Below are 72,089 nucleotides of genomic sequence, written 5' to 3'. Positions count from 1 at the left end.
GTAAGGAGGAAATGGGTATTCATGTGACTAGTAAATGAGTGGTGTGTTACCCAGTGTATGAAATGGAGAGGAGTTGCCCTTTCAACACAGTCTCTTCAAAGGGTTGCAGAGCTTTGAGACTTTTGGGGAATATAGGGAAAGTCTGAATTTTGCTGCCTCCCAACTGTGGGACTGACATTGCTATGGAAAGGGAGTAGCTCTATAGGACGAGAGAGGGGACAGAGAAGGAGACACAGCTCTGCAGGGCTGAACGTTTCTGCTCCCAACACCTGTGGAGTGGTAAAGGCATACATAGTCTTTTCAGGATGGCAGCAGCAGCAATGTAAAGTCTAGGTCATTAGTTTTGTCATAGACTAGAAAAGCAGAAGTGCATTTGCTATTCCTTCTGGTCTGGTTAGTCTGCCAGTATCTCTATTTAGTTGTAAAACAAGAAAAGGCTCCTGAAAATGTGTGAATTATCAGCTGTTAACTTTTCTCCCCAGCATATTAAAGGATCAGATAAACACAGGGGCTGATTATGGGAGGACAGCTGGCTTGCCTGTGATCGCCTCATACACACACTTGATGGGAAGCCTGGGCCACCTTGGAGAACAAAAGCAGAGTGCCCACCCAAGCCTGCTTACCTCCTCCCAGGCAGGAACAGGGCCAGGCTGTGCTTCAGTACTCAGGCAGCCTAAGAACAATTCGTGGAGTTGGGAGTGTGAGCTTTGGCCACACTTGAAGGGCGTCCTGAAGTGGGGCCCTCCTACAGCTGGGAGTGCTCCAGGCAGTGGAGTCCTGGACTTGAAGGAGCCTGTATTGACAGCACAGTGCATTGGAACATGACCTGAGAACCAAAATCAACTGAAAAAGAGAGGGTAGAAATGTGACCTTCCAAAAACAGTTTGTGGGAACTAACTTTATCTCCAATAAGCTGCCTACCCAAATCCTTACTCAGAATCAGTTTTGTTTGTCAGGACAGATTTCCATTTGCCCTTATCCTTCAATGAACCACCATCTTCTCTTACAAAAAACAACTCTGTCCTCAGAATGAATAAGCACAAAGAACAGAAAGTTGTAAGGCTATATAGATTTCCTTTGGGTTTCCTAAGTATTGAATATTAAAGGAACTAGGAAAAAACAGTTTGTATTGTGTTGGGGCCTGTTACAATACCCTAATGACCTATGTCTTGTGGATTTTACAGAGTGTACAAGGAGCTTTAAAGCTGCTACTACAGATATAGTGTAAGGTAACAGAGGCTGGGAGTAAGACCAGTGAGAGACAGGACAGATCTAGCTAGCCCACTGTGCTAAATACTTTGTGCCTATTAGGGCGTTAATGCTGCTTCAGCAGTCTTTTACCCTGCCCAGAGGCATCCTTGGGTATATGAAAGGGCCTCCCTCTCCCCCTGGACAAAGAGGTGAAACTTGAGTGGCATTGGCTGATGAGATAGCCCACAGCAAGACATAGCACCTGGGCACATATTAGGGTACTAATGAGGCAACTCTAATTAATGTTGTGGACCAGGATTTCAGAAAGACATGAAAATGCATCAGGAAGGATGGAGACTACTACTTGTGCTAAGTGAGGCTAGTGTGCATCCAGCACAGCCCAGCTAACAGCAAATCCCCACTGTGCAAAATCCCTGCACAAGTTTAGTCTTCCCTCAAGGATGTACTGTTTAATGAGACAAGAATAAAAATGTGAATGGGAGGATGTATTTGTGTTCTTACTTAGTGATGGGTATTTCAGGCAAAGTGCAAATCAGAGCTTCAGTTCCTACAGGCTGGTTTGAATGTATAGAGTCCTGAATACCCATGCTTTTGGCTTCACATGGGTTTTCACTAGGGTTGGGAGTTTGCTTCTTCAGGTTAGTTTGCAGAACTGAAAGATGGAATAAAAAAGCAGTAGTTCTTCATCTAAACATAGGTACAAAATAACATTAAATCAGAAGGACACATTTATCTTTAATGAATGTACTAGGTTATACAGACAGGGATAGCTAGAGTGCAAGTAACAGTCAATAACAAAAGTTCTGTTGTATGTGTGTATGCATGTGTGTGTTGTTTTGTTTTCTTTTTCTTTTTGCCAGGTATTAAAGCATTTGAGAACCAAAAAAAAACCATCAGTGGGCTATCATGTTCACCCTTCACCAAGACAAGAGACGATTTTTATTTGAAAGTCAATCAAAATTTTCTGCGTTTGATTGGCCTTTCTACCAGCAACAAAATGCAGTGCAGCAACCCAAAGCCAATACAGATGTACAGCTAAAGCAGACTGCTGATTTTAGCTACAGGCTCTATAGATCATCCAACCCTTCTCAGAAGTCATGAGGGAAGGGAAAAGGGGAACTGAAGCCAAAAATGACCTCTGAGTCCATGGTCATGCAACAGCTTTCCACGCCCAGGTCCAGGCTGTTCTCTCTCAGAAAAAAGGGACTTGCCTCCTTTTGTCACTCGCTCTCCATGGATCAGCTCTTATGAGGCCAAGATACTGTTTGTGAAGAATGGCAAGTATAAGATTAGTATGTATGAAGACCCCAAACTGCATGATTATAGGCAGGTAAAGTATCTGGATCCCATACTTATAAAGAAAACATGCAGAAAGGGAGAGGATGCCTCGGGATCAGTAAATGAAGCCACTAGATGTCAGTCTCACTCGCCAGAAATAAAGAAAACCCAGCAGTTTCTACCGCAGTTGGGATGTAACTTTGGTCGTGAACTGTCGTAGTCACCAATTATTTGCAAAAAAGATGTCTACAGGGAACGCTGATGAGTACAGGTTTGGAGCTCTATGTTATGATGTGCTTTGTACCAGACAAGGTGGTTTTCATTTGGCAGAGCAAGCAAAAATAGGGACATCAGGGCTAATCAGTTCATCTTTAGCTTGCTTTCTGTGACATGGCTGCCTGTAATATGCTTTCCCCATATTAATAGCTAGCAGTTGAGTAGCTTGACATGCTGGTGGAGTATTTTATGGTAATTTTTCAGCAGCCCTAACTGACACCAGCATCTCATTGTGCTTGCTGTTGCTCATAATGTATGGCAAGAAAATTGCAAGCCAAATTTAAAAATCCAAGATACGACTTGAATCAGTGCATTCCCCCTAGACCAGTGCATTTAACATTAAAAATGCTGAGGAAGAGAAATCTTAAATCTAAAGGGGTTTGTTCAGATTTTACTTTTTTTTTTTTTTTCAAGGACTCATTTTTTAAAGTTTGTGTAAATATATATTTTAAAATCAGATGCCATAAAAACAGAGAGAAGAATAATCTTTTGTTAAGATTCATTGTTATCCATATTCAAATAACTTTTAATTACAGATGTTCCTATCTCCTCTCCTCTGAGCCCTTCAAAGAATCTCACCCAAAGAGCTTACCATTTCTAAGATAAGAAACAAAATTGAGATAGTAAACAAAACCCCTTCTGTTCGCCAAAGCAAACATTTAGACTTGGACATGTAGTTTATCGAAGAATCTCATAAGTGGCATAGAGCCAATGTTACATTTTAATGGAAAACAATACTTTTTTCCTCCTTCCTTCTTCATGACAGTATAAATCATGTCTTCATTTATCTGCCAAGCTGCTATAGCAGGAATTTAGCTTCCCTAGTTTTGAGTTTACCTACAGCAATTAAAAGCAAACTTCTAGTTAGCTATTACAGCCAAAAGAAATTTGTCCAATAATATTGTCTCAAAGAAAATTTGCTTTATTTCAAGATGATCAAGTTTCCATAATAGTAATTAAATGCTAATTTCTCTTACAACCTGAACAAAACCTTTCTTTTTAAGTAAATGTGTCCTTAGTTTTCCCTCAAGTCATGACCAGTAATGGAAATTTGCAAAACTCTAATGTTGTACTTTCTAAAGTCACCACTACAAAGGGCCTGACTATAGCAAGATAATATTGATTCGGAGAAAACTCCAGGAACAAACTTGCCAACAGAGTTTCAAGTTGACAAGCAGGTATTCTTTATTGCGGCGCCGGGAGACACGGGGGATAGCTCCTCCTAACGTGTGTCCCCGAATTGCTATACAGGTCATCCTTACATGGTCACTGAGCATATTACATCATTTTCCAAAAGGTTTCTGGCATGCATACAAAAATGTGGTGGTCTTTAAGGGTCGTTTACTTTTCCCAACAAGCTCAACTAACATTACAGACATAGCAATCATCCTGGCCTTCTACTTACCGGTTAGTTTAACTGCTCTCATCCTGGACATCTGCTAGTCCGGAATACTCCCCATCCCCAGGTCCTGTCCTTCTATTCTGCTTTTCTCACACCTTTTGTATTGAGGCCCTGAGGGCCTGAAACTATGTCAACTACCTTCAAGCACCGCAGTTATTTTCCATTACAAAGCCATGAAACTTAACATTACTTAGAACTGATTACATTTTGTACTTTTGTGCCTCCTTGTCTCAATATATAGCATCTGTATCTTAGGAAATGTTCTCAGGGTTTCAGAACCTTCCCCATTCTATATCAGGAGAAAACTAATGCTTTAATAATTTGACTGGCTCCAAAATCTAATTCCAGAAAGTACAATAAGTACATGACCAAGGTAGTTAGCTGTGAGCATGACCTCAAATTTCAGGTCCTTGTTGAGAATCAGGTACTTTCTTTGGGGATTTCAATGTCACCGGTCAGGTGTAATGGTTTCCTTTGGTGAAATTCCACCTGAATGAAACAAATAACTCTAAGTTAGCAAGTCTGAACAAAAATAAAGAAAAAGCTAAAAAAAAAAGTTGCAACGAAATATTCCAAATTAAGGTCCTGGCAACAACACATTATCAGACTCTTTTTAGGACTTGATCCACAGGTAGAGGGCATCTCCACACTGAGATCTGGAAAAAAACACTGCATATTGACTCTTTGCTTTGACATACCATTACCTTCTTGCCCAACTGACACTTCAGGCTATTTAGTTCTACCAGTCTGTAAACTGTAGGTGGTGGAAATTCAGTAGAACTAAGGACTTGCCTCTACAGGGAATTTTACTTTTCTTCACTAAAATAAATGTCCCCTGGAGACAACCCTTAATGGTACAGTGTCCGGAGTTTAAAAGGTAGTGAGCAATCTCAGTGTAAGATCTCTAAATAAGAAATGTACCCAAAGACTAGCTGCACTGGTCCAAAATTCCTTAATATTACACACACAAAAAGAGGCAATTTCTGTGTTCACTTAGATGAGGAGTCTCTTTTTCAGCATTCAGGCCAATGGGAAATGCTACATTATATGGAAATCAGAACTCAGACAGGAAAATACTAGGAAAAAAGGGTGTATCAAAAGAAAGGCAGCGAGTAAGATATGTAAATCAATGTTGTGGCTTAGACCTAGCTAGTGACTCAGAACCATGCAGCCGTTTGCTCCCTCCCCTCCTTCCCTGCACTCCGGGTGGGATGGGGAAGAGAATCAAAAGAATGTAAACCTATGGGTTGAGATAAGAACAGTTTAATAAATAAAGTAAAATAGAATGGTAACAGAAAGAATACCAATAATAACAATAAGAAGAAACAACAAGAGGAGAAATGAAAGCTCAGAAAACACAAGTGATGCACAATACAATTGCTCACTACCAGCTGACTGCTACCTAGCCCAACCTCAGCAGCGATCTAGGCCTTCCAGGTAATTCCCCCCAGTTTATATACTGGGCATGATGTGCTGTGGTGTGGAATACCCCTCTGGCTAGTTTGGGTCAGGTGTCCTGTCTCTGCTTCCTCCAGGCTTCCTGTGCCCCTCCCCACTGGCAGAACATGAGAGACTGAAAAGTCCTTGCTCAGAGTAAGAGCTATGGAGCAACAACTAAAACACTGGTGTGTTGTCAGGATTGTTCGTAGACTGAAGCCAAAACACAGCCCTGTACCAGCTACTAGAAAGAAAATTAACTGTTACAGCTGAAACCAGGACAATTAATAGTGTACAGTGTTTCTTTCTCCTTGCAGCATTCTCCCCTGTATACTTCTGATATGTATCACGCCCATCAATCCAAAGTTAAACATTCACTACCGCCAAGTTTTCAACACGTAATGTTGCACACCATTTATGTTCCCTCCCTGACTTCACATATCCATCCTGCTGCCTAACCCCACTGTTTTATCTGTTCACTTAATCAAAGAAACATATCTTCCTATTCATGCAGATGATACTGATACTTCCTAAATATCATGGTTGTCGATTTTCTATGTTGCAACTCACAAAAAATAACATTATCCATTCCCACCTTTGAAGATCAGGGAAAACTATCAGTCAAAACCGTGTGCCTAGCAATGTAGTCTACTATAAGTGATCTGCACGAGGCAACAAATGGCTTTGCATGAATGGGCTGATGGAGCAAACTCACCCTTTTAAGATACTTTTTCTTGGAAATACTTTAAGACCAGTGTGCCGGTAGCATATCTTCTCCTGCACTTACATGACTCTGCGAAATGTGCTTTGGTGAAAAGCAGCACTACCAGCAGCCAAACTCACAATTTCCTTTTGCAAATGGCAGGAAGCATTACCAGTTATTTTAAAATCCTATCCACTTTGAATGCAAAATCACATTTGCTTCCAAGCAATGAGTACACATACCTAAGTAATGATGTGCCATTGATGTTCAATGACCCCCACCTTGTTTCAGCATTCCTTTTAGCCCTCTCATGAGTTCTCCCAGCAACAGAAAGCTCATAAGCTCATTGTAATACATATGACTGGAGGGTTTGCTAATGATTAATAAAATTCACTGTTAAGGTTTGAAAAATAATGCAAATAACTCTAAAGCATGCAACACATTTATTTCAAGAAATTGCGTCCCCTGTGATTTTAGTGTCACAGCTCCTTTCTCTAGAAGGGTGTTCTGTTTCTATTGCTATTCCTCATCTGTATAGTCATAGGAGGACACTGGACTCTTTTGAGATCAGGACTATAGGAGTTGTGTAAGTGAAGAATTTTAGTGTAATGAAAAACCATAACTTATTCACAAGTTAATTAACAGTTAATTGAATTTCTTAAGCCTTGAATTTTTTGAACAGAAATGTTATGGGTATATTTTTTACCTTAGCTAAGTTCAACACATAAAGTTTACTCCACCGTTGACTTTAATGTTGTGGTTGTAGGCATGACAATTTATCTGGTGTTATAATGTATGTTTCTTTTCAAGTGCAGTATGAAGCTAATTTACCAAATTTTGTGACAAGTTACTCCAGAGATCCTTTAAATCTGAAGTTAAAATCACAGAATTTAAACATAGGTGAGTCCTTGACATTCACTGTGTTAAAGAAATTAGGGATCAGTATGTGAACAGTAGGGAGCAGGAGTAAAGGGTGTAGAACCCCTCTAACTCACAGTGACCTCAAATGAAGCTTGAAGACCAAAGAGCAATATTTTTCCTAAGTGTCAACATCAGAGACAATCTGCTTTCTAAATCTAAATAACAGGCTTGGATTACAGAAAATACACTAGTTCACTCATGCAGAGACACTAAGTTTTAATGATACCTGATACAAGCAGGATAATTAGCTCAAAAACTCTGCTTCCCAATGTAGACTTGCTGATAAGACTGCAATTTCAACCTTATAATGGTGGTTTACTCCCAGGCAACTGAATCAAGTCCAATGTCTGTTATCCTCATTGTAGATACAATAGTTCATATCTGCATTCCTACTGTGGTGGATAGTCCATAATGGGATGTCTGCCCTTTAGTGTAGATTTTATAGCTTCACCTCTTCGAAGGATAACTTATTTGAAAATAATTAACTACACATTAGTCAAAGCACACACACACATACATATCATGTCGTATAAGCCATTTCTTTCTTTGTGCATTCACAGCAAGGCCATGGACAGAGTATTTTTTTTGCTTATAATCTTTACTGTGTATATCTGGGTTCTCTTTTTGTGCAATCCTACCTGGTAGACAATAAACATTGTTTTTCAAATCCCAGATAGTTTGTCATATAGCTTATAAATACTGTTTACTTATTATTTTCAGATCCTGGACTTGAACCACTGAAAGGAAAGCAAAAGAACTCTGGTTGGAGATTTCCTATATACAAGCCTTGTGAAAACAAATGGGATAGATGGCTGATGCTGCCAAAGAATCCCGGGCCACCTAAATCTGCTTTATTTACAGTTAGTTGATTAAAAGACAACTTCCTGTTTTTCTCTGCATCAAAAGCTTTTGAGAATTATTATTCTAATTTTTTTATTACTAGTAGTAGTACTACTTTTGAATTACATTGATTTCAGAGTGTTTTGGATCATCAATGAGAAGATCATCATTTCCACGCATGAGAAGTTTGTTCTAGACAAGATGGAAAAAAAAGATGTATTCTATGGGAAGCTTCCCGCCCAGGACTCTGGCAGCCAGGCAGGGGTACTGTGTTGGAGGGCACTGTAAAGTGTTAACCCAGTAACGTTGAAGGACAGGTATACTGGCAGCTAAAAATGTGTCTCCTAACGCATTAAAAAGCTGTCCGACTTTCTACCTGCCTTAGAAAACTGCTCACCAAGATCTTGCTTTGGGTGAGGGTTCCTCCTCAAAAGTAATCTCTTTCAAGAGATATGACAAGCAGAAATACAGATTCTGACCGTGCTCAAACAGGTGCAGTTTGCCAAGATGCACAGGCTATTCCACAAAGATCAGTGTTGCAAACAACACATTTTCATTGCTTCATCTCATTTTTACAGTTTGCTGTAAACCTGCATTTTCTCCCATCATGTTTGGCATTAGCTTGATATGACCTTGCAGGGTGATGGCTGTATTTAAATGTCAATGTCTTTCCTTTCACAGGAACTTCAGCCTATACAGAATGGTGCTCAGAAGAAAGCAATGTGATACACCATTATCCACATTAATGTAGCAACCTTCTGGTCCAAGAACTATGTTCATCTCACATGCTATGGAAGACGCTAGTGGTCCTGAGTTGTGTCTTTTGTATATCCTGTGAGGTCAGGTATGAGGTGTCTGAGAGCCCTGGCCCACTGTAACAAAGCAGTCTTAGATCAAAGAGTACAAAACCTGGCACAGAGAGCCCCCTTTATCAATGATGTTCAAATATTTTAACAAAATATCTGGGGTTTACTGTAAACACCAGCATGGAACAGAAACACACTAAATGCACTTTGTCTGGGTTATTAGTGAGTATTTTACCTCTTTCCCTTATCAGGTTCTGATTTCTGATGTAACATGAAAGGCAGTATTACCATCTCTTCCTGCTTAACAAATTTCTCTCTATATATATATTTCTCTGCTTTGCTAAAAATTACTTACTAACTCCTTAATTCATCGATTCTTTTCTCTAACTAGTCCCTCAAGCATCTGGAGGTAAAATAAATGGCACAGTCCATCACAATCCTGAGAACTAGAGAGGCTGAGTGCCATCATGAGCTTACTTTGAAAACTCCCTGTCCTTTCCACCCAAGTGTTGGTGATCAGCAGATAGTGCCAAAATGAACCTCCTACACTTCTTCTTTTCATAGGAACAGCAGCTTTGCTCTTGACTGTAATTACTAAGGATTGACAGCTGAAATGTCAACATGGTCAGATAGTTTCAATTCCTATCATAATCAGTGTAGGGGGGTGTTGAGTGTAACAGGGAGAAGCACTTTTTAGTCATAGTCTGTATTGCTGAGGGCTTTAGAGGCATATCCAGAGCTAGACTTGGTCTCAAATCTCTAGATTTAAACAGTAAATAAGCTACGCAAAAAGTGCACTTCAGATAGTGATTTAGCATGAGAAAATGGCATGTTGGATTATTTTGCCCTTTCCAAAAGACAATGAGCTACACATCACTGTGGAAAGCCTGGGATGCTAGGAAGAATCCCTTAAGCAATGATCTCATAGCTCTGTGTGCACTGTTGTAGAATTTGGTGTTTCTCCAGGATTTCCCAGATGCAACACTCAGTGAAAAAGACAAAAAGTGTAAGATGCTCATACTAGAAAAGAGCATATTTTTTGTTAAAGAGAGCTTCCTAGAGGGCAGGGAGCAAATGCATTACATCTCCAGACACTTGGTTGAAATTTGGGGTTCCCCAGATATGGGTTTGGAAAGAATAAAGTCTCTGGTCTGCCTGGAAATTCCCTATTTTCTGAACATGAGGCAAACCCAGTCCAACAAATGGTGCTTTCTCTGTGCATGGCAAATGAAAGATTAAGGACAAATTCTATTTCAGAGGTTATTAGGATCTGGACCTCTTGTTGGTAGACATGATCATAATATAATAGCATTGTTTTTATGCTATCATGGATAATGATAAAAATTTAGCTAGGCCTACGCATAGCAATAGGGGTGACAGTATAATAATATGACACTCACAGCAGTCCTTCAAAGGAATGCCACTGACTTTGTCTTTTTGCGGACGGGAAAAAGGAGGCCCAGAGCACGTAAATGAATTGCCCCAAAAGCATGAGGGAAGAGTCCATTACAGCCAACTCTTACAGGTAACCTTGATCTTTTATCACACGTGGAGGTATTTCCAGTGTTCCTGAGGAAAAAAAAAGAATAAACTTGTCTTTAACCTCTGTGCATGACACCTCATCTTTAAAAACGTAGATGACAGAGGTGTATCTTCATTCTGATCCTTTTTGACCCTTGTGTTTGCTTGCAGTGGGAAGTGAGACAGATGGGCACGTTACAGACACTCGTTTCCTGGCTTAGGCAACTTCACTCTTTCATTAGAGGAGCCGGGAAAAAAGCCACAAAGCTGCTCTGCAGTGAGGAGAATGCAAGTTGCTAGAGCCTCTGGGATACATAAGGCTATTAAGGAAACTAAGGTACCTGCAATAAATCTATTTATGCATGGATAATGCTCTTTACTCCTAAAATTCCAATAAGAGATGTCCTAAGAATCTAAACTAAAACTTGTAAAAATAAGGGTGCCTTGAAAATGCTGGCTTTTTGTTCAACTGTTTTGATGTAATTATACTATATACCTTTATCATATGCAATATATACAACTAAGCAAAAACCTGTTCCTGTTAAGAGCCCTATAAAGAAGTATGAAGTTTTCTTCTCTAACAGCACACCTTTGGTAGGAAGTGGCTTAAAGACCATTGCTGCTAGTGACAGGACAGATGCCTTGCTTCCAAATTTCCACGGGGGTGTGACATCCATCTGAAGCTTTTGTGAAGGGCAGATGTAATGCTGCCATCCAGCTGTGCAGCTAGAAACCCCCATTACCTTGCCAGGCTTACCAGTACAATGCAGTGGCTTGGTCTGAAGGAATTGGTGGTGGTGCCGCCATTCAACATGGAGATTTAAGTGCTCTCCAGAGAGCAGTTCTGCATCTGCTGCCCTGTTGGCTTGGTGCACTCCAGCACCCAGCAGAGCCCAGCCTTTTGTTGTGTCTCTGTGTACTACTGCCCATTGCAAAGGTTTACAGCTGCACCTGGATGAAACACAGAACCTGAGCAGAACACTGTGCTAACTCTTCGTGCTGGCCCCACCTTAGAACTGAAGTTCTGTCAGAGCCTAAAGGGGGCTGAGGCTCCCCCCTCAGAGATGTTTGCCGTTCAGGTCCATCTCCATCTCCTCTCACAAGCTTTGCAAAGCTCTTAAAATGGGGGGGTTTGTATCAAGGACTGGTTGAAGTGGTGTTCTCATGCCTCAGCAGCTGGAGATACGTGCAAAATCTCTTCATCCTTGTTAGTTTCGCATTCTCATTGTGGGGGTGCAAATGCACTGTAAATCTTGCTGACAGCTACATCAGCCATTTGGCACACAGTCAGCTGTGGCGTGGTCACCTCATGGCCCAGTGTATGAGAAATGACCAGTATCCATCGCCAACAATGCCAACTGATCTAAAATCTGTTTTAGTCAGTCAGTATTTTTCCATTGGTGGACTTCGGTGTACTTTGGAACAGGCTTACCGAGGTGAATACTTTTGTTTGAGGCAGCACTATTGGATTGTTCCTTTAGAAATGCTTTATGAAAACCTCTACAGCTTATATAAATGCAGAGAGTGAATATCAATACTTTCTAAAATACTAAATGGATGAGGCAGGGTTACAGGTTTACTGTAAATACTGTGATCTCAAAAATGACCACAAGAAGCAAGCATTCCACAAAAGTATCTTCAGATCTGCCACCCATGCATACTGACTCTATAAAGACAAATCAGTAGATTCTGTAGGTTATTAATAAAAACATTCCGCATATGTATAAAACTTACCCTTTACTATAAAGCAGACAGAAAGCTTTCGAGGCCTCTGTTCAGGATGTCCTCCACCCTCTCACTCCACATATACTTCAAATTCAATGTTACCCCTAAAGTATTTTGGGCTAGATTTAACCATGTGAATGATTTACCTACTCATGTGACTGATTACCATGCAGATTAAAATCAGTGTTTGAATTATACACAGGACTCCTAATTCTAATCTAAGTTATGTCGACATTTCTGTAAGATTTTTATATTTTATTTGCAGTGAATTTATGCCCAAGTTCAACTAAAAGACAATTTCCTCTATCCTTCCTCCATCACAAACACATACATTCTTTCCTGTTAGGGTGGTGAGGCACTGGAATAGGTTGCCCAGGGAGGTTGTGAATGCTCCATCCCTGGCAGTGTTCAAGAACAGGTTGGACGAGGACCTGGGTGATATGATTTAGCTTAAGGTGTCCCTGCCCATGGCAGGGGGATTGGAACTGGATGATCTTAAGGTCCTTTCCAACCCTAACTATTCTATGATTCTACATTTGAAAAATTAAGCATATACACATGGATTATTCAGCTGGTCAGCAGAAAGTACTGTCAGTACTGGAAGTATTAATATGCTTGTCACACTAAGCCTTTAAAATACCAAATCTCATGCCTTTCCTGTGGAACAAATTCATAAATAGACATGAAACAGTCAACCTAACAGCTGACTAACAATCTAAATTTAAGGAACTGTGTGGCTGCCCCATCCCTGGCAGTGTTCAAGGCCAGGTTGGACAGGGCTACTGGAAGGTGTCCCTGCCTGTGGCAGTGGAGTAGGAACTAGATGAGTTTTAAGGTCCCTTTCAACCCAAAACTTTCTATGATTCTATGAAGATCTTTTTGAGACCTGATTTACAAAAGCTGATTGCAGATAGCAGATTTGTTTGAAATAATAAAAATAAGTATCTTGTATTGACCAAATTAAAATTAGCATACTGGAAAAAATGTAAAGAATCATTTTCTGCCAGATACTTCTCTGCTCCATTAATCATTGCTTTGAGCATTGCATTATACCTTATCATGTTACTGTGATAACAGAGTAATTTTATTACCTTTGTAACACAGCTGCAGCTAGCTAACACTTTTCTGGTTAGTTCATATCAAGAAGAAAAATACTAATTTGTTTTTATTTAAAAGGGACTGTTTTCAAAAAGGCACTAACTGCATCCAAAGTGACACATAGGAGAGCTTGCAATGCTAAATAAATGAGTGAAGCTGAAATGAAAAGTGTTCTGGGATGCCTCTCTTCATTTAGATAAGTCTAATACTCTTACTTCACCACCAACTGCTGCAACAGCTCAGGAAGTGTCGGAAGCTCTCTGGCTGAATTTTGCACAGACCATGGCGAAGGACAACAAGCAGAGAGGAGACTGAGAGAAGGGGAGTAGGGAGCTATGGGGAGAGGGCTTTGGAGGGGGCAGCGGGATGCCCACAGGCCAGCAGGAAAGGCTGTTGTTGCTGCAGGATGCCTGTACGTGGTTCTTTTAATAAAAAGCCAGTTCAGTTTTAATACCAGGGGATTTCCTCAAGTTACAAACCAACAGTCAGAGCATGAAACACACAAGGTCTGTTTTGTAACTGTTTAAAACATGAAGCTTTATAAACACTGAAGTGCTACTTTTCCTCCACAGAGGCCTTTACTTACTTGGAAAAATAAAACAAGGAAGTGTCTGTCATGTAGGTTGTACTAAAATTATACTTAGTACAATAAACATATCTGTAATAGCATGTTCCTCAGCTGACTCTGTACCTCTCATATTTTACTTTGTAAAGAGAAACAGCTATTTCCTTTTTCTTCCTATATAGTTGAAGAAGATAGTAGCCAAGTAGTGATGATATTCCTTGAATGTTCATCTCAAGATATGCATAGGAAAACAGCAATCACCTGGCACCAGTGGAAAGTCAAAACATGGAGCCATACACAGATGTGTTCCTGTACGTGTTTCCCTGACAGGGTAGTCATTCTTGTTCATGGTTCTGTACCTTTGAAAGTAAATAACAAACAGTGTTATTAGTGAAAATAACTAGAAACAGAGAAAGGCAAAGGATACCAAAGGGATTTTTCTTTTCCAAAACAAAGGAAATTTTCTGGCCTTGTGGAAAAAGCAAGGAAGGAAAGGGAATATAATGGCCTTAAAATAGTGTATCAATATGCACTCTTCACTCTGATCATGTCTCTAAAAACTGGTTGGCATGCCCTGTGTGAAACATGAGCCCAAGCACGCAGAGGCTGTGGAATCACATAATGTTGGCTACCTTGCACTGAGCAAGGAACATGTTTCTCTTGACTCTAGGAAGAGTTGAGCAAAACCTTAAGTGACTTCCAGATCTGGAACTTCAAGCACACAGTCCAATGTGCATAGTGCTGTGTTGCTGTGTCATTGAGGAAATAAGAACATGAAATTTATTAATTTTTTTATTGACTTCATTGCTCTGAGGTCTTTTGTTTATTTGGTTTGTTTTTTTCCTATCACCACACAGTTTATCACAGTTTCCCACCATTGTAGGTCCCATAAGGGTGGGCATCCCCTAGTCTTTTATTCTGTTCAGGATTTTATTTTTAAAAGTAGTATTTTGAGAAATGTGCTCCAAGAAGCCATATAGGAAGGAGGAATGGTTTGGATAGAGACAATATTTATGTCTGGCTTCTAGCCAGATCTAGTTGAGAAAGCTGCAGAGCAGAGCTTGGAAACACAGAACAGGAGAGTGCCAGAGACCTCAGAACATTGCACCAGGATGGTGGGATGGGATTGTGTTAGCAGGATAAACTTGAGACCCAGGGAAAAGAGGTACCTAAACTAATGATCTGGGGGAGAAGCTAAAGAACTAAAGGTGCTTTATAGCTGTTCAGTTGTTTTATTCTGTAAGAAGTGAACGCTGTAGTTCTCTTTGAGAGCACAAATATATACAGTATCATTGACACAAAGGAAATGGGGGGAATAAATATTGGAGCTCTTATTGGATTCATCTATTCTGGGAACTATGACTAATGCTAGCTAGGATTGAGGGTGCGTAAATAATCTGAACACTTCACTGTCTCACATCAGTTAAGCATTTTACCTTCCATTTTATTTTATTGGGTATCCACACATTTATAGTGGACAATCAAATTGGAAGAGTCAGAAGAGGGTCTGTTGTGTCCCTGAGGACATGCCTTCTCTAGAATAATAGGCTCCATGGCTTTCTACGCATAGTGCTATTAGGAAAACAGGGAGGTTGGGTCCTTTTTCAGTAAACATGTCTCAGACTTTTGAAACAGAAATCAGTCCCAAGCTTTGATTTAAAATAGATCTTTCTTAGGCCTCATGGGCAGCAACAAGACCCCATCTTGAACATGCATTACCAAAAGATAATTATTTTAGAAGCTGCCTCCTGCAGGTTTGCATATCTCAGCAGGTTTTTAGCAAATTTGTATTGCAATATTTCAGAGAAAAAGAAGTTGATTTTATAAATCCAGTGACCCTGATATAGAAACAAATTTATGGATGCCTTTGTTCTCCTGCAGACAGCTTTGCTTTTAGAACTACTAAACTCAGTGGGCAGATCCCCAATAAATGTCAGTGATCTTAGAAACGACTCACTTAATTTGGGAAGGCCAATAAAGGAAGCTTTCCTGCCCTCTTCAACCCAAGCAATGCTGAGGGTGTTTATTTTAAAATGCTGCGACAGGACTCTTGTTAGTGATCTTAGTGTTTTGTGCTGGTATAATTACAACACTTCAGGCACTCCTTCCACAAATTTAAGGATATCTTGTTGTAGAGTTGATCTATGAGCTTAATGGATGTTGCATATTGAATTAATGGATCCAGATGATGACTGTGCTTTCTTCAAATTGTTGCTTATTTCTTGTGTTTGGGTAAACCTCTTTTCCTTTGTTTTACTTAGATGCTTTTAACTTCAATTACTGTGCTGATGGTAAATGCAAGTGGGTCAGTTTCCCATTTTTTCCAAGTATTCAAAAATCACTTAAACCATCATCAAAACCAGTATCTGCAACATACAAATAAGAAACTTCAATTATCACTTCTTGGCACTCAAAAGATCATTCTGAAATTATAGTCAGACCAGAAGTACAGTATTCTCAAATTCAAAATGAATAAATACCACTATTTGGCACTTGCAGAATGTCAGTCTATGCAGACAAATTCTGTAACTACCTCATACTTAGCCCTTTTAGGCCATGTATTTGAATTTTATGTGAGAAAGCAAGCAAGAAATCAAGGCTGCATTCCCTACTGCCTTCCATCCTCTGTGATGTAAAGTGATGTTGCTTCATCTTTTGTAACGGAAAAAAAAGTCACCAATCTATCTTACACATTGCCACTTACACTTCTAAAACAAATAGAGGATCTGGAGCAATCAGCTGATACTGAGTTCTGTGTTATGACAGGGTGTAACCTTTAGTGCACCATGTGAATGACATGAATGAAACCAACCATTTTTCATGGGGCATCTTGTTTCACAGAGCAGTGTGCACACTGAATCCCAGCAACACTGTGGGAATTGATAAAAGAAAGACATTTTGTAGCAATAATTGAAGTTATCAACAGATATAAAGGGTTTCAGTTAAACTTTCTGATGAACAATTTCTGGCCAATACTTCTGAATCTTCCTAAATAAAGAGTGGCCTTTCCATTTTTCACTGATTCATCAAAAAATTGAACTCTGCAAAGAGATGGAGATTTTCCCCATCAGACTTGAGATGACTGTATCTAAACATAAGGAAGAAAACCTAAGGATCAGTGGGATTATTTTGGTGAAACTTGCTGAGCTGTGTATCCATAGAGAACAGCATGATTTGTTCCTATGGCAGACCAAATGAGCAGGAAACATGGGCAGGCTGATAAATCATTGATGTGAATGACAGTATTTCTCTGTATAGATAGCCAAGGTGGGTAAAATTGTGAGTCTGAAAATGTTTTTCTGAATCTTGTCTATTCCCATGACATGTAATGAAATGTCATATAAACATAAAGGAGACCTTCTGTCTCTTGGAAAACAGAGGATTGCTGAAGGAGTGCTTCAATTCCCCCTTTCTGACTCCTTGAGATACATTATACTGTGGCTTGGGATGAACATATAATCAGAATTTCTTGATTAAACTTTAATGCTACTCATTGAATATTTCAGGGGAAGAAGGTACAAAAAGTGCAGGGAGATGTAATATACTAAATAATTAACACCTCACTTCTCACTAGCCCAGTGTCAAAAATGTTTTCCCAGATGCTTTGACAGAAGCCAATATTGAGAATGTTTCCAGCACCACTGCTGAAGAATGAATTTGGAGAGTCACAGCTTCTAAGCTGCTGGGCATGCAGTGTCCTTACCTGCACTGCTGAAAGTGGTGAGTGCCACTGAAGAATCCCTCACTGCCTGTACAGGGGCACAGACACTGCCATAGTGAGTGAGAGCGTACTCACACAAGCTGAGCAGGACGTAGGAAGGAGCCAGCCACTTGCCAAGTGGATCACATAGCATAGCTGTGATCCTACCCTCTCTACGCCTTAGATACATGCTGTGCACTAAAGCTCTTTATTTGCTCTGGACTTGGAGGATTAAACCCAGACTCTTCTCTTGACGGTAAAGGAGGACTGACTGCTTATGTCAGGGGATGGGTTGAAGCTCTGCATACCTCTCATCTAGTTAGTAGCCTCATCACTCAAACTTTGCCAGTGAGGAGGAAAGCTGCGTTTCAGTCTTTCTTCAGCATGCTTTAGATTTGCTAAAGCTGGGCTATTGAACAGGATGGTTTGAGTGGTGATGAGAGAATGGAAAGAATTATCAAGTGTAACATCATTCTAAAGCCTGGTTTTGATAACTGCTTTTTAAAATGTATGGTCTAATTCTCCTTCTGCTCATACAGTATCAGTGATTTTTGGTTGTTTTTTTTTTTAGGAGTATATTGGAAATAGGAATTTAGCTTAGATCTGTGAACTGGCTTACTGATGTGGGATAAATCTGAAATAACACTTGATTCAGCAACAGAACAGGTGAGGACAGGGGCTGACTTCTGCAACTGGGCAGGAGTGTGGTTTTGACGCACATACTCTGTGTACAGCAAACTTTGTAACATGAAACTGGAGTTAAACATCTGTAGTCCCATTGTTGAGGTAGGGTCACAGAGTTCAAGAGGGCATTTGGCATACATGGTGAAGAAGAAATAAGCTTTGTAGAAGGAACCACTTGGGACATTTGAAAATATTCTCTCCTCACATTCCCTTCTCATTCCTTCCATTGTTAGTTCCTGGAATTTTAATTCAATGCTGGGCACCAGCCTTGTAGAAGGACTATAAACTTTGACTTCAGCAGTCCATACTGAAAGTTATTCCTACTTGGAAAGATGCTGGGGCTTAGTTTCTGGAAGCACCTGCAAGCACCACTTTGTTTTGTTGCAATCCCTACCCCAGACTGGGACAAAAATTAGAACTCAGCACGTTGCATTCTGTTTTTTCAGATGTGTATACACACCCACATGTAAGCAGTATATTGCAACAATACTGTAAGGGAAGAAGATCCCTTAATGCAACAAAAGACTTTGGAAGTAAATGAGCAAAATCAAATGGTAATTTTTTTCACAAGTCCTCAATTCTCTGAGTCATATCAAACCTTTGAACTCACTGTGTTTGTATCTATCTCAGCTGTTTTAAGGACTAAATGAGGAGCAGGAACACCTTCTGACACTCCTGTGTGACCTTTCAGTTCCTGGGAAAAAAGCAGGCATTTAAAGATGGCCACACCTCAAACAGTGCCATCAAGCAGGTAGAAATCTACAGTTTTGTGTTCCTGGTCCAACAGCAGCTGATTGCTGTGTCTGACCTCCCCCTGAGAAAAGGGTGTGCGGCAAATTTATTTCCCTTTGTTACTCCAAAGCTGAAACAGCACTAGGCCTTTGCCACCCTTCTAGAAAGGCACAGCTGATCAGCAAAACATAACGGTTAGGAACTAAGAACAGAAATCTTTTGACAAGTTAAGGTGGTCTGAAAGTCCATTACAGTGCGCAGTAATTACAATTTGACCCAGGACTTCTGAGTCACAAAACCAATAATGTTTTGTAGTCTTCTCCACTTCAAATACTACGTCAAAAAACACACAGCGGCACATAAAAAGTAATTTTAAATATTCTTTCTGAATGTACAAGTCCGAGGTTATTTCTCATTTTTCTCTGAAATTTTGCTTTTGAATAACTGCATGTTGGAAAGCTTTTGATATTTAAAATGTTATGAAAATCTGTAATGTTAGCACTTCCAGTGCTTATTTTTGCTACGAAAAAATAGATGGAAATGGGCCAAGACAAAAGAGTACTACTTTCTTAAGGAGGAAGATTGCAAAAGCAAGATTTGCAAACAGACAAAAATTAATATTGAAGAGTGCAAACAAATATCTTGTCACTTACTTCAACTGAAGGTTTTCTTTGAGAAGCCAGTAACTGATTACACAGTTCATAATCCCAGTAAACCAAATTTTGGCATGAGAAAACTCTGGTGTCAGTGTTAACATCCTTTGTGTCCAAGTAATGCCACAGACTTTGAGACAAAACAAACTATTCTTGTGTCTTTAACCTTTGGCCATTGGTGTGTGATACTGGGCACAGTCAATGCTGAACAAACAGCATCAGTGTGCATCTCTTGACAGCAAGGGGGATTACAGCTGAGAGCAGCATTTGGTCTGTGATCTGAAAATGTAATGCTAGAATAAGGAGATGTAAATTTGACCAACTGGCCTGTGCAATCTGTGCACAAACAACCTCAGCTTGGCAAGACAGGCAGAACAGGTAGGAGACATGAGGCTGCATAACACCGGACTGCTTTGAGCTCATGTATGGGCAAAACTCAGCACAGTTTCAAAGCAAGTGCAACTGGCCAACTTCAGAAGAACTAGTAAAGCCCTACGATTACAGAGTTTGTGGTAAGTCCTACCTGCACTGACCAAAGCAAACTAATGCACAAGAATGCAAAAAGGCATGATATGAAAAAAATCTGCTTCATGTAACTATGTGACTAAAAGTGAAAGGAACAACTGACATAGATGGAAGGGTAAACTTGAGAAATCATTTATGAGCATTTCAAAACATCTGATACCGTATTGAAACTGGAACTGCTGGAATTTTTTGGCTGCTCTTCCTGGAGTTTTTCTTCTTCATATGGTGAACAGTCTGCAGAAAGGCATTTCGTTTGGGAGGCATAGTGCTTTATCAAGCAGGGTCCCTGCAGCCCCGGCAGAATGAGGGATAAAATGCTTAGCCATGAACTGCTGAAGGTGAGCCGTGACATGTTCAGCTGGAGCTTGGACAAAGCACAGCGCCTTCAGGTTCTTTTTAAACAGTGGGGATAGAGGTTAGGGTGCCTGTACACCTCTGTTTGGCAAGCTGCTGAGAGGATGCTCACCAAAATGGAACATGGTAGTACGTACGCATTGTGTAACAGCATCTTTTCCCTCATAGCTAAACTGTGCACCAGACAGTATAGAAAGAAGGCAGGGAAGATAATTAGATTTCTTAGATGTGGTGCTTTTTTTTTAACTTTTTGCCAGAGAAGATGCCTCCAGTTGCTCTGTTGCTTGTAGCACTGCCTCTAGTACCTGCTATTGAGGTAGCCCTGAACTGCCCACAGGTGGATACCTGCACTCTTCTTGTGTTAACTTGATAAAACAACATAGTGGGGAAATATGAGCTTCAAAACTTATCCAGGTGAATAAAATGATGATCCTAAGCAAAACCCTCTCTGAAACCTGTATTTCAATATACTGACAGCTTCAGCTGTTTCTACCTGTAACCTTCCTAGATTAATCTACCTCTTATCAACATCAGATGAAAACAGTGATTTGCTGTGATTTTCATGTTGTGATAGCCTGCCAGGATGATGTACCAACCATTTATAGACAAGGCGGGTTCAAACCTTCTGGGTTGTTGTTGTGTGGTGTCAAGAAAACAGCAGCACAGTGCTTTTTCCATTTTCTGAGAAAGGATTTATATACATTCTGGGCTTCATCTGGCATCTTTCAAAAGAGACAAGATTTTTCCCCTTACAAAAAGATTCCTTATAACATTGGGCAAACAAAATGAAACTGCCGGATGGAGAAAGAGAGCTGTGCTCTGCCATTCCAATCTGGGGTAAAACCAGAGCCCGACAGCAAGCACAAGCTATAGAAACTGTTTGCATTCTGATACTAGCAGTTTACAAAACCAAGCCAGGTGTGATCATTATACAAGCAAACTGCACAGCACTGGAGCACTCGTCAGTACTGGGTCAGGCTGGTTGTGCTTTGCTTTTGTGACTTTTTGGGTTTTTTTTTCCTTCTCATTTTAGAACAGAGGAAAACGACGCATCAGCACCAAGGGAGGCGGATGTTTCACCCCACCTCTGCCGCAGCTACGGGTGAGTTTAGCAGGCGTGTTGAAAAGTAACAAAACGCTGCACCGGGCAGCAGCGGGGCCGGGCGGGGACGTGCCTCTTCCACCTCGGAGGCTGCCGGGCGGGGCCGGGCCGGGCCGGGCCCTATAAAGGGCGTTATAAAGGGCGGGTCGCCCGTGGTGCTTCTCTACTCCCCGCTCTTTGCTATGGCCTCCGAGCGGCCCCCGTCGGTGTTCGCTGGGGCCGGGCAGCAGAGCGGGCTGCAGGTGTGGAGGGTGGAGCGGCTGGAGCTGGTGCCGGTGCCCCCCAGCCGCCACGGCGACTTCTTCGTGGGGGACGCGTACCTGGTGCTGCACACCGTCCGCCGGGCCGCCGCCGCCGCCTACCGCCTCCACTACTGGCTCGGTAGGCAGCGGGACGGTGCGGGGGTCCGGGATGGGGAGCAGCGCGAGCATGTCCTCGATGCTGCTGGTGAGGTTTCTGACAGCTTGGCTGGGCTGCGGCGGATGGGGAGCTGAATTTTCCCCCTCCCTTTTCGCAAGGGCTGCGTGCATGACGCTTCCAAGTTGAGGCGCTCAGTAACAGCGCTACAGCCAAGGATCGGGGCGATGCCGAGCCTCGCTGCGAAGAGTGTAGCAGTGCGAGCGGGCTCTCTGGGTGAGAAAATGGGGTGAGACAGAAAGGTGAACGTTTGCGTGCTTTGTGGTGTTAGCTTGGAAAAGCTCTGAAGATTTGCACTCGAGTCTTTGCTGCATCCAACCAGTGAAATTCTGATGGAGACTTTTCTTGCCTTTGTTTCTACTAGAGCTAAAATTCCATCTCAGCCATCTCCCTGTGGCATTGTTGTCCAGATGTTGCCTTTTCAGACGTTTCCTGATTATACAGAGATTGGAGGCAAAGTCACCAGTTTTTCTGTGAAACCTTCTCAATATCAGTCTGACAGCCTTGTAAAGCAGTCAAAAGTAATAGGGAACCCTGCAATTGGGCTGTCTTTTGCCTTTAGCCTTGCCTAGCACAGTGTTTAGGGTAAAATAGAAGTCTGACATAAGGATGCATTTTAGGTGACTTTCTCATCTTCTGGAGGTTTTATGAGACTTCCTTGTCTGGTCACTAAGACATCCAGCCACAGTGGTTGCTCTGTAGCTGCCTGTTTCTTCTTTCACCATCGGGTTTGTGTTTGTAGGCAATCATCTCAGTGAAAGCACATAAAGACAGGTCAATGTGCATTAATGTTAATGCGATTGAGTTGCTGTGGTTCTTGTTGTACTTTTGGGTGCATTGAAAAAGAATAGCAGATAAAGCTGGGATTGCTTCTGCATAAATATTTCAAGCTTGTTTAGTTTTGCATGTGTTACGAGTTATCCAGCTGGCATGCGGGTTAGTGTCTGTCTTTGACAAGAGTATAATCGTGATGGCAGTGTAAATGAATTTCTGGCCGATGTTCTTATGCCAGCAGCACAGCTAGTTAGTAGCAGGGTTCAGCTGTTTAGACCTTTGTTAATGGAGGTAGAACTACTTACATAGGAGTTAAGGTGTGGTAGGCATCTCCCAGGGAAAGATGCAAGGGTTCTTTGCAACTGGAAATGATGTCAAATCAGTGACATTTGCACTGATTAAAACATCTTTGCTGTTGCCTAAGGAGCTTTAGTGGTAAATCCTGCACCTCTTGTGTTTATGGGGTGATACCCCAGTTGACTGTAGGGTGGCTAACTGCTGGGAAATCCCTTCCTGCTTGCACCAGTAGTGGGACAGAGATGCTCAAAGACTTCTGCAAGCTTAATAGCAACAGGAGACCAGAACTTCATCCATACAAGGTGTACGGGGAAGGGTAGTCACACCGAGGGCAAGAGTTTGTATCATTTTGGTATTTTTGCTGACCAGTTCTCATTGCTGTTATGCACACCAGGCTTTTCCTCATTGGCGAAGGCTGTATAACCTGTGGGCCAGTAAGACCTCAGTAGGGTCTTTCTGAAGACTTCCCATAAGCTGTCTCGGAACACCTGCAGTCATCAGCCAGATTTCAGGATGAAATACTTAGGAAATTGGATTGGTGGAAGCCCTACAGGCTTTGAGCTTAGATACTTAATGGGCCTTGCTATTTGGTAATATGGTCCTGTTCCTGCATGCCGTCTGTGGCATTTGTTACTGCGTGGGCCTCATATGGTGGCTTTGAGTCTGAATGGATTCTGACTTTACCAAATATGTCTCAAATTTAGAAGACCATTGAATTTTCATAACATGTTAGTCACAAACTTCCTCTTAATGTCTTTCTTGGGTGTACCCAGAAGGAAGTCTAGATCATGGGAGGATGGTCTGTGACCTTGATAGGCTGACAGTTTTGTGCTGTGATTGGCATCCTAGGATTAAAGTGACCAAACAGTTCAATCATCCTGAAGCTTCCTATTCAAAAGCCACTGTTTTACCAAGTATCAGTGAAGTGCTGCCCAGATTGCGTAATTTTGAACAACCTAACTCATGTGCTGCAATGATGTTGGCATGGATTAAGCAGTCCGTGTGAATCTGTGTTGTGGCAGCTGTGTTCATTTTTAACTTTGCTCAGAGACCCTGGCTGGGTTGTCTGCACTAGCACTTGAGGGATGTTTTAGTAACTAAATTACTAATCCTAAGGGAGCTGTCTCAAAACTATCACTAGTGGAAACAGCCAGTATAAGACTACTTGTGGGAGTAAAACTAGCTATACTCCATATCTTAAATAAAATCATGCATGGTATTCTTATCTCTTCTTTTAACCCTTGTTCTCAGATTAAGTGATAAGACCTGTTCATGTGAACCAGGATCTAGTCTGGCAAAAATCTTGATCTTTCTCCTATACATATATCTTTTCTTCCTCATTTATACCTGCTTGTGCCTCAAATTCAATGTAAATGTGTTTTTCATACAAGCTTGAATAACCTCTGCGTAGACTGATGCTCATTTGTGGTTTTTAAACAGGATTTCACAGAGTATTGTGTTGCATAGCAGCTGTCAGACCAAGCCTGGTAGTGGCTCTTACCTCTAACAGTGTTCTGAATGCCTGTGTAAATGCAAGCAATAAATCTGAAGGATCCAATTCCAATGAACATAAATAACTCTAAAAACAAACAAATGAACACCCTTCCCCGCTAGCTTTACCACCAATGTTAAGGTGGTACCCAAGTCTCAGAAAGCATGTTGCCGTATATTGAGTTCTTCATTCTTCTGTCACTGAGTGATGGGAACATTCTCCCCCCCCCCCCAGGATTCTGGTGTTAAGTCCTGCTTTTAGTATTTGTTTTATCTTTTTTGGGTGGACCTCATACTTTGTTCTTCCCTATGCTGCTTTTATTTGGATCTTTTCCCTAGTTCATCCTTGCTGCTTTCTGGAGGTTCCCATTGCACCTATGTTACCACAAAAGCTGTGATGGTGGTACTGCTCCTGGGACACAGGGGCACAGTTGGTCGTGGGCAGTGGGGAGTCATCCTATGGTATTTGCACTGCTGGGCCATGAACAGGGCACTCTCTCCCTAAGAGAGGAGCTAGGTCAGTGGTACCCTTAGGCATCCCTGTTCCCCCTCTCCCAGGCTTTATTCTTTCCTAATACCTTACTGACAGGCTTCCTGTGATACCAGTGACTCACAGTGGTGTGAGGTGGCACCAATACCAGACTACACACTTCCCCTTCTCCCACAGTCTGAGAGTTGTCTCTGTTCAGACTGCCTGGGACTCTATGCTTTTTTTCCACTTGGTCACATAAGAAGCAAGGAAATGGTTAATGTAAGTGAGAAGCTGCTCTTGAGAATTGTTGTGCTTATCTCAAAGCAATCAGAACTGCTGAAAATGTTAATCAGAAAATGTATAAGCCTGTATTAGAAGTTTTGTTTTAATACATATCCTGTTCTGCAATGTGATTAGGCCATCAACAGACTAGGTAAGGAGGGCATTTTGCCACAGTCCTGTTAAGAGTCTAATCCCTGAAAGGTACAAAACAAAGTGTGACATCATGAAGCAAATATCTGAACCCCAAAGCTGCTTTTTTTCTCCAAGCTGTTCCAGGCAATCTAATAAAAGGTATCTAAGCAGAATGCCTTGCTTGCATTGTAACATCAAGAGGACTGCTTTTGAACTATTTTGACTTTATAGCTTGGTGAGTTATTAGCATAAATACATGGTTTACCATGTAATCAGACCTATGATGTGAACTTCCTTTGTTGCAATTCAATTTGGAGTCCAAAAATCATACTGCAGACACTTGCTAAACCAAATTAATTAAAATGTTCTCTTGCTCAAAGAGGATGAGAGAAGAAAAACTTCACTATTTTTCACTGTTTTCCTTATGAATGTAGTTTTACAAGTAGTTAAGTGATTTTCTGGATGGTCATGCATTTAGTGGTGAGCAAGGTTATGACATAGTGCTTTGTTGCAACATATACATGGGCTGTACAGCCTGCTGAAGGCAGTGCCTGATTGTCACACAATTTCTCCAACGGGATTCAAAGTTATATTAGTGCTTTATAATATTTCATCTTATTTCAGGGAAAGAATGTACCCAGGATGAAAGCACAGCTGCAGCTATCTTTGCTGTTCAAATGGATGACTATTTAGGAGGCAAGCCTGTGCAGAGTAGAGAAATTCAAGGATATGAGTCTACTGAGTTTGTGGGCTACTTCAAAGGAGGAATTAAATACAAGGTAAAGATCCATCTGTCAAAATGTATTCTAAAAAATATATGTAACATTATGCCCTAAATAAAATATTTTGCTTTGTAAATGGAAAGTTTAAAAAGTAATTTCTTAATGCTTAGTGGTTTTAGATCTGAACCGCCTATTTTAAACTGTAGGAGACCCAGTAATTGTACAGAAAGCAACAGATTGTTTACCAGTGGCTCTTCTGATATGTGAAAACCTTCCCTTCTCTTTCCCCCCAAAATCTAGCTATCCTGAGATTTCATACCTGTGTCTAAGGGAGCTCACAGTAGGGACTCTGGGAGATGGTAAATATCACAAAATTCTTTGTTATAGACTGAATCATTTTGTGCAAATGCAGAACTCGATGTGCTTAAGTGGTTGAGAACATGATCAGAATGGAAAAGACCATAATCTCACTTTAGTCTAAAAAAATATGCTTTTGCAGGCCTACTGCAGGTTTTTGTTTTGCGGTAGATGATAAAACCTCCCAAATACTTTTAATGATTTTTTTTTTTTTTTTTTTAAGATGTTTTTAAAGCCCCCTTGTGTCAATTCCAGAAGCTGAATCTCTGGAAAGAATTTTTTTTGCAACATCTTTGTTAGGTTTTTTTAAGAATAAAGTAATGTATCTTCTGAAACTGTCCCCATAGCAGGTGCTCTGGGAGCTGTTGCTCAGTCAGCCTTTTATTCTATTATGGAGGTTTGCAACTTGTTATAGTTTAAACAAGCAATTTGAAGCCTCTAATTCTGCTTGCATAAGAGACTTTGGCAGAGACCTGGCCTTTTACTTTTTCTTTGTAATTTCAAGAGCCAGTTCCCATTCCAGCCAAAGATCTGGGTCTCCTGGCAGAGTGGAGAATACGCTCTCACAGAGGCAGACAGCCAAGCCAGTTTACAGGAATAAGTTATGCTTAAATTTCAACTTTATAGATTTTAAATCAAGAGTTTGGTTTCGCTTCCCCCAGTTTTGGTGCTCCTTGTTAGGTTGCTCATATGTTGCAGATATTCCTTCTAGAGAATTACAGAGCTGCTGTGGAATTACCCTTTCTGCTACACATCACCAGACACTAGAACAACCCAGACCTCCGAGATGTAAGGAAGCTGAGGAAAACTTATATAGGGACTGCATGTTCTGTGTTTCCTCAGTCTTTATTGGACAACCTACTGACTTTTGTCCTAACAGTGTGGTTTGGTATCACCTCATCTTCTGGATGATGCATCAGAGTGCTATAAATCCTGTGCTTTCCCTTTGCCCATTCATCTGAAAACCCTTTGAAACATGGTGATGTCTGCTCCCTCTGATAGCAGTTCACACCTGAGGGTTGAGCAGCAGCAGCATTTGCTGTGTCTGTCTGGCTTGTGGTCAGCACTGCTAAACAGTATATTATTTTGGCTCCACTCTCACTGCATAAACTACTTTTTTTTCTCCTGGTAGCTCCTCACTTGTAAGATAAAGTTTGCCAAAATCAAGCTGAAATAAAGCTTGCTGCTTTGTTTCATTTTATTCAGGCAGGTGGTGTCGCCTCTGGATTTAATCATGTTGTTACTAATGATCTGAGTGCCCAAAGGCTTCTGCATATCAAGGGCCGGAGAGTTGTAAGAGCCACGGAAGTCCCCCTGGCTTGGACCAGCTTCAACAAAGGAGATTGTTTCATTATTGACCTTGGAACGGTAAGTATTTCTTAGAGCAAAACACACTGAAAAAGTAGGAGGTGCAGCATCTCTTCTAAGGTCTGAATCATCCCCTAAAATGCACAACTGATTTTTGTCACTCACTCAAACTGATAGGAAGAATTTGCTTTAGAAAATCAGTTTGTGTCACAGCACTTTGAAGGTTCAAAATTGCCATAAATGTTTTCTGAAGTATGCACAGATTATCTTTCAGGAAAGAGTTCTCTTTCCCACTGTAGGCATTGGCATATTTTACTACTGATATTTGAACCTTAACCTGTTCCCAGTAAGTTCTGACTACCTTTGCCACTATGAACCAGCTGAATGAGATCAGTGCTAGGGTTCAGGGCAGAATGCAGATTGGACCTTTCTCTCAAGAGCATTTCTTCATATTCCTAAAACTGTGTTAAATAGCTGCAAAAGCAGTTGTGTTAATAAATGTCATATAAAGTGTTATAAAACTAATATTTCAAGAGATCTCTTGAGAAGCAATCCTGTACTTCAAGGTTTTCTATTCAAACCAAGTAGAGATAGTGCACATGGACAGATAATTTTGCTTGCTTTGGGTGATTTAAAATATAGTACTGTCACCTCATGATTAAGACTCTGATACTAAAAGTAGCAAGAGGGTTGTAGTCCCCTCTAGTTGGATGCTAGTTATCAATTTGAAATGATTCCCATGCCTGATATGCTGGCACGTAGAAAACAACATATGATGGAAAAGAGCTTATCTGCAAGGCAGCATCTTCCGTTGGTCTTAACTGTAATGCTTCACAAGGAAGTGGTCAGTTACTTTAGCAAGTCTTCAGAGAAGAGTTCCCTGACCTATTGAAAAAGAGTTCTTCTGAACTCATGTTATGCATTTGGCTTTTTCCTCTGAAAAGCATCCCCTGGTGTGACAACTGAAGTTGTTAGTATCAAGTAGCTATATTGATTATATCTGTTTTTTATAATGCTTAGCAACCTTCAGGCAGAACTCCAACCAGTGTTTTCCCAACATCCCATTCCTCCTATGGCAGTGTGGTCTAATCAACTGAAAGAGTCTAATGATCAGTATCCCAACACTTGTATCTCAATGTCACTTTGCAAAGTTAACACATAGGAGATGGCCAATTTGGAACTAAATACATAGAGAAAATGCTGCTTTTGCAGTCAGGCTGTCACAGGTCTTGACTTCACCTCCCATGAACATGCTGTGGAACTGGTGTACTCCATGAATTTGGCTAGTCCTGACCTCATTGTGTTACAGTTACCCAGTTCACCTAAGGTAGTTGTTCGGGTCACACTTCAGGCATGACAATAACACTAATATGTAGTGTTGTTACATGTATATCTTGGCTCTCATCCTTTTTGATGAGATTTGTCAAGAGGAGAGCGCTGCCACTAAACTATTTAAATGCCACATAGGTTCATTTCTAATACTGAATGTACACTGTGAGCCTTTCTCATACTGCAGCATCACTCTGGTTTCTGATTTCCTGTTTGACAAGGGAGGTCAAGCAGCAATGCAACCCTGTGCCTTTGCAGGAAGAAAGATTAGATTTGAACAACGTCTAGATCTCTTTTACCATGGTATGGGAAATGGCACTCAAATCACATGACTAATAACAGTTCTTGGTCTTGCCATGTCAATGGTATGTGAGGGATGTGTTTTCTTGGATGTATTAAGGAAAAGTGTTTCAGTAGACATCTGTAGGAATTTCATCATAGGTTATTATATAAACCAGACCTTTCCTGTGGAAGATGAAAAGGCAATGCGTGACATAGTTCAAGATGAAGATATGCAAGTCTAGTGAAATGCCTATAGAAAAATAGGGGTGGTCAAAAAGACACTGTCACAGTGGCAATCTTGAGCAAGTTTTATAACTATGCTTCAAGCTGAAATAACCATTTCAGATTGAAATTTCCCATGACTAGAGGTCCACTCTTAATGGTTAAGTCTTTACAGGAGCTCCGAGTTGAATGTAGCAGTAGTTCTCGGCAAAAATTAAAATAATGGGAGAGCAATAAAGCAACATGAAGTGATCAGCTGATTTTACTGAAAGCTTCTTAACTCAGTTCAGGAAGCTCTGCTGTATGAAGGCTCTCTTAAGTTGTATCCTTACTGATCAGCAAAAATACTTTCTACGCATTTGTTCAGCTAGAGCTTTGTGAAGTGTAGGACTGGATTCTGTCTGGCTGCCTCCCCTCCTGATGGGCAGCAGTGGCAGTGCTATCAGCCACAGGGCTGCAGAGGGCAGTGAGAGGGCTGTGTACCACTCAGCCTCCTGGAAGAAATTAGGCAGCCCTTAAAATAAGGGGAAATGAGGAATGTGTGGTAAGTACCAAACAGTTCTGAGCTTGGGCCTGGTTGAAGCTGGAAAGTTTTGTCAGTAGAATCAAAGTTCTGCTAATGAAACAGTACTCTTCTTCCCAAAGGAAGAATGCAGGCAGTGAGATGGTAACTGTATCTCAAGTTAAGTGAAGACTAAAGATAGACTGCAGCCAGTTGTCTATTCTTCCTATTCCTATAGTGGGGGTTATAAACTGAATTATAAAAAGCCATGAGGTTGCTGGTTTGAAATTTAAGAGTCTATGATGTGCTTAAAAACAACTTGTGCCATCCAGTAACCAATGTATGTACTTCTCAAGGGCTCCATGAACCACAAGAGAAAATTATGATGTTAGAGCTCAAAAGTATGAGATTGAATAAAGCTGTTGTGGTCATGTATCTGTCAGTGGGCTTCTACCTGAGCACCTGAATTAATAGGTATGTCAAAAAGGAAAAGATTGCTGCCTTGCACAAAGACACTAGAAAAAATAAAAGCAAAATGCTGACTTTTTATCACATCTGCTTTTCATAAAACCTGTTAATCTGCTATAGATTAAATTATGTTTGCAAAAAGAAAATTCACTTCTGCTTTTTTCTGCTTTTTAACAGTAAAAGAGAACATATTTTTCTTTATGATTACGCCTATGGGGTATCACATTGCATGTTAAGCACAGCTGTAGTTTTGCTTGCTCCTGTTTTGCTTCTTGCCTGCCCTCTCTTCTGGGTGGCTTTGCTTCTCTTCCTTCAGAGAAACCAATTTAGAATCAGCATATTAATTGTATTAATAAAGTCCCTGTTTGTATGTAAACAGAACTGGAAGAGCAGATTCTTGCATGTTGGGGTTTGTCAGTTTAAGTTTCTCGTTGATTTCCCTGGCATTAACAACTGATTAGTCATGTCCTTTTTCCATGTTTTTTCATTCACATGTTTCTCCTACAACTAACCTCTTCCCCAGTTTCCCCCAGCTAAGAGCTAAACTGTTGCTTGTGCTGTAGTGGAGAATTGCCAAACAAGTAGCAGAGCTTGAGGAACTAAACTGCTTTTGTTCTTTATTAACTTTGTGGACTTTAGAGCGTGTTTCTGTCTGTGCATGGTGTATCTCAGTAAGCAAGCACACATTTTTGTGTCATTCCATGAACCAGTTATTTTTACAGCTCCAGCAGTTTGAACTCCAGCATTCTGGAAATTTTTATAGTCCCAAAGTCATCAGATGGAGAGAGGAAAAAAAAACAAAACAAAACATTAAGCTTCCCCCACCTTCAGTCAGAGTTTCCAGGGTATGTAGTTTTCCTTCATACTCTGTGGACTCGAAAGCTTCCCCTCAGCCCCACTTTTATGCAGAAAAGCAGCCAAAACAGAGACAGCCATTAAAGTTCAAGGTGTACAGCACATACATGTATCCACAAGGATTCAGTCATGTTGGTTTTCTTCCTGGTACTGTAGGAAATCCACAGGTTTTGCTCTTTGAGTAGCTGTTATTTAGAATGAATATCCTCCCGGTGCTTACCATTTAATGCGTGGTGGTGTAGCAAAAGCTGTTCCTAGCATACACTGTCAAAACAGGTGTGAGAGGAAAAATGAATATGGTAAGTGTATGAATGTGGTACATCTGACTTATTTTTAGTCTGACAATTTGTTCCAGTTGAATCAAATGGGAGACTCCAGGACTGGTTACAAAGGCGCTATTGTGATTATACCAGGGCCAGGCTGATGGTGGCCCTTGCAGCATTCTGAGTGAATTCAGAGTTTGTTTTGGATTATCAAAACTGTACAACTTTCAATGGCTCAGTGTGTCCCAGTTTACGAATGTAAAAGGCAGATTGGATGAATGTATGAAATGATTTCCACTCCCCCCTGCCTGTATCAAGAATTCAACAGTCAAGACAAGAAAAAAACATTGAATAATTTAAGTAGAAAAATGTCTCCAGAAGCTTATATTAACCTGGTTCTATCTAAACATTCTTCTTAATATATATGTCAATTCCAAAAATTGAAAGTTTTCTACATCATTTGGACTTTGTTTTTTATTTAGCACTTTTTTTATTAAAAAATAATACTTGCAACAAAGCCCACATCACGCTCCTGCTTTTGGGCTCTCCGTTTTATTTCCAAGACCTTGGTGTTTGAAGTACAAACACTAGGGTAATGTGCCTTTGTTTTACAAACACTTTTAATAAGAACTGAAGGCACTGAAAGTATTTGTTGTTTGCAGTTTATATAAAAACTTTTTTGCAAATCTATTTGTATTTTGTATTGTCATTTTTCCTTTAAATCTCATAACTTTAAGAGACTAGACTTTAACAAAGAACAGTTTCAGCTAAAGTGGACTCTTGCCTTATTGAAACAGCTGTTTATTAATGACCATGAAGAGAATGAATGGAGCCTCAGCTGAGTGCATGCCAATTATTTTGATAGTAGCATGACAAGATATGTATAGAAGCTTTGCCAATATTTTTGCATGTTCAGTCTGTCTGTAGCTTGGCCAGTTTTATTCTGCTTCCCTCAAGAAGTGTTATCTAGAGTTCACTCACATGGGAGCATGAGGAGTGCAGGCTTCTTTGGGAACTCCTGCATCACAGCACCTCTCCTCCTGACCTGCCTTTCTTTAGATGCTTCATAATCCTTTCTTCTACCTGCCCACTGTGAAACCACTACAGGGGCTTTCTGTCATTTGGTTATTTGCTCAACCTCTGCTTTCTTAGAAATGGAAGCAGCTAAGCTTAAGAGAAGGGAGGAATTAAGGCAGTAATAACCTAACAAACCCCTTGCTTTAGCCCTTTTGTGTGAGTTGTGAGGGTAAAGAGAATGTAGTATGGTGTTTCACATGAGCAAGCAGATTTAGCTGAAGGACTTTGTTTTGTTTTTTGCTGAGCCCCTCTTCTTCATAGCCTTGCCTATGTACCTACTGTTGTGGTTTAGAGGAACAGAAGAGAACACCTTCACAAACATACTTTGAGTCAGAATAAGTTATGTCATGTTGACATGACAGGATCCACACTACAGTTTTAACTGACTCAGCTAAGTGTGGTAATATTTTTATATTTCTTATTTATTTTAATTGAGGTGTGGTTACATTTTGGGAGCATGTTCTGGTTCAGATGCAGGCAAAGGTGAACAGCTTTAGGGTGCCTCAGGGCCTGGCAACACAGAACGGAGGCACAGCAGCTTGTTGGTACTTTGCTTAGTCTTTCCTTGCTGAAAGCTTAATTTTTTTTATTTTAATATTTTAAGATTAGTGAGATTTAATCTCTTAAACAAGCCACTGCTGTTTTCTACCAAATTGAAATTTCACAACAAATTTGCTTTGAATTAGAAACCTGTCTAATTTATTTAGCTTTTTAATGTCTCTTTGTGTAAGAGAATGCAAATCAGAAATTACAGTGTGGGCCTGGAAATTACTAGGTGTTCCAACAAAGATACAGGTTTAAAACACTTCAGTGTTGAGGACATGTTTGTAACCAGAACAAAACTGAGTTCTTCACAGATTTAAGCTTCTTAGGTTTTGCTTTCATTGCCCTAAGACTTACAGAAAAGACACCAGGATGCAGAGTGTATTTTCGTTTGCCTCCAAACTGAGCAGGCTGCCAGCTGAACACAGAGGTGGCTGTGTGTTAGGAGGGAAAACTTGGTTTTATGTCACTCCTGAAATAAGCATGTTTTCCCTTCTTTTACTCTACATGCCCTTTGGGACAGGAGTGGGAAGGCAGGAGGAATACTTTCACAAGCCCCCTCCAAACAGCAAAAAGTGCCAAGGTACAGGAGTACATGCTCATGAGCCGTGCATGACTATGCTGCCATGCATTGCTGTATAGAAGCTAGATGTTGGGTCATTTTTAATGTGCTATAGAAATCTTGTATGACTTGCTCAAGGTTGCTCTCAGACCGGAAATTGCCAGGGATAAAAGCAGTAAGTCCAGCTACTCCTATAACTGGAAGACAGAACTGTGTCTCCAGAATGCACAGATGAGGAGAGACATGTGGGTTGCATGGCACACATCTGGTTTGCCTTCCCAACCTCCCTCAGAAGCTCTAGGGTCATCATTGTGATTATTTATGATAACTTTTGCTGACCCCTAGTTGCTAATTGTCCCACTGTAATATGACCAGTATATTGATAACAACAAACATTAATATCAGGTAATAGAATAGCTCTCTTCCATATTCTCTCTCTCAAACTCTGTTAAAGAGATTAAAAACCCAAACCTGCTAGTACAAACTTCCAAAAATAAACTGAGCTTGGCATAAGAAAAAGTGATGAATGAAGTTCCTTTTTTATTTGAGGGGTGTGAACACTTTAAGTCTATTTTCATTTTAATGGAAACATTTTTTCTGTCAACCTGCCAATTCAAAATAAGGTTAGCAAAACAAGCCTAAAAATAGTGAAGGTGTAGTACACCTAAGAAATTGTGAAAGTATTGACTGAGCTAAAGTAAATACCATATTATGACCCTAGTTGAGCACTTTATATGTATAATATATGTCTAAAAATAAATACATGAATACTAGGATACGAGCCAAAAGCTCAGAGGTCTGTTGGACCTGGTTAGCTAACTAGATGACTGTATTTCAGATAAATATAGAGCTATAACATTAGTCTTGTCAAGAAGTGGCTTTAACTAAAAAAAGATATCTTTTTCTGGCTTTAAATTGTTAAACCCCCAATCTGCCTAAGGATTGAAAGGGGTAAACTCAATCGGAAAGACAAGCTTGTAAATATCCAGCTGATCTTCTAGCATGAGGTCTCAAAAATAGATATATTTAAAAATAAAGATGATTTTACTTCGGAAGAGAAAAGAACTAAATCTAAGCTCCTGAAAGCTTGTAGCACTAAGTGCTTAAGACGTTTGTTTAGTGCTCATAGTAAATATGGTAAAATGTTATATACTTTGAGACCTTTGTGACTTGTGGCTGCTCACTTCCTTCTATTAGATTATACTGTACATGAAGTTTAGCTTTCAGGGTTTTAATAAAGAATACTGTCTTTATTCTCTAGTGCTGAAAGAAAATCAGATTTTTGTTTCTCTAGCTTTTAAAATCAATGTAGTTTTTTTTAAGTAACCGGGGAAGATTAAGCTTACAGGGAGAGTATCCATGTGAACTTCATATCAAAGATGTTTTCAGACACTGCTTGTTGATGCAACTTTTTTATGCAGCAGGAGAAAACCCTACCACAAAGGTTTCTGAGAGTTACAGCTAACAAAATTTCATGTTTATTTATTTTAGTTTAGGACAAAAGTATTTAGGCCACATTATTTGGGGGAATGTTTCTGTAGTTAAGGAATGTGGGCTCCATAAGGAAAATAAGTCTGCAAATCAAAAGACCTGAAATCCATTACTGTAGATTCTTATTGGAAGTCTGGAGCCAGTGAACTGAAGGAGAGCCTAGTTTAGTCACTTGCTGACTGAAGGCAGACTGGGAGAATGCGCTGTGAATGGAGGGTAGCTGTGCGGTGGGACAGATAATGCTAAGACATGCTAAGAAAAGAAAATGTAAATGTATTGTCTGAGAAGTAAAGGTCTTTGTAATTTGCAGTGACAATTTAGTTCTCACAATATCCTTGTGGTCAGTGGGGTAAATACTGTTCATTTTGTAGATGAGAATACTTGTTTGAGATTGCATGGTCAGTTACCAAAAGACCAAGTGAAGGCAGACACATACACCTGGAAACTGAACTTGTAACCCTTCTGAATGAGTAATCTCCATGAACTGTAGCATACACACTAAGGCAATAGCTTCATAACCTCTTCAGCTAATTCTGTATCTATGTCTTCTTCCTCTTATTGCTTCCAGATAGGGAACTAAAAATGTCTATTAATTGCTGCCATATCTTTAGTGATTCCTGTTTTTCATGTAATTTCAAATAAGCTCAATTAGTAGGAAGTATGCCAAGATGAGCATGAGTAAGTTTGGGTGCTGAAATTCTCAGAAATTAAAGGAGTCTGTGTTTCAGGAAGCCTCCCGAAACTTGGGAGTTGTCTAAAGCAGTGCATGGCTGTAATAAATATATTAAAAACTCTGCTGAAATTGAAACTTTTTATTTTCTACAGACTCAAGGCAGTCTTTCATTAGTTATTTAGAAAAAAAAAAACAAACAAAAACCTGTTTCCCCAAATATGCACTAATATTTTCTTTTCCTGTGGAAACGTTGAAAGCCTGATTTAAGATAAGGTTCAGACGCAAAGCCAAGCATGTCTCCAGATTCTGGACACTCAGTAAGCTGACAGAATTTAAACCAGAACTTGGAAGCAGATTTTTTTATTTTTTCTTTGTTTTAAGCCTACAGTCGTGTTGCTAAAGGCAAGCTGAAAACCTCACAGCTTTTGTTGTGCAACATCTGCAAGTTGAAAGGCATCCAGTTCTGGGAACCTGTATTATCCTGACATAAGCGTGAAACTTCTTCTTTGAAGGATGCTTCCAAAGGGAAGGGAACCTGGCTGTGAGATCACTGAGGTTTTCTTGTTTGCTGTTTTTTATATCTGAGCTGGCAAATAGTATATACCAGAAGTTGCTAGCACTGTTTTGCATGCAGGTGGCGTCAATATTAGCTGTCTTCTATAAGTCTGTGTCTGCTAGTACTGAGAAGCTGTGCTACGTTTCTCACTTGTTGCAAACTACTATTTCAAGTACTGTTCAATAACAGTGGTCAGCAGAAACGGCTTTAAAAGCTTTTTTTGAATGAAACAGGTTTTCATCCAAAAAACTAAGTTTTATACAGCCTGTAAAACTAAGACCCCATAACTTAACTCAGTGAGGGTCCTGATTAAGTCCTTATTTGCTTTGTAGATGAATACAAACCAGTTAAATCTTTTTAAAAGTTGAAAATTATAGGGTACCTTTATTTCGGTACTGTTTGGGCTAGTTGATAGAATCAAATCACTTTCTTCTGGGAGAAGGGAGTGGGGGGGAAAGCAACCAGCCAAGCTAATTAATTCCCTTTGACTAGTTCTTTCCAGCTCAGCCTCTAGCAGCTCTGTGGCTTATGTTCTGCTGCTTTTACTGATTTTCATCAAGACTGAAATCTAAATTCTTTATTCTGAAATGCTTTGCATTCAGGATGAATAATGGGACTTGCCAAAACTAGGGGTCCTTGGTCTGTGGTGTGACTGGGTTAGGTGACCTGTCTTTAGGCTGATTCTGGTGGCTCTCCTTCCTGAGAGGTGCCTTGGGAGCACACTCTGTTCTGGATGAATTGCACTTTCCCAGTCATGTGCAGGGCAAGCCTGTTTGCTACCTATTCAGCTAGGTGAGAGGAAGGTCTTGAAGGCCTGTAAGATGGTATCTAGGGGTGGGCTACTGCCACTAGTGCACTCACTTGTCAACATGAAGAGCAGCTTCTTCAGTGCCTGAGGAGCTCCTTGCAAAGGTGGCAATGGCACAGGGTTGGCCCCTGGGTCAGCAGGTTACCTGTGGCTGTTTGCAGCATTTCCTGAACAGATCTTCTACAGATGTGTCTCTTGTCTTTAGTCAGTTCCTGAGGCAGGAAGGGTCCATCTTGTGCTGGGGAGGAACTGACCAGAAAACCAGGGTATTCCTGATCTGTAAATCTTTAGAAGTAATTTATAAAGACATTTGTGATAACAACAGTTGGAAGGGCTGGCATTAATCTGAAGTTAATGAATTTTTATGAGCATTAGATTAGCTGTACACTGAGGAAAAATCTTCTGGTGAAGAAGACTTTGCATTGAAAACGCTGATGTCATCAGTTTGATGTGGCTTGATGCAGCAGAGTGTGCAACAAATATCATTCTACACCAAAATGTCACCAAAATAAAAACTGGATTGAAAGATCTAACATTACTGTGAGTAGCACATACAGTCAGGATTTGCTTGGGATTTTGAAATTACTTTGTTTCTTGCCACAGATGAGAACCGGCACTCCTGAATAGCATAGATGAGAAACTGCCAGGTGTAAAATAAAAACCAATTTGCAGTAGCAAATTTAGGACTTTCAGGTTCTTCATATATATATATGAAGATATATCTGTATTTGGGATAAAACTCAGTCAAACCAGCACTCTGACTATTCTGAGATTAAGTGATCTCCTAGTATTTGGATACTAAATTACATTATGTAAATATATTGCATACTATAAATATCTAGGTGACTTAGCAAATCTCTTCTGGAAAGTACCTCTGAAAGATGCAGCTTCACTGATGTTCTCATGACTTAGATCCAGTCACTTAATAATTAGTAAAATATTAATTTCATAATTTTCCTCACCATTGAATCTTATTGCTAATGTGTGTGTGCTTTTAATTATTATAGGAAATCTATCAGTGGTGTGGCTCATCATGCAATAAATACGAGCGGCTGAAGGCTACTCAAGTTGCTGTTGGCATTCGGGACAATGAACGAAACGGAAGGTCTAAATTAGTTACTGTGGAAGAAGGGAGTGAACCAGACCAGCTCATAGAGGTATTGTGATATACATACCGGTTACTAACTTAGCTGTGAATAAAATGTTTTTATGCCTCAAGAACTAAATGGGATTTGTCTCAAGCCTCAAGTTCTTCAAGGATTCCAGGAAGTCAGATTTAGGTTATGGGAGGCCAGCTTATACTTCTTTTCCCTCCTTATCCAAGCACTGTTAAATTCATTGGGCAACAGAATCTGAGAGAATTAATCATCTGGGAATACCTTTTCAGGAACTTAATGTTTGCTTTTTTATTTTTGAGTTAGCCGTAAGGCGTCTGAATGGACAGCATAGCTCACACCTCAACCACGCCGCCGGCTCTGTATGGGGAAAGACCAGCATGGAGGTGGGACAGAACCAAGCAAGAGGAAAGATACAGAATTAGTATGTCTGTGAAGCAAAAAAATGTAGCAAATTCCATCGAGATTCATGAAGCCAAGCAGGCTGCCTAACCATTTCTATGACAAACTCTCCTGCAGCTGGCCTCTAGTAACCCTTGTGTACTTAAAATGTTTAACCATTTACTTTAAAAAGAGTCGAAAGAATATTACAACTTACAGAGTTTTCAGATCTTGGAAAAAAGAAAAAAAAGCACTGATTTTTTTGCAGGCCACACATGCTAATTAAAGCATTCATTGTCACTTTTCATTGTGTGCTAGATAAAGCCTTTTCTATTCATTCTCCAAAGAGAAGGAAGAGGGAAGCAGGGTCATAAACCACTCTTCAATAAAATGGAAAATGTACAGTTGGAATATTGTCTTGTACTTTAGATTAACTTCAGGAAGTAATGCTAATGGTGCATGCAGGTATGCCATTAATTTTGGTGGTGCTTGCATTCAGTTTTGTCAAGTGCAGTGTAAATAGTTATTGCCTAAGCACAAAACATGCCAGGTGCTGAGTTGCCTCCTGTGGCCATGCTAGATGTGATCACCGCCCCTTTGGATGATCTGTACATCTGCTTGCAAAGGCATTTTTTGCTATGGGTTGTAAATACACATGTGGTTGTGCTCAAAGTAGGGGAGGTGGCACCCAGCACACCACAGATTTTTTGAAGGGTTAAGAAAAAAAACAAACCCAAACAAAAAAATCCTTTTTCTGGCTTTTTACTTCCTTGTACAGACTTCTCACACCAGCTCTGATGTGGCACATGCTTTACACCTGTAACTTTTTTTTTTTTTTTAATTTTTAATTAGGATATAGAATCACAAAATGGTTTGGGTTGGAAGGGACCTTAAAGATCATCTGGTTCCAAGTCCTCTGCCATGGGCACGGACACATCTCACTAGACCATGTTGCTCCAAGCCCTCTCCAACCTGGTCTTGAGCACTGCCACAGATGGGGCAGCCACAGCTTCTCTGGGCAACCTGTGCCAGGGCCTCACAACCCTCACAGGAAACAATTTCTTCCTTATATTTAATCTAAATATCCCCTCTGTCAGTTTAAAGCCATTCCCCCTTGTCCTATCACTACATGCCCTTGAAGAAGACCCTCTCCAGATTTGTTGTAGACCCCCCTTTAGGCACTGCTATACGGTCTCCTCTGAGCCTTCTCTTCTCCAGGCTGAACAGCCTGTCTTCATGGGAGAGGTGCTCCAGCCCTCTGATCATCTTCGTGGCCTCCTCTGGACTCGCTCCAATAATAAATGTTTTTTTTATAATTTTCTATTTATTTATCTTATATTTATTTTGTTTCTATTTCTATTTAATATTTTTATAATTAATCTTTTCTTCATTTGCTCAGTAGTATATGAAGAAGTTTCTGCTGTTTCTTTTTGCATTGTTAATATAGAGGGAAATAAAATGGGTAGTTCAGAGCAGGTAGGTTCATGGCTTTCATTACCACCACTGTCATGAGCCTGATTTGAGTGAGTTTGTCATCATCCAGAGCTTACCTTCTAGCTTGCGTTATGCTAGGTAGCTGTGCTTTAGGAAGTGCTGGTCACATAACAGGGTCTGCAGCTCAGCTGTGTCTGTCCCACTCCAAGCTCTGAAATGTGATGCTGGTACACCAGGAGGGTAGTTAACCTCACAAACATATGAAACTTATTAATTCCTATTCCTGTTAAAGTGATATCCAGTTCCTGGTGCTCTTCATTTTGATTTCTCCTTGCTGTCACAAAATGGTCTCTAATTTGCTATAGCCCTTACCCAGGCTGACTGCCCTGCATCAGGAAGGATGGACTTTTGCCATCTCTAGCCGTCTTAGAAAAAGGTTGATTTATTTAGGAGGCAAAATAATTATGTACTTTAAGTATTTATTTTGTCATCCAGTATGCCACTGAAATCGGAATGAGATTTCCTGAAATTCTCTCTGATAAGTGTCAGGAATGATTTCCCCTCCTGTGAGCTAGAAATCTGCTTCCATATGAGTGGCTAAATGGCTAAACCTGCTTGTGCAGTGCTGCCAGAGAAGTGTTCACCAGGCAGGGGCTGATATACTCACCACGAGTACCGAGGTAAACAGCCAACAGCGCTCATAGCCCTGCTCTGTAAGCACAGAGTCCTGACTCCCAGCCAGCAAAGGAAGACTGCTGTGCCTGTACTCACAGAGGCCAGGCACAGGCTCATTCCACAAACCCTGCCAGCCTTCTGTCCTGCTATGGGATTAGCAGAGGTAGCAGTGGCCATGCCAGGCTGCTGTTTCCAGGCCAGTCGCTTTCCCGCTGGGAGCTGGGGAGTTGCAGGTGAGCTGAGCTAGTCTGACAAGGGCAGTTGCCTACTCACAGCTATCGTTTTTAGCAAGAAGTGGGAACAGGCTGGCACGGCTTGAACAATTTGCTCATGGGAGAGAGCATGCTGTAGGGCTGGATCAATTGATGTGACAGGCCAGCAAGATAGAGCTTGCTTGCCCTGGGAAAGGAGAGCAGCTAGAAGCTGGGCACATGAGTAGTTTTGATGGCAGCAAGCCTGTTTTTCATCTGCCATAGTGACCAGGGGCCACTTGAGAACACAGTGACCATCCTGTGCTTGCACTCAGGAAATGCAGCATGTCTGGAAAGCTCAGACCTGCAGTGAGAGCACAGAAGGTCTCATAAGATGCTGCAGGAATCACTAGAACTCTTTGGCTGCAAGGACAAGGCAGAAACTTTCTGTGCGGGCACATCAGAGGTATTTGATCTGGCTGTTTGTACTTGAGGTGAGGTACCAACCAGCAGTGCAGTATAGGGTTGCTGCCTCATAAATTTAGAAAGTAACAGACCACCTTGGACAAATTGCTGCTGTTGCTGCTCAGTAGCTGTGACTGGTCTCCACAGTCACAGCTGCCCATATTAAAATGCACCAGATGCTGACTCTGCTCTTAAACACATAAACAGCTGAATAAAGTTACTCATTCTGCTGGATTTTAGGCCTGAATGTTTAAACTGTGTTACAGGAAATTTTTCACCTGCATGAGACCAATCCAAAAATAGGTCTTAGCAGTCCTTGAGTCAGTTTGGTTGCTCTAGAGTCACCACATTAGGGTTAAAGCTAGCCACGCTTCTTTTTTAACTTTAACCAAAAGGAACACTAAATATATAGTTTCAAAACTGACCCCAAATTCTCTAGGGTCCATTGTGGGCCCTGTTGCTTGTCTTTCTGACTGGTTACAGTCACAGTGCTGCATTTGGATGCTCAGGAGATCACTGAGGCCTGAGAGAGCAGCCACAGTGCCAGGTAGTCGTACTCAGGACAGACAATTTTCTGACTGTAGCTGGAATCTCTCCTCTAATTCTGAAGAGAGGATAGCACTGGGGAACCTGAATTTTAAAAACAGTTCCCCATGATCTCATTATGTAATGTCATGGGAAATGGTGAGTGGGATGGGTGATGGACTGAGGTACCCTGTCTCAGTGCAGTTACTGTCCACTGTTTGGCTAGTGAATGTGTGAGCTGTGCTTCTGTAGTAGTAGGGGAAGTAGTAGTGAAGCGGAAAGGGACCTGCGGGTCCTGGTGGATAGGAGGATGACCATGAGCCAGCAACGTGCCCTTGTGGCCAAGAAGGCCAATGGCATCCTAGGGTGCATTAGAAAGAGTGCGGTTAGTAGGTCAAGAGAGGTCCTCCTCCCCCTCTACTCTGCCTTGGTGAGGCTGCATCTGGAATATTGTGTCCAGTTCTGGGCCCCTCAGTTCAAGAAGGACAGGGAATTGCTTGAAAGAGTCCAGCGCAGAGCAACAAAGATGATTAAGGGAATGGAACATCTCCCTTATGAGGAGAGGCTGAGGGAGCTGGGACTCTTTAGCTTGGAGAAGAGGAGACTGAGGGGTGACCTCATCAATGTTTACCAGTATGTAAAGGGTGAGTGTCAGGATGATGGAGCTAGTTTTTTTCAGTGATGTCCAGTGATAGGACAAGGGGCAATGGGTGTAAACTGGAGCATAGGAGGTTCCATATGAACATCAGGAAAAATTTCTTTACTGTGAGAGTGGCAGAGCACTGGAACAGGTTGCCCAGGGGGGGTGTGGAGTCTCCTACACTGGGGATATTCAAGGCCTGCCTGGACAAGTTCCTGTGTGATGTACTCTAGGTTATCCTGCTCTTGCAGGGGGGTTGGACTAGATGATCTTTTGAGGTCCCTTCCAACCCTTGGGATTCTGTGATTCTGTTTTCAGAGTAATGGCAAACTAGAGAAACAAAGAATTGGAAACATCTTTGTTTGTGAAGTTTACTAGTTGGTCAGGAAGCTGAAGCTGCTTAGAGTAATGCAGGAAACAGAAATTCAGTTCATCACCCAAGAGAAAGATGCAAAGCACCCAATCCTCCATTTGTAGCACACCAAAACCTTGATCTGGTATGGTATCCCTAGAGATGAAATGGGAGAGGAAGATAAAGTCTTAGTATAGTTGTTTTACTATATTTGTGCAATTTGAAATACTAGACACACTAAAAGATTTTTAGTTTGACAGTACTGTGCTGACTACATGGATTTGTCTCCATGTGGTACATTTCAAGTATCTCAGGCAGTTTGACAGTGTGTCTGCAGGGTGTAAAAGCCAATCAAAAAGGAGAATAGACTGAGTTTTAACTAAGCTAAGTATTGAGTCTGCATCTGTCCCTTCTGCTTAATCATGAAGTGTTCAGCTAACACTTTTCAGGATGGTTCTGTTTTCTACGAAGTCAAAACTGTCTGATTCTTAATACTGCTTCATCATTCACCTACAAACTAGTCGCTTAACACCACAGCTCTTGGTAGCATGTGATTGCTGCAGTTTTTACTGCTGAGGCTCTTGGCTTTTGTTTAATTTTTGCAAAGGTTTTTGATGTTCATGCCTGAAACAATAAAACCTGAGGAACATACCTGCTGAAGCCTAAAACCACATGAAAATGAATGATCATGTTAGCACGCATCTTTGACATTGCTCTTCTGCCTTTAAACAAAACAATGCCATAACCTTGTTTGCTCAGCATTTGCAGTTGTCATGTTCCTGGTTTTGTGAGAGTTCTCGTGACCTTACAGCAGATGAATGCAGACTCGCTCCTCATGAAACACTTGTGTAAATATTCATCTAGTTTAAATATTGAACAACAGAGGGCACCTTTCCTTCTTTCTAATAATGCAGCTATCTCCTCCCTCTTTTTTCTTTAAAACTCCTAAGTGACTCTAAATCCTGAGAATTCCTGAATGCCATTGTGTTCAGTGGTGATTGTTTTTGCTAACAGTGCGAATAAATACTACACAGAAGTATGGTAATGGTTTGATCACATTACAGCCAGTCATGCCTTTCTACCTCTGTAACTGGAAAGGGACTGGTAGCACTACACGGTCCTAACTCAGTCATGTGGATAAAATATCAAAAGCACAGAAAGTAAGATCCCATCACAAATGCAAGTAACAGAAGCTGCTTCTCTAGAGACCCAAGTAATGCAAACATCACCACAGCTTCAAGCTCCTGTAAACCTTAAATTAGCTGGATAGATGTTTGGCCATATGGACAGAAGAGCAGAACCACCTCCTCCCTCCTTAAATCCAAGCCCCTAAAAATTACTTGCTGCAAACCAAAGATAATTTCCAAGGGTGGCACAAAGCACAGTGAGGTAGCTGGGAAAAACTAAGGCTTGCTGTGGCTTGTAACTAGCATAAGTAGGTTTGGCAACGCAAGGGCATGCTGCTCTGAAGGAGCTAGGCAGGTTCCTGCAGTCCTGTCACCTGGATCATTGCATAAGGCTCGAAGAGCAGTGCGTGCCCCACCGGTTTGTTTCCTTCTCCTTTCCCTGAGGCAGCAAGAGTAGGATCTGCCATCCCAACCCTGCAAAAACTGCTGCTCTCATGGCATTTGCTTTCTTGCTCCCTTACTTTTGGTTGTATTATGAGTCATGATAAGGAGTCTTGTTTGTTTTGTATTGAGAGGAGTGGGGGAACAGTGAGAGTGATGCAGGAGAAGGAGGGGTAAATTCTTTTGCAGAATACAAATTCCAGGCATTTATTAGGGATTAAACTGTTGTTTAATCATGTAGCTTGTACACAGCTACATGATAAACTTAGAGCAGTGAATTGCATGTAACTATTACGGTCCAGCCTGACCTGTTAGCTTGCAAGAAAATGCCCGATATGAAAAATACCTTAATGAAATCATATTAGGCCAAATTATCCATGGCTTTGGGGATATGTAAGCCAAAGTAATATCTTTTACTATCTAAATTGAGGTAGTTGGAAAAAATGAACAAGCTTCCAGGGATTTTTGTGAAACATACTAGAAATTAATTTCAGTCCCAGGGCAGAAGCAGTATTGAACAGTCATGTACAAAGGAAAATTAGTGCATTGAGAGAGGGGCGAGGACAATGAAAATTGTACCAGGCCCCTATACAAAGACTCATCTATGCAGTCAGACACACAGAGAGAAGTTAACTACACTTACCTGAGAAAGGAAAGATTGAAGAAAGCTAATGGGCAGAAAACAGCAGATTACTATAACTATACCAACTATAGTTACTAGCTGTAGTTGCATTAGGTACTCAAATGAACCTTCTCAGGCTGCTTTGAAACTACGGGTCAAATTTACCCCTCAGGAAGACAAATTTGCTTCTTCCCTGGAATGCTTTTGGACATATGCAGGTGTCAGCAAGAGCACAGTCTGGGTCTTGCCATTTCAAACAGTAGGAGTTTGTAGGATATGAACTGAAAACAGTTCATGGGGAAAAATACTACACATGCTTGTGCACCTTTCACAGCAACATCTGTCCAGTCTTAGGAGTGTCAGTTTATCATTACACTCTTTAATTAGAGTTTATGATAGGCTATGAATGTGGATGCAAAGTACAAACCCCGTGCCCTGCAGGGCGCCAGTTTCAAGCTGTCAAACCCAGGTGTCCTGTTTTCTTTCTAATTACTCGGTAGATCTCCTTCATTAAGGGCAGTCTTTTTTCTTGATGCAAATTGCCATTGAAAGGACTCAATTACACAACCTGTGCTCAGACAAAGCAGGCATGGCCTGGATTTCAGCAGGCTTAGCTGCTTTGCACCAGCTGAGCATTTTGTCCACTGTTTTCCCCAGGCCCAGGTAGAAAATCAGCAAGTCCTCTGCCCAAGGAAGGCAGAGGACTCTTGAGCTACATTGTGAGTTATCCGTAATGTTCTTCAAGCTGCAGTTTTCAATCTTGGCTGCCTGAAGCCAGGTACTTAAATGACAGGGAACTGAATAGGAGCTGCAGGTGGCAAGTACATCTGAAAGTCAGGCTTTTAATTAAGTCTCTAAATATGAATTTCAGTGCCTGCATTTGAAATTTTACTACAGAATATGTTCAGGTGTATTGTACAGCATGGCGTGAGCTAAATCGTTTATGAAGAGCTCTAATAATAGATGACTGAAAACCTAATTTCTTACATTAAGAAAGATGCTTCTATAGGAGGTAATTTCAGTGAATTTCTAAAATCATAATGAATTTCTGTAAGTGCTTGCAATTAAATTATATGTCTCGTTTGCATTCTTGTGGGTGAGAAAACTACTCATCTTTGTTATGTTTTCTTCTTCAGCTGCTGTAGCGCTTGTAGGGTTACCACATTACTCAATTATAGTCTTATAATTACATGTTAGAATATTAATGGAGTTTGTAATGGCTTTTTTCCTTTCTGTGCTAGGCTATCAAGAAATCTATTGATGAAAACCCACTCTAATTTTCAGTTATTAAATGAGCATAATTAAGAAGGCAAGGCCAAAGAAAAGAGTTGTTAGCAGTTATCTCCACGTGGAGCTGTTATTCCCATGTACTTTGTAGCAACGGGGGGGATTTCATGGAGAAGAACTGAAAGAACAGAGAATCTTTGCTGTATAAAAAGCTCAGGGATGTGCTGTTTCTGGAATCCTGCATCTCCCCAAGACAGATACACCTTGAAAGGTAAAAGTAAAAGCTCTCTCACATCTAAGCAAGGATGAAGAACAGCTGTATAGAAGAAACTGTTCCATGTGTTATGGGATCAGTTCAGTATTTTCACCACCACTGAGTGTGTAACATTGAAGAAATGTGTAAATATAATAATTGTATTTACTGCAAAGCAGGTTATTTTGCTTACATACCAGCCTATGACTTTGATACTACTTGGCTTTACCTGTAAAAATAAGAGGTAGGTAATTAAGATGAATTTAAATGCTGCAGTAATCAGTGTGGCAACTAATTTTTAAGAGCTATAAATCATAGCCCCTTTGTTGAACATTTTGGCTGATTTACACAAAATCTGAGGAGGTGTAGGAACTTAAAAACAAATCAGTTAGTGGAGGGCACCTAAACTAGCAGGAAGAAATTATTTTCAAAGAGCTAAGCAGGATGCGTCTCCTAGACAACCAGGTGAAGGAAACATTAATTGCTCTCTCTCTTTTTCTGTCCTAATAAATATTTAATTTAGTTCAAGCTTCAGCAGGATTCATTAGAGAAAAACTATCAGAATGCTCTCTGGTTTGCTTTCTTAAACATCAGGGTCCAAATGTATGCTTTGTCTTGGATGCAACGGTTTGAGTGTCATACCAGAGAGGATCCCCAGGCTGATTTATTGGGCTCTATGGGATTAGGAATGCTGAGCTTGTGCATAGGGCCAGTGGTATGCTGGGAAAATATTTCAGTGCCCCAAGTAGCTTTTTCCACCTTCCCGTATTACAGATTAAGTGCTGAAACACCTTTCTGCAGCTCCCTCTGCTCTCCCTGATGCTGTTATTCACCATGGCTGCCTGCTGATCCTTCCAGTGGCTGTGTTTCCCATGGGAACTGCTTTTCTAGCAGGGTCAGTGGCTGCCAACCCCTGCTGCTGCCTGCAGCTCGAGCTTCACAGAGTATTTGCCATACTCCTCTTTTTACCCCAATATTGATATCATCCAGCATGCTACAGCCTCAGGACCTGCCCATGTGGTGGCACTGCAAATACCCTGCTGCAAAAGTGGAGGCACTTAAGGTGTGAAAAGATGTGAGTTTCATGGATTTTAGCAGATGAGTATTCTTTGTCTGAGGTTTCATGTTGGCATTAGTTGCTGATTTATTTCTATTATTTTCCAGCACATAAACATGCACTATCATGAAGCACATAAGATTTTTTTTATCTGCAAGGCTTTCAAACTGGGATCTGCAAAGCTAGAAAGGCTTCAGTGTGTGCCTGACTTTATGTCCCAGTAAGCAGAAAAAACAGGCATCTCAAGCGCATGTGCAAGTCTCTGCAGGATTTGGGCCTCAATTCTCATATTTCTGGTGGCATCAGAGGAGCATGTCGCAAAGGAATATGATTAAAAAATGAGTATAAATGTGAAAAAGATGTAGTGTGATTACTTACTGCATTTTTAATTATGCTGCAGGTAGGCAGGTCAATGAGCAGCTCAGTTCTCAATGTTCAGCAGCAGTAATGGTCACAGAAAGGCTTCTGTGTGTGCATATTTACTGCCATTCACCCTCACGGTTTCTTTAGTGTGGAATCACTGTTCATCCTGAAGGGATCCTAAAAGCCAGACATTTGAAGATAATGTCGGCTGGGGGTTTCCTCAGCTCATTTCACACACACTGGGTTGCAGTGTAAATATCTAACTTAGGTACTGCAAGCTGTGCAGTCCCAGCAGGACAGAAGGTAGCTTGTTTTACCTTGGAGGCGAACTGTGAAAAACATCGATTTTGTACTCTCAAGATTGATCTAGATACTTTTTAAATGAAAATGTTATCCACGGCCTGTTTCACAGAGCAGAAAATGAATGTTAAAATATCGCCGTCATACCAGTAAGGGATTTATATTCAAATTACCCCAGACAGATATGCAAAGTTGCAAATATTGCATGAAAAGCTGCCAAGGACTAATGCCCTATTTTTAGGAAGTTAAGCGTAGAGATATGAATAAAATTGTGATTTGCATTTGAAATTCCCGAGAAAACAGAAGCTGGCTAAAAATGTAGGCCATAATTTAAGTGTCAAAAGTGCCATGAGCAACTGATGTGTTTTGCTATTTCATAGCAATCTGGATGCATACAAATCAGGTTTAGACCTTAATACTAGGAAGTCTTTTTGATGAATTACATGGTAACCCCCTCAAAATTAACAGCATGCTGGAACTATTTGTTAGTATAAACCATAATTTTTGTCCACTGCTCAGTACCTAATGGCTGTTTCCATCTTATTTTCAATCTCTGTTCAGGCAGGTGGGAGGTCTTCTGCTCAAGGTGAGCATGTAATGACATCTGTTGTGGCTGGAATCACTAGTGAGAGGCAATTTCAGGCAGAAATCCTGCTAGCTACCTGGGAGCAGTTTAGTGAAAGGGCATTTTTTTTCCTGTTGGGAGTGTAATTTTTTCAGTCTATGAATGAGTGAAAAGAGTTCCAGGTTACAGTAACCAGTGAAATAAGCATATTCAGCTATTCATAATCTGACCAATGTCAAAAGTTGTTTGTGAGTGGACCAGAATATCCTCTGCAGTGGTTGTGCTCTGGCAGGAGAGCCACAAAGCCAAAATGATTAGAAATGAAACTGCCCAGTTACTTCAGCAGCAAAGTCCTAAAGACACCTTTGCCCAATGAGCACCACCAATGTCTGCTCTGGTAGCCAGGGTCAGCCAGGTTGTTACTAGCTTGCATCATGTTCATCCTTTCCTCTCTCTACTGGATTAATCTTTTACAGACCACTGCAGTAGATACTGGAGGCAGTATTAATTTCAGAGAGACATTCCTTGTAATATTCTGCTCTGCTTTGAAGGTTAATAAAAACCTAAGCGTTTGTCTGCCATTGAGTCCATGCTGTGCCTGTGGTTCAGGCCTATTGACCTGCACTGAGGGTTTATATTCCATCACAGCCTACATGTGTACCTTGAGTTTGTGGGAGCAGGATATACTTGCTTATGTCAGAGGTTGCTAGAGAGTAAATGATAACCTACTAATCTTGATTGTTTCCCGAAAGTATTAAGTAATAAAATATCAGGACCACAAGACAGCTTTAAGCTATGTAAATGTCTTGCTTTTCTTTCTATTGCTCTTAGCATATAAAGAGGGGAATTCAAGGTTTTTGAGATCTGGCATTTGGGATCACAGCCACAACAAATAGTTTAGTTTCAGACTGAGGAACCTAACCCAAACTGTGTATAGTAAGAAGAAACACAAACACAGTGCTAGTGTACAGAACTTAAACTCTACCAAACTGGATTTCTCTCTTAATTAACCTTCACCTGACACGTTCTTTAAGTATTGTTTTCCAAGTTGGATTTTCAGCCTCACTGAAGTCTTTAAACTTGTTCCTCCCATTAAGTCAATATCAATTGGTTTAGATGCAGAACTGGCTTCTCCAGTTACGAAGACAATGTTTACTAAATTTCTTCTTTTGATGGGTTTATTTTAAATTATTTACCTTGTCACATTCCTACAGATTAGAAACCTTTTGTCTGTGATTTTTTTTTTTTTTTTGTTGTTCTTTTTAAGGTCAACTAAGTAGAATTTCACGTGTCAGTAAAAGGTTTGCCTCCATATTTTGCACTACTTCTCTGGGGGGTGCAAATACTTATAGAGAAGAGATTGTGCACATGAGAATAAGAAAGGGGATTATGGTTATGCAGGCAGGATAAGGTATATGGCACTTACCACAAGATAGGAGTGAATTTGGGCACTTGTAGAGAATCTGATGTTCTTTTGATTTTCACTATGATATTCTTGCACCAGCCAAGGAGTGTAAACGTAAAGTTTAACAAAACTTAAAGAACCAAAGCTTTGACAGTTAATGCAGATTGATTTTCTTTTATCCCTCCGCCTTCAGACAAGATCTTTGGCATTCCAAAGCTCTCATTGAGAGGTAAGCTGGTGTTAGACGATAGCCATGTAAGGCAAGGTGGGCTCTGCCGTAGCCAGCTGTGGGCATGTCTTAGTCTGAAGCAGCTGTGGAGCTGATTAAGCCTTAAGTGGTTAAACAACATTGCATACACCATGAGGTTAGAGTGTGCACACTGGTGGCCACTGCAGAATAGCAGCAGTTGTGCGCCTTGCTGAGGCCAGAGTTGCTCATGCTTTTCTCCAGGACAAACCTGCATGCAAGAAGCAATGGTGGGGAGAGGATAAGCATCATTCTGTGGTGGAGCAACAGAGAGTGAGGGTTGAATTCAACATCTTTGTTGGTGACATAGACAGTGGGATTGAGTGCGCCCTCAGATGACACCAAGCTGTGTGGTTCGGTTGATACGCTGGAGGGAAGGAATGCCATCCAGAGGGACATGCTTGTGAGGTGGGCTGATGCCAACCTCATGAGGTTTAACCACGCCAAGTGCAAGAGTTGGAGCAATCCCAGGCACAGCTACAGGTTGGGCAGAGAAGAGATTCAGAGCAGTCCTGTGGAGAAGGACTTGGGGGTGTTGAGAAAATGAACATGAGCAGGCTTCAGTGTGCGCTCGCAGCCCAGAAAGCCAACCGTATCCTGGGCTGCATCAAAAGGAGCGTGACCAGCAGGTCAAAGGAGGTGATCCTGCCCCTCTACTCTGCTCTTGTGAGACCTCACTTGGAGTATTGTGTGCAGTTCTGGTGTCCTCAACATAAAAAGGACATGGAACTGTTGGAACAAGTCCAGAGGAGGCCACAATGATGATCAGGGGACTGGAGCACCTCCCATATGAAGATAGGCTGAGAAAGTTGGGGCTGTTCAGCCTGGAGAAGAGAAGGCTGCTTGGAGACCCCATAGCAGCCTTCCAGTATCTGAAGGGGGCCTATAGGGATGCTGGGGATGGATTCTTCATTAGGGACTGTAGTGACAGGACAAGGGGTAATGGGTTCAAACTTAAACAGGGGAAGTTTAGATTGGATATAAGGAAGAAATTCTTTCCTGTTAGGGTGGTGAGGCACTGGAATGGGTTGCCTAGGGAGGTTGTGAATGCTCCACCCCTGGCAGTGTTCAAGACCAGGCTGGATGAGGCCTTGGGTGATATGGTTTAGTGTGAGGTGTCCCTGCCCATGACAGGGGGGGTTTGAACTAGATGATCTTAAGGTCCTTTCCAACCCTAACTATTCTATGATTCTAAGATTGACACCTTAATCTGTCAATGACAGGTAAGGTGAAGTGATATGAAGAGTCTGTGGTTTGGAAATCAGCAGCTGTGAACAAAGATGCTAAAGCCAAAGAATGAAGATGAGGCATGGGTATCCTTTCAGGGCCCCTAATTATTCTTTAGATTATTTCTACTCTAAATAATCTTTAGCACTCCAGCAGTAAAGGATAATAATTGATGATTTTTAAAGTGGTTTCAAACCTGTGTCTGCACTTGTGTATTTATGAGAGGTGTGGTTTGCAGTTGCCAAGACGGTTGGACTGTGTAGCTAGGCTGTTTTGTATCCCCAAAAGAGCACTGCTATTTTCAGGTGTGTAGGATGGATTCGTGGGTCTGAGTTCTTGGTAAGTTTGCGAGTCTAGGTTTCTAATGTCAGAGCAGCCCAGAGGAGCCACCCCAGAGCTCTCAGTGTTCTGGATTGTAAGGTGTAAAGACCCAGTGGAGCAGCCTGAATGTCTGTATAGGGAGAATTATATGAGCAAGGTCCTGTGTATACACCTACCCTGGGATTTGTGTGAAATGAAGAGTATATGTAGATAAGAGTCAGAAGACTCAATGTCTTTTAAACTGTTTCTTGGTTTAAGTCATCTTGCTGAAAAGCTTTGGGAGTCTTTGATTATAGTCTCAGCTGGCAGGATTTGTTTTCTTTTTATGCATCACCTGAGGATTATCTGTACAATGGTGAGGTGCCCTGGAAAGCTGCAGCTCAGCCAGCCATATGCTTAGGTAATAATACAATCCAATTCCAGCACAGCAGTTAGCTGTTGTTCAATACACACTTGGTAATCTTCATGTAAAATTATCAACTGTCGTACCCCCCACACATATGTGTGACTGTGTGTGGACTCAGCTGCAGCACAGAAGTTTGTCTTAGAAGGAGGAAGGACACCTTCTCTGGAAGGCATCTCTTTGGGGCAGAATTTAACTTCTTTTTTCAGCATAAATTGCTTTTTTAAGTACAGATTTTTCCCTTCTGTGCTCTGTGTCCTCCTCCAGTCTCTAAGACAAACTGCCTGAAATTAATACATGTTGGAAATGATGTAAGTTTTTCCTAGCAATGCAAAAGCATTGATGAACAAATCATCCATGAGTTTGGATTTAGACTGGATTACATGTAAACATAATGCAGTTTAATTAGTTAGTGGAACAACCATTACAGTGTTTGGGTATTTATACTATAGCATCTACTCTCTCTTCACTGAATTTGTTCTTCTTTTGTTGAACAGGTTTTAGGGAGCAAGCCAGAGCTTCCCGAGTGTGATGATAATGAAGATGAGCTAGCCGATATTACAAACAGGAGAAGTGCTAAACTATATATGGTACGTAATTTATTTGCTTATTTAAGTTAGGTACACTCTACAGTATTCATGCATTCATTTGTTCCTCATGCATGGAGTTGTGGCTTCAGTTACAGAACTGCCTTTAGGTCAGTTGATTTGCAGCCAATGGACAAGTTTCTCAAGGGATGTCAATCAAGACAGCCCAGATAATTTCAGGAGAAAAAAAAAAAAGGATTATATCCTATTTATTCAGGAAACAAGCTAAGCATCGCCTATGAGGCGCTCAGTTCAGGTCAAAGAAGAATTAGCTGGTCTTAAACTATACTTTGTGTCTTCTTGATTTTAACAGTGAGAGTTTTGGTAAGCATACGTGATTAAGTTATTCTTCACAAAGTTTGAAAGCTGGACAGTTGTGTTATATTTTATTGATAAATCCAAAGGAATTTGAACGTAAACCTTCTTTCTTTTCCAATGCCCTTTTCTTCCTTCCTCACCTGCAATAGCTTAACACTGACTAGGACTGCGTCGCTGCCAGAAAAAAATTGAGTCCATTTAAATCAGTAGGAATTTCATGATTGTAGTCTGTAAAGCTAATTATTTCCCTCACATCATGCTAGGTGTACTGCTCTTCCCTAGAAGAGGCATGGAATTTGTTCTTCGAGCTAGCAGTACAATATCTTACCTGTATACAAAGCTACACTACTATTAAAAAAAACAACCAAAAAAACCCCCAAACCAAACTATCCAAACTGTTTCCAGGCCTGTATTTTTATTTTATTTTATTTTATTTTATTTTATTTTATTTTATTTTCCCCGTAGCTTCTCTTTCTTTCATATTCTCCCACTTGAGAAAAGAAGTAAGAAAGTACTTGGAAAAGGGGATAGCTATACAATAGCTATAAACACATATCTATAACAATAGCTATAAAACACGTTATCCTCCCTCCTCCCAATAAGAAAAGAGTATTTTATCCTGAAGACTGCACAAAGAGTATTTATTTTAAAAGCTCTCATTAGCATGAAGGTCTGGACCTTTCTCTTCAGTATTGTGTGCTCTGGCTCAAGCAGTGAGGGTGCCTTTTGTGGCGGAAAAGTCTTTCACTGGCATACAGTGTACTTTTTTGTCTTCACCACAGTCACCTAAGAGCAAGGATTTGGTCAACAAGTGGCAACACTGACAGAACTAAGTGCTGCTGTATCCCCATGTGTATGACTTTTAGGTGCCATATACAGTAGCTTTGAGGCTGCTGTGAAGTATGAGAGATGGTGAGTCCTTTCCTCTGCAGCTACTGCATCCCACAGGCTTCAGTAGGATAAAGCCACCTCTCTCCCTGCCTATAGCATGGTTCTTCCCCTACCCACATGTGGTGCAGAGGTTTACAAGAAGCCTGTATGAGGCGATCGTTACAAGGCCATTTTTAGTCCTTGTGGTCTATGTGCTGTGTTTAGTTCCCATTAATCATTCCATTCTTGCCAAAAAATCTGGCACATATTTAAATTTGTAGGAAGGTTTGGGGCAGGAGGAAGAGAAAAGCCTGCAGGTATGATCAGGACCACTGTAGTAAGACAAGACTAAAGAAAAATGCTTGCAGTAAATTTTGGAATCCTAGGAGCTCTCAGAAAATTCTGTGAATATTTAATAAATTCCTCTAACCATACCTTGTCCTGCTAATGGAGCTCTGTTAGCTAAATTTAAATGTGCTGCAATAAAACATCAAGTGTCAAAGTCAGGAGGCAGGCCTACAGGAAGCCTCACGATAGGTATAATAGTTGATTTTTATTTGTTGTATGCAGTTGCAGTTGCCATCTTGTGCTTCCATAACACACAAGGTAAGATATAGTGGTATATTTATAATTTATACTTACTAATTAAAAGGAAATAAAGACTTCTAGAAAAGTTATTACAAGAGTCATAATAACTTCTTTTTAGTAGTAATAATTGATCTTTTCATCATACAGGACAGAATTTTAGAAGGTTTTAAAAATCTACATGAACGTACAGTAGTTGTAGAGATTACGAAACAGATTCTGTAACAAGTCTTATATTACAATTTCCAGTTAGCAAATTATATATCGTAAATATAGGTATTTATTGTTAATAACAGTGTAGGAGTATTTTGTTACAATTTCAAATGTTCAGCATGTATGTGTACTTTTGGCTTCATGCAGGTTGCTTGGTAGCAGAAGATGACACTTAGGGACTCCACTAGTTCAGCTGAGCATATACGAGAGGCTGGAGAAAGTACAGATTTTTAACTGTCAGGTGTTCACCGAAGGAGCAGTTGAATTGCAAGGGGAAATAAACAGATTTCTTTTAAGAAGTTAGACAGGAATCCAACAAACTCACTAAAATTAATACTACATCTCCCTCTATTGGATGTAAGATGAAATGAAACAGAAGTATCATCAGCCTGCCTTACTTTCCAGCAGCACACAAATTTCATCTAGCCATTTATATAGGAATGGCAGCTGATCATTATAGTAATTTTGGGAGCCAAAATTAACTTGGAAATAAAAGTCAGAGTTGCTCTAAATTTGAAATGTTTGCTTCTTAGGTGTCAGATGCAAGTGGATCCATGAAAGTGTCCCTGGTAGCAGAGGAAAACCCCTTCTCCATGGCTATGCTTTTGTCTGAGGAGTGTTTCATTTTGGACAATGGTGCTGCAAGGAAGATCTTTGTGTGGAAAGGTAAGAGATCACTTCTCTTGCAAATGCAGAAGCTACACAGATATATCTAAGGAGTCGACACAACACCCTGGGGACACTAGCAATAATTTAATATTGGCTGGACACAGCACCCTGCACACAGTCTTCCTTGGTGTAGGTGCAGTTCCTTGGTGGACACGGATTGCTCATTTGGGTAACAGCCTCCAGATTAAGTCTTGTCTAAGGATCCTGGTTATTTCTGAGGTACTTGTAAGCCTGGGTGCCTAAGTGCTTATCTAAGTGGCAGTTACAAAGCAAACATAAAGAATTCTACAAATTCTATATACTGTTATCAAATCCCTATCTTCTGGAACAAAATCTGAACACATAAATTTTGATAATGGGTGGATTCCATACATTGCTCCACAGAAGTGTGACATTGCAAGATGAGTGTCTCAGGCAACAACTAAAAGCATAAGCTTGCACATACTTTGATGCTTCTTTTTGTCTTGTGAATATTTCTCTGCAGTATCATGAATGCTTGTAGGAGTGTCTGAAGTTACTTTGACTGAACATTTCCCAGGAGAATACTACTAATGAGGAATTAGGTCTGTACACCTTGTAGCTGGATTGTTGTGGTGCTGCCATTGCCTCCAGTGCTGAGTATCTCCCCTTTTTCATCTGAGACACTGTATTAATTATTCTGTGGCATTTGCATTTTTTTTTTTTTATCATGTGAATAGCAAATAATTAATCAATGCATTGGTCAAACTGCTGGAGTCAGTTCAGGAAGCAGTGTAAGCATTTTTGTTGAAACTTCATTTGCAGTTAGGGAAGCATCCTTTAAGTGAGAATGTTTTGGGAGCATTATGCTCAGATGGCCTAACGTCTACTTGATCCCTGGTTTTTACTCTCTACCTGACAGCTTCAAGAAGAACCAAGCCAATAGGATCAGGCATAAAATAAATAAAATACTATTTAGGCCCTTTGAATGTGAACCTATTTGCTCCTCCGTGCATCCTCACTGTGCTACTGTTGGTAAAAATAATGTGTAACAATAATGACTCACATTAGTCTATGAGTCTCACCCTTTCACTGGGAGGCTGCAGTTATCATCTCTGCTGGAAATCTTCAGACCACTAAGCTGAGGAGTGTGAATTGCTTTTCTAATAATCTCATTCAGAATGGAATACAATGAATAGCTCATAAGAGCATCTTATTAGACTAAGAGGTCTTTGCAGTATAGTAATTGACAGCCAGCTGGGACACAGACCTGATAGACAATATCATCCCACAGAGGTTTCCCCAGATGTCTGACACTGAGCAAGGCTGAAAAAGGAGCAATGGGTTGGGAAGGGCAGTGGAAATTGCACAGCCCAGCCAGACAAAGTGGGAGTTGCCTCTACTCAGACTGTGGGAGTGCCTGAAGAGGTAAAGGCAGTTCTGGACAGCAGCTTTATTTACCACATTGCAGCCCAGTAAGGAGCATATTCAGAGAAAAGCACCGGGGTGTTCTTGTACCTTGAACCAAGCAGATATTTTGAACAGCATTATTTTGGTAGAGGCCCACACTAGAAGAAAAAAATAAAATAATTATAATGTCCCCATTTTTATTTTTATTTTAGCTGTTTTCAAAGCCGCTGTTTTGGCCATTCAGCTTACATGTGAGTCTTCTTGCTCATGCTATGTCCAGCATTTGTGTTTGTTCAAGGCTGAGGCAAGAGCAATGTCAGATAGAACCTGGCTCAAGGGCATCTTGTTTTTGCAGGATCTGTGAGCTCATTACGCTTTCCCATGTATTGTTATCCTTCTGTTTTAACCAGGCAAAGATGCTAACCCACAAGAGAGGAAAGCTGCCATGAAGAATGCTGAACAATTCATACAGCAGATGAATTATCCTGCCAACACACAGGTGCGATCTATTTATAAGATGATACCAGGAAAACATGAGCTCTGTTCAAAACTTTGGTTTTAAATCAGCAAAAAATATTTTAAGGGCTGGTAAGACATAAGGGCAATATTTCACTAACAAGTAACTCAGAAAAGTTTCTATTTGAGTAACTGTGTCAGTTTTGTTTTCCTTCCATTTCATGTGTCTTGCTTCATTTCAGATTCAAGTCTTTCCAGAAGGAGGTGAAACGCCAATTTTCAAACAATTTTTTAAAGACTGGAAGGATAAAGATCAAAGTGATGGCTTTGGCAAAGTGTATGTCACAGAGAGAGTGGCTAAAATTGAGCAGGTTGAATTTGATGCTACCAAGTTACATGAGTCTCCACAAATGGCTGCCCAGCACAACATGGTAGATGATGGTTCAGGGAAAGTAGAGGTAATTTTTGTGTTGTGTTAAATTGTATCCCACCTACCCAGTGTAGTTTGTTAAGTGTAATGGGATAGGCTGCTACACTATGTTTTCCCATTTACACTGTTGTATAGAGTAATGCTACATTAGTGGCAGTGTTACTTCTATCATCAGAAAAGATACTTGGAAGTAGAAATTGAATCTCTACACAATACCTGTTAAAGATGTACTTTGAATATGATCCTTAGCCTAAGGAAAGACTTCTGGCTTATATCAGCTTGAAATCTGGAATGGGAAGACTTGCCCTTGGAGTCAAAAAATTCAATTCTGTGTCTTTATGTATGTATCCAGTCTGCTTTCTAGAAGAACCTTCTTTGTCCCTATTATGTTTCTCAGGTAGCCTGGATTTGGAGAGAAAAAATGACTGTACAGTCTTTCTAAATCTATCCATATCCCACTGCAGGAATATCTTTGGATTACACAGGGCTGGTTTGCCATTTTAGCAACACAGCCTCTTGAATACAGGCCTGCATGTTAGGATTACAGAAGAAAAAGAAGAGATAAATACCTACAGTCTCATTGCTATGTTTTCTAGGTTTCTAACATCATACTTGAGATGGTCCGTAGGCTTAAGCCAAAGCAGCTTTGATCTGCAGCATTTTTTGATTTATAATTTTAGTAGTATGTTTTTGGAGAACAGTTGTTAACTGAACTGGGCTGTAATGAATCAAATAGGAAGAAATCTGCATAACAGTGTGCTCTCTGCAGTGTGTCTCTCCCAAATGATATGGTAGTACTGTGATGAATCACAGTGTTGTGCCATTCATGTCATATTGTCATCTTAAGATCTTCAAGTAAGTTCAACATAGCATTATGAGATGATCATGTGGCATTAAAGCATCAGACAAAGAAAAGTGTACAGCATTGGCTTGTTGATGGTCTTTATTCATTCATTGAGTGGGTGCAGGGTGTATAGATCTACTTCATGAAGAATCCTTCCTGGTTTTATTCCATAACACTTTGGAACAGAAACAAAGATCACTCAAAGGGATGACACAGTGAATTGCTTCTTGCAGAGTCTCAGGATGAAGTGCAGCATACTCCAGTGATATCTCTGTTTCCCCAGATCTGGCGTGTCGAAAGCAGTGGCAGGGTTCCTGTGGGACCTGAGACTTATGGACAGTTCTATGGTGGCGACTGCTACATTGTCCTCTACACTTACCCTAAAGGACAGATCATCTACACATGGTGTGTTTGGTTGGCTTTGCACAAACCTCCAGAATGTGGATATTATTTTATGCTGACTTTATGTTCTTTTCAGTAGAACCACATGTAAATGCAAGATTGTTTACTGTGCATTTGTTATGCAGTATAAGCTCTGAATCATTTTGAAACTGGACTTAACCACTGTCTTTCTCTTTGTCTTTCTCTCTTAGGCAAGGAGCCCATGCTACAAAAGATGAACTGACTGCATCTGCATTTCTGACTGTTCAGCTGGATCGGTTATTGAATGGTCAGGCTGTGCAGGTTAGTGTCTTTTGGATAAAATTCAATACAGCATGCAAAATATAACAATTTTTATAAGAACTGAAAGGAGGAGGTAGTGTTTGAAGACTGGGAAAGTTAGCTGCTCGTGATCTGTATAAGCCAAACACCATGGGCTCCCTTTAAAGTCACTGGAGGTTCCCCATTTGAATCATTCTTTCTGAATGTAGATATTCAGAAGAACACAGATAGAACACAGCCTAAAACTGCCTTTTCTTTCCTTTGACTTTCACTGTCTAAAAATTAGGTTTTAGTCCTGCCTAGACTTACAGATGCTGTACATGGTAAGCAGAGACCAGATAAGATCCTCCCAGAGCATCTCCCCTGAAGCAGGTGTCTAACAGGGTGAAACCCCTGTGGGAGCTCTCCTGTCTCCTTTTGATTATGGAGGAAGCTGTCATGGTTAGCCCAGACAGGACCCCTGACTTTTAGCGGGCCAAAACTGGGAGATATGAAAGCCACATGATGCTGAGCAGCCTGGTCTAGTGGAAGGTGTCCCAGCCCATGGCAGGGGGTTTGGAACTAGATGATCTTTAAGGTCGCTTCCAAACCTCAGCATTCTATGATTCTATGATATGATGAACTGTGTGACAGCATCTGGCTTGTGCCTGCCTTACTGAGGAACATAACTTGGGTTTTCCCATCCTGTAGTGCTTGCAGCTCCATGAAAGCAGGACACACACCCTCACTTGCAGAAGTGGGGTGTGCAAGGCAAGGTGCAGGACACTGACAGCTAACAGGTGTGAGGCGATAAGCTAGTCCTAACATGACTAGGGTGTGTGATGTTCTTTCATCACTGCTGAGGAGTGGTGAGTAAGTGGAGAGGTGAGAGGTCTCCTCTTTTCACAGGAAAGCCAGAGCTGTAAGAGAACAAGGGACAGAGATTTTCTAGGCAGTCAGAGAATTCTGTGATTGCCATTTTTTAATTACCAAAGTAAAAGGCTTCTCCCACCCACTAAGGTACAGTTAATCTAGATGGCAGACTATGCTTTTAACCATTAATCAGTAATGATTTATGATTGAAATTATATTAAGGAAGGGTTAGAACACTTCTAAGCAATTACTGCTTGAAATATTCCTAACACAAGTTCTATATTTGGACAGAGTCCAGCACAGTGTGGGCCAGCCTCATACCTAAGGCCAGTACTAATACTACAGTACTAATAATATTACTACTCTCAACTGCAATAGTAATGTGCTTAAAAACTCTCTATTAAAACTGAAGGAGATCCATCTCGGCGCAATGGACACAATACTTTAAAGCACTTTTAGCCTAAAATAAATTTAGGAATGTATATATGTGTGTATATATACATTCAAATATGTGTGCATTTGTATGCATGTACATGGCTACCTAGATTATATTGCCTGTGCTTAACGTCTGTATTAGCATTATTTGAAGAGTTTAAATGTACTACTTTGTGGTCACTAGATGGCATTACAGTACAAATGACTAAAAAAAGTCATTTTTCCCTATTTGTTTTGCAAGAGTATGTTTCCTTCAGCTTTTTTTGTTGGCTTGTTTTGTTTTGTTTGGTGATTAGGTTTTTTCCCCATCTGTAAAATCCTGCTGCAGTTTGGCATACACACAACTGTATGTGTTCCAGGGTATCCTCAACAGGCAGCTGTTGTGGTCTCTGCAGTAGAAACACTTGCTCCTGCTGCCCAGCATGACCACTGCTGCCTCAAGCCTCACCAGGCAGGGCTAAGGGGCTGGAGCTGTCCAATTCTCCTCTGTTGGGTATGCAGCATGCCTCGTTCCCTTTTTCCTCTTTCTTTCCAGGAGTGAAAGGCAGGTAGTCGTAGCCCTCCACCTTGACAGGTGGCACTGATACAAAGGAAGAATAAATAGTTGTCTACAAATGACTTTTATCATACATTAACCTAAAAATATCTATTCTTCATAGCTCAATGTTTTTTTTTTTGAGATTGAAATAACATCTTTTGCGTCTCTAATATAAGTTCATTTTTGTCGTCTACGTTATCTGCAAGATAGATTTATGCTCATCTTTTTCACCCTCTTGCAGATAAAATACACATAGAAATAATGAACAGGATGAATACTCTTTCTGTTCTGCTTAAATACAAGGCACCTAAACTTCCATGATAGTTCTTCAGTCACTCTATAAAATGCTATGAAATGACAATTCTTTTGAAAAAGAGTAATTTTCTCATTACAGTAGATAGCAGCCATTTTAATCAGCTAAACGTTATGTTAGAAGGTTGAATCTTGTCTTTGTGTCAGCATGATTGACAAAAAAGTCTCACAAATGCTCTAACTTTAATGTGTCTGGAACTATATCTTTAGGTTTTCTCTGCTTGCCACTTCTCCCTCATGCTAACAAACTTCACGTTATTGGCTAACATCCCCCGCGCTATTCAACAAAGACCAAAAATAACTACCTGTGTCCTTTTATTTCTTTTATTGCATTTCTTTATGTATGTACAGATCCGAGTCAGCCAAGGCAAAGAGCCTGCACATTTACTGAGCTTGTTCAAAAACAAACCACTTATTGTCTACAAGGATGGGACATCCAGGAACGAAGGTCAGAAACCTGCTCCACTGACACGACTCTTCCAAATCCGCAGGAACCTTGCAGCTATTACTAGGATTGCAGAGGTAAGGTCACCTGCTAGATGAATCAACTGTTCTCCATGGGAAATGGTATAGCTGCCATAGCCTCTCTGACTAATCTTGTTGGGTAGTCACATCTAGTAGGAATGCAGAATTCCAAATCAAATCCACTGCCCTAAGTGAACAATCCATGTAATAAATCAAAGAGAATATGCTGTAACTTGGTGCAACCAATCTACAGCTTTCAGAGGAAACTGTAAGAAAACGTGTAGTGAAGAGTCAGCTGATAAAGAATAGATAAGAATCAGCAACCCTTATGAGACAGTTTTTCTCACTGCCAAACAGTCCTAAGTTTTGCCCTTCAAGCAGGCTCCCTGTCTCAGGTTAGGTTCTGTAACTTATATCAGTATAAACCTAGGGAAAATTTGAAGGAAAAAAGCATAGCTGATTAAGATCTACCTACACAGTTTATATAAGCATGCAAAATAGTGATTACCTTATTTGAAAATATGGAGAATTAAACAGTTTTTTTTTTTTTTTGATCTAGGTTGATGTTGATGCAATGTCTCTAAACTCTAATGATGTCTTTGTTCTGAAACTGCCAAACAACTCTGGCTACACCTGGGTAGGAAAAGGCTCAAGCAAAGAAGAGGAACATGGAGCTCAATACATTGCCAGCATTCTTAATTGCCAGACTGCTAAGATTAATGAAGGCCAGGAACCTGGTTAGTATGAGGCCACATGGTTGCTAATAGGTAGCTAAGAATACAGAGCACTGCATGGAAATACAGCCTAAATAGGGTTTTGTGATTATATATATTTTGTAGCCAGAACTATATGCTCACTTTTTCCATTTTAAAATCCAACCTGACATTTACTATGGAGATCCATCCAGAACTGGCCCAGTGTGATGCCCTGGAAGTCTGCAGGACAGTAGTAGGAGCTGCAGAGGAATGTGGTCCTTTCTTTACTGCAAGTGCCTAGGAGGGGAGAAGGACATAGTGCATCGTTCTTTCTAGGTCTGCAAGTGATATTTTCATTACTATTTTGACAAACTGTGGGAAGAACTATAGGAAAATGTACTCATCTTTGAGACAGCACAGATATTGTTTGGGGATTCTTGAAATGTATCTAACAAGCTAAACCATCAAATATTAAATCCACTGCTGAATAAATTATATACTGTGTATTTCAGAGGAATTCTGGAAAGCACTGGGAGGTAAAAAAAAGTACCAGACGTCATCACAACTCTTGACAAAGGCTGGAGATCACCCCCCTCGCCTGTATGGTTGTTCTAACAAGACTGGTAGATTTATTGTGAGTATATGAGGGATACTTTCTTCTCTGTTTAATTGTATAGTTTCTGGTATATTTTGCTTTGGGAATCATCAGACATTAAATGAATCTGGAGATCTGGCTTAGTTAGCTGTGCTTAACAAGAGCTGGAGAATTGATATTTCATGCTTTAAATCAATCCAAATGCAATGGATGGACAGAATGATGAATAATGAAGTCTGCGCACAGAGCCTGCTCCAGCCAGGGACTAGAGGCCTGCAGATGAAAAATGATGAGGTATTTGCCCAGTTGAAAGCAATAGTGTTCTGGCAGACCATTGCCAGACTGCTTTCACTGAGAAAGGTCAGTGCCTTGCCCCTTAATGTGTTTGATAGTGGTGGTGAGGAAATGTTCCTTGCCAAAAATCTCTAGCAGTCTGAATTTTTCCATAGAGATTTAAGACATGAAATTACGTGTCTGAGGTATAAACCTATGCTTAAGAGGTAGGAAGACCTAGTTCCTTAGCAGAAATACCCCAAAGTGGGCACTGTGTATTAAGCCTGTGATTCAGGCTTTATTACTATATTCTGGGAGGGCAACACTGTGTCACTGTCTGGCACAGTTCTACTAATTTTTAGGGAGGGGACATAGTTTGCCACCATCTCTGCAGTCTCCTTAAAACACAGCCCATTCATTTGAAGAGGGATAAAACAAATAGGAACTTTTAATAAGGATTACTTTTTAATAAAAGTAGTGAAGTGTATTCTTCTAACAAAGCTTCTAAAACACTCCTCTGAAATACAGGAACAAAGCTCTCTGTAAATAGTGCTCTGGCAGCTATGCACTTGTTTGGTTTTCGTTTTAAATTCCCTCCAAATTCTGTGAAATCCCCTCTTTCCTGAAGCATTTCTTTAGTTAACAGAATCATCACTGTTAGAGCTCACCAGAAGAGGTAGGTCAGATCACTCTGACCTGGCACTGTAACACAGGGTGGAGAAAAGGAGTGTCTTTTGCACCATCTGCTCACCGTCTCTTCAGCACTCCTACATGACCAAGCATAGCCACACCCTTGACAGTCCTTTAAAAGTAGAGGGCTGACCACTAGCTACATTGCTATCTCTCCTTCTCACACAGAACAGTACTAAACTGCTTTCCTATCTGCCTGCACATCCTTGGAAGAAGCAAACAGTCTGCCTTTCCTCTGGGGACTAAGCCTTGAGATGCCTTAGTCAACTGTAATATCCCACTGTCAAGTGACTGGAAAACTTGCTTGGGTGTGTATTTCATCACTGAGCTCACCCTTTGCAGACCAGTGCAGTTTCTTTACCTTATTAATGAATGTAAGCTGCAGGAATACCTCAGCTGGGATCAGCTGATTGATTTGCTTGGTACAAGGTGCTCTATGGGAATTTCCCTGTCGCTGCCTTCTGTCAGACCTCAGTCCCAACTTAACAACAGTCAGAATTGCAATGTAAACCTCTGCCCCTCTTGAGGATATCCTATCAATCCTGACAAACTTTGAGCTGATTTTATAGGATATGCAATTATGTGATCTGTTTCCTTTCAGAAAAACACCCTTGACACATTCATCAAATCAGTTTAGGGCTTGATCCTTTAGGAGCAAAAAGAATTGTGCAACAGCTTCTAGCCTTACCCTCTTAAAAGTATCTTTGGTCTGTGCAAAATCAGAAGATCTTGATAAATTATGAAAAAAAAAAACAAAAACCAAACCAAAAACCCAAACCAAAGCATAATGTCCTTTTCAGATTGAGGAGGTCCCAGGAGAATTCACTCAGGACGATTTGGCTGAAGATGATGTTATGTTGCTGGATGCTTGGGAGCAGGTAAGCTGTGTCCTTGACCACTGCTTTTCATGGTAACGAGGATAATTTATTCCTTACCACTTAGATCATAAGATGGGAAGAAAAATAATCTTTTGAGAATGGAAAAGGGTTTGTTTTCTTTAAATTATACCAAAGGGAGCTGTATTTTTTGAGCTACATGATGTGCTAGGGTGAACACACACGAGTGATTTTCCAAGCATCATGTAGGATCATGGCAGGCACTCCCCATTAAAACCAATGGATGCTGAAAGAGTATGAGCCCCTGAAAGGCTCTCAATAATGTTCTTGATTTTATCAATAAAGTTTACTGATTTTTAAAACAGAAAGTTATTGCATAAAAGGTATTCGGAAGCCACAAAATCCATTTAGCAGCAGCACCTACAAAAGGTTTTATTAGAGAAGGGGGCAAAGTCTAAACCCTTACACAGTTTTCTTCAGACAAACTGCATGGAGGTTGGCAAAAACAATCTGTCATTTTCACAGGTTCACTGAAAACTGAGACTGCTGAGAGCTTTTTGGATGACTTGTAAACTTACTTGGGGGTGCAATAAAGCACATCTGTTTCTTACAGTATATTCTCTACCCTTCCTCTTTCCTTGGAGGAAAGTGGGGAGGAAGCCACAGATCCCATACTTTATTTGTGTTCTTCAGCCTAATCCTTAAGGAAGAAAAGGCTGAGGTTTTTGGAAATGAGAAGGAATGTCCAAGGTTCATGTATAAAACAGTGATGGGACAAGGTGGGTGGAAGAGCTGGATGGAAAGTAGTTGGGACGTAGTGACTCAGGTAAGAAGGAAGGAAGTCTGAGACACATAGTTGGTCTCCAAAAGGATCCTTGGCAGGAAAAAACCCCAACCAACCAACCAACTACGTGGGGACTGCAGACTAAGGCTTCTGATTTCCTTGCAAGACTAACTCTACCCTCTGAAATCTCACCACTTTTTTGACACTGGAAATATGGACCTTTATGCACTGTGGTGAAGGGAACTCTAATTACATTTTCTGTGGATTTTGGAGGATAGAACTACGATCTCTTGCACAAGGGAAAAAATAATATCAGTTGTGGTTTGTGACAGCTGTATTTCTGTGCAGTCTTTTTATAGTGTATATTCTTTCTCCTGGTGGAATCAATTGTTTTGTACTTTACCTGCTGTACACAACATCCTTGTAACAACATGGGAGCTATCTCTTTCCTCTGCTTGCAGGTTTTTGTCTGGATTGGGAAGGATGCTAATGAAACTGAGCGACAGGAATCCGTTAAATCTGGTAAATCAAATCAATTTGGAAGAATTTTGAGTGAAGTAGCATCAATATTACTTAAAGAAGTGAAAAAGATGATTTAGAAGAAATCTAATTATGTTTACAGTGTTTAAAGGAGTTACTGAGCTTATTAGGATTTAATCCTGAAGAAAATTATTTTCTCCTTCAAATGTGCTTTAAAACTAATTTTATCTTTATTATCTGTAAGCATATGAAGGATAAAATTAATCAAGATAGTATTATTAGGCTGCAGAGCTTTTTAAAGAATATATAGGAGAGCTCCATGAAAAGAAACTGCACTGAGAAGAGAAAGAATTGAAAAGGAGATACCTATTGAGCTGTGCCCTACACTAATTTATACAGTCAAAGGCATGCCAATAAATCCTCAAGTCCTTCCCCTGCCACTGTTCACTGAATTTAAATTAGGAGGAGGAAATTCCAACTACAGAACAAAGCATGACAAGTCATATGGAATGCACCTCCTTGGAAAATCATATATTCTCTCTGGTGTGATTTCACATAGCTGAGCTCTTCTGACAAAGTTTGTGCTAAAAAACACTTGCAGGTATTTCCCTGGAGCATCTGGGGTTACCTGACTGTGTTTCTGAACTGTGTGGATGTCATCTTGTGATGTTAGGGGAAACTATACTGGCTTTTACATAAGCAAAGCAGGAATGAAGCTTGTGCATCTACACAGCACTAGCAGTGTTTTTTTTTCTCCTATTCAGGAGCCAAAACCCAGGTGTATGGCAATGAACTGATCAAAGCAACAATCCCTCTGTTTCAACCTTGTGGAAAATTCCTTCACTGGCAGCTGGGAGAAATCAGCAATTACCTGAACATTTAATTGCCTTTGAAATAATTTAATTGAATACTGTGTTATAGTAGCCCTGGGTTCTTTCACTAGGGCTTTTAATGTGTTTCTTATACCAAAGGAATGAACTAATATATTATATGTTATATTTCCTCTCTGGTTTTAGCCAAACGCTATATTGAAACAGATCCTTCTGGCAGAGATAAGAGGACCTCCATTGTCATTGTGAAGCAGGGGCATGAACCCCCAACATTCACAGGCTGGTTCCTGGCATGGGACTCCAACAAGTGGAAGAACTGATCTATCCAAGGAGGCTCCAGCTTCAAGCCAAAGAATGATCAGAGCCCAGTTACTTTCTGGCATCTTTAAGCATAAGCTTATGCAACAATACGACACCCCTGTTGATATGCTTTCCTGAGCTTTGGTGTCTTTCTGTGGATAAGGTAGAAATTGTTAGCACTGGAAAGGATAAATAATAATTGAAAACTCGTCAAATGGGGTGAGTGGAGGTTTTCTTGTAAATGTGGAAAGTGCTGCCAATGCTTTGTTTAAGCTATTGATTCTTCAAACAGAAACTGTGGGTTAGTTTATTTTAATGGGCTAAAATGGGCTACAATTTGCCTTCACTTGAAAATCTAAACTAATCTAAATTAATGTCACAGAAATTCCTTTAGAAAGAGGTCAGCATAACAGTGTGCAGAATTTGGCCTGATAAAGCATTAATTCTACATCTTTTGCAAGGTTAGGACTAGACCTGGTTTACTTATTAGGCCAAAGTATTGCCACACTCAGGTAAAATTTCAGATGATGCCTGATCCAGAGGGGGAGATGTGTCTTACAGGGGACAAATAAGGGGTGGGTATTTTGAGAAAGCTGTACTTGACATGTTTGTCTTTTTAGTACATATATATATATTTGGAGCTTTGGACCTAATGGCTGTAAGAATATGAAGTCAACGAAGGGGATTTTTAGGGACTGTCTAGCTCATTATAGTGAATTTCTTTAGATTATCTCTGGGAACCACCTCCAGCTCCAGCAGGTCTTTTTAACCAAAGCTCTTAAACACATTCCTAGAGCACTAGTGCTTTTATGTGGAAGCAGAAGAAGTGAGAGCTTCAAAACACGTACTCTGCCTTAACCACACTGAACTTAAGCCATACTTTGTCTCAGTTGCTTTACTCAGCAGTACTCAGTACTTTTCCAGCATGCAGACTGCTCACCTTGTCAGGTGCAGGATGTGTTTCTAAGTACATCAAGCATGAGGAAAACCCTTGTTCCAATAGCGTTCCACATCCTGGGAATTTGGAGTGTGAGTACACACCGTAGAATATAGACTTTTCTCTCAGATAGTTTTTTGGGCTTTTTTTATTCTGGTGAATTTAAGAGTACATTTTCAAAATGGTTTTTATTTGTAATTTAGTCAAAAGAGTCTACATAAGGACAAGTGGGAAAAAAATTCTGCTTAAAATCTTTAGCGCTGCCATAACTTACCCTATAATGCTTGTTTTAAACAACAGTTTGTACAGTTTTATATCATGTCAGTGTGGCTTATTAGTGAAGGCATTTCAGTGGTTTTATTACTCTTGTAAGTTAGGGTGGAAAGTGAAATTTAAGACATTTTTGTATTTTAACATCATTGATTTTGAATCTGGGTAATGCAAAAGACTGAATTTAGTCTGAGCTTATAATCAATGACAAAAGAATTGTGAAGCTAAGAGATCAATTACAGGAGTTTGTTAGCTTTAAACATTTGTCTAAATTTCTGCTTATATAACTGGGCTGTATCTGAGCACATTTTCATTTAAAATAAAATTACAAAAAGCAGTATTCTGTTTGCTAAGCTGATCTTCCTCTCTCTCACATCTCGTTGCTTCCATTGATACCTAGCAAAACTTCCTAAAAATCCTAGCAGGTACCTTCCTTTTTAGATGGACCATGCAGTGAGAAGTTATTTGGTTTCACTTTGATGCTATTTTACCCAATGTAGTCTTAACTCTTCCCAACAACTACAAATGTACAAATGTGAGTGAAAATCATAGGACTGGGTGCTTGTTACCTTGGGATTTCACCTTTAAGAAAAACTACCATTGTTGCTATAAAACTCTGGCTTTGTAACTTTCTGCTTGCAAAAATGATTGTCTATGAGAATATTTGATAAACCAGGAGGAAATAGGTGTATGTCTGTTTTTAAAGGATAGGTCTTACTTTATGTTTGTGAGAGTGGATAAGATGTCCTGCTGCTGCTGAAGGAACACAGACTTTTTCTGTTCCTCAGCTACTGCACTTCATGCAGCCACTGGGCAGCCTGTAATTATCTGATGGTTGTATTTGAGATATACATATGATTCTTCTCATTTTTTAAAAGTAACAGTTATAGTAGCTTCTTAATCAAGGATTAGACAAGATTTGCCCTCCTTGTACATAACCATCTTCTGGAACACTGTGGGCTCTGAACTGACGCAGTCTGCCAGCATATTCTGCAGCACTGTGAAAGACTTTTCAGTTCACTCACACAAGACAGAAAAGCTTTTGTGGTCTCCTGGCCTGGGCATTTGAGTTTACAATACATTGTACTGGCACGTTGATTACTGATGTTGAGAAGAGCATTGAAAGCTCATAATGGACCAGTGTTCTGCACTGGGCTTTAAGCACAACAGCTGCTAGCAACATTGTTCTTGGGTTTACTTGCTACAGAGGAAGTTTATTTTTCATACATATATGTGCAGTACACATAAAGATGTATTTCTTTCTCTCTCTGAAGGAGGAGAGGGAGAACAGACGGGATGGACTATGAGTGCTTGGAATTATTAAAGATTAAGCTGTTTTCAAGAAAATATTAAAGCATATAACTTTACAAATACATATAGCAAACCTATCTCCCTTTTTCAGAATAAATGAAAAGTACAGATGTATAAATCTCAGTCAAGAATAAGCTATTTCTTGCATCATCATCACACAGTAATAATATATATCCACTCTATTTGTAATGGCAAAATTAAACCCTGAGTTAGCAGTTTCATTATGCTACCAAACAGCAAGCATTCATATATTCTGGGAGGAGTGGCTGACACGCCAGAAGGCTGTGCTGCCATCCAGCGAGACCTGGACAGGCTGGAGAGTTGGGCAGGGAATAACGGGATGAAATATAACAAGGGAAAGTGTAGAGTCCTGCATCTGGGCAGGAACAACCCCAGGTTCCAGTATAGGTTGGGGAACGACCTGCTAGAGAGCAGTGTAGGGGAGAGGGACCTGGGGGTCCTAGTGGACGACAGGATGACCATGAGCCAACACTGTGCCCTTGTGGCTAAGAAGGCCAATGGCATCCTGGGATGTATTAGAAGGGCGGTGGTTAGTAGGTTGAGAGAGGTCCTCCTTCCCCTCTACTCTGCCCTGGTGAGACCCCATCTGTAATATTGTGTCCATTTTTGGTCCACTCAGTTCAAGAAGGACAGGGAGCTGCTGGATAGAGTCCAGCGCAGGGCAACCAAGATGATTAAGGGAGTGGAGCATCTCCCTTATGAGGAAAGACTGAGGGAGCTGGGTCTTTATAGTTTAGAGAAGAGGAGACTTTATAAGCGTCTATAAATATATAAAGGGGGAGTGTCACGAGGATGGAGCCAGGCTCTACTCAGTGGCAAACAATGATAGGACAAGGGGTAATGGGTGCAAACTGGAACACAAGAGGTTCCACTTAAACTTGAGAAGGAACTTCTTCTCAGTGAGGGTGACGGAACACTGGAACAGGCTGCCCAGGGAGGTTGTGGAGTCTCCTTCCCTGGAGACATTCAAAGCCCGCCTGGACACATTCCTGTGTAACGTTATCTAGGTGTTCCTGCTCTGGCAGGGGGATTGGACTAGATGATCTTTTGAGGTCCCTTCCAATCTCCAGCATACTGTGATACTGTGATACTGTGATTCTCTTGATTGTAAATGCAGCATCATTTTTCCTCTTTGTTTTACAGAATTCCATTGCAGCACAAAAATATTAGGACTCCTTGGAAACAACAGGACATTGTAATACTATATAGTATTGGTAGTTTACATAAAATATCATAATGTTAAAATATAACTACAGATTGTACACAGGAGAGGAGCCAGCCTCTGGAATCACTGCTTTAATATCCATTTTGACCACAGCACAAAGTACTATCCAGCATCAGATCTGCTCTAAATGGTCATGTTAAATGCAGCTAAATTCAATTGAACAGCTTGATCTCTTGCCAGTTCAGACACACATAGGCTTCACCTGCAACAACAAGAAAATGATGAAGACAGTAAACACTGGGATTGTAGTACTGTCCCTCGCAGAACTAACGAATCATACAGGAAATAATTTGCTGACTGGACTATAGAATGAGACATCCCTACAGGCTACAGGAACACTTCTTGTTATAAACTCTTCAATCTCCTTATAGTCTTCATTTTTACTGGATCTAAAAAAAAGAGAAACAAACAAACAAACAAACCCAAACAAAGAAAAAGCCCCAAACAAGCCCATTATTTCCATGGACTGAAGTTGAAGCTTTAC

The 72,089-nt window shown here is 40.6% G+C and overlaps 1 protein-coding gene across 1 annotated transcript; it reads left to right on the top strand.

Annotated features, from left to right (window-relative positions):
• Nucleotides 1-21,673: 21,673 nt before the first annotated feature.
• SCIN (scinderin) lies at nucleotides 21,674-69,388 on the top strand. The gene is made up of 16 exons (XM_062605092.1): nucleotides 21,674-21,915; nucleotides 26,024-26,178; nucleotides 27,685-27,846; nucleotides 38,425-38,574; nucleotides 53,251-53,343; nucleotides 55,860-55,992; nucleotides 57,774-57,862; nucleotides 58,062-58,277; nucleotides 59,377-59,498; nucleotides 59,687-59,777; nucleotides 62,245-62,415; nucleotides 62,918-63,095; nucleotides 63,566-63,687; nucleotides 65,412-65,489; nucleotides 66,693-66,753; nucleotides 67,728-69,388. Exons 1-16 carry the CDS (start codon nucleotides 21,717-21,719, stop codon nucleotides 67,859-67,861), a joined length of 2,154 nt encoding a protein of 717 aa, XP_062461076.1. The 5' UTR covers nucleotides 21,674-21,716; the 3' UTR covers nucleotides 67,862-69,388.
• The last annotated feature ends 2,701 nt before the right edge of the window (nucleotides 69,389-72,089 follow it).

Source organism: Pezoporus occidentalis, unplaced genomic scaffold (genome assembly GCF_034315485.1).
Source record: "Pezoporus occidentalis ecotype Australia unplaced genomic scaffold, CSIRO_AGI_Poc_V1 ctg9, whole genome shotgun sequence".
Lineage (NCBI taxonomy): Eukaryota > Metazoa > Chordata > Aves > Psittaciformes > Psittacidae > Pezoporus > Pezoporus occidentalis.
The sequence above is the reverse complement of the archived record's forward strand: the minus strand, read 5'-3'. Positions and strand labels throughout refer to the sequence as shown.

Excerpts from the sequence above, each read along its gene's own strand:
- SCIN (XM_062605092.1), top strand. The coding sequence starts at position 21,717 with ATGGCCTCCGAGCGGCCCCCGTCGGTGTTCGCTGGGGCCGGGCAGCAG. Across the intron at positions 27,847-38,424 it reads TCATTATTGACCTTGGAACG|GAAATCTATCAGTGGTGTGG; the intron begins GTAAGTATTTCT and ends TAATTATTATAG. Across the intron at positions 63,688-65,411 it reads ACAAGACTGGTAGATTTATT|ATTGAGGAGGTCCCAGGAGA; the intron begins GTGAGTATATGA and ends TGTCCTTTTCAG.